This window comes from Liolophura sinensis, chromosome 13 (assembly GCF_032854445.1).
Source record: "Liolophura sinensis isolate JHLJ2023 chromosome 13, CUHK_Ljap_v2, whole genome shotgun sequence".
NCBI classification, from domain to species: domain Eukaryota; kingdom Metazoa; phylum Mollusca; class Polyplacophora; order Chitonida; family Chitonidae; genus Liolophura; species Liolophura sinensis.
Window position 1 is genome coordinate 130,681 of NC_088307.1, and position 72,089 is coordinate 202,769.

At 41.6% G+C, this 72,089-nt stretch overlaps 2 protein-coding genes across 2 annotated transcripts; both read right to left on the bottom strand.

Moving 5' to 3' along the window:
• Positions 1 to 8,515: 8,515 nt before the first annotated feature.
• Positions 8,516 to 30,153, bottom strand: LOC135480352 (nuclear pore complex protein Nup214-like). The gene is made up of 11 exons (XM_064760180.1): positions 30,130 to 30,153; positions 27,973 to 28,099; positions 26,585 to 26,811; positions 21,718 to 21,910; positions 20,426 to 20,557; positions 19,977 to 20,080; positions 14,124 to 14,221; positions 13,917 to 13,986; positions 12,946 to 13,072; positions 11,999 to 12,151; positions 8,516 to 8,931 (listed from the first exon to the last, which is right to left on the bottom strand). The coding sequence occupies exons 1-11, from the start codon at positions 30,151 to 30,153 to the stop codon at positions 8,516 to 8,518; spliced, it is 1,671 nt and encodes a 556-aa protein (XP_064616250.1).
• A 10,460-nt stretch (positions 30,154 to 40,613) lies between these two features.
• LOC135480776 (Golgi-associated plant pathogenesis-related protein 1-like) lies at positions 40,614 to 65,219 on the bottom strand. Its single transcript, XM_064760700.1, has 4 exons — positions 65,119 to 65,219; positions 49,909 to 50,070; positions 45,804 to 45,926; positions 40,614 to 41,774 (listed from the first exon to the last, which is right to left on the bottom strand). Exons 1-4 carry the CDS (start codon positions 65,141 to 65,143, stop codon positions 41,581 to 41,583), a joined length of 504 nt encoding a protein of 167 aa, XP_064616770.1. The 5' UTR covers positions 65,144 to 65,219; the 3' UTR covers positions 40,614 to 41,580.
• Positions 65,220 to 72,089: the final 6,870 nt, after the last annotated feature.

The following is a 72,089-nucleotide window of genomic DNA, read 5'->3' on the forward strand; positions in this document are numbered from 1 at the left end:
TAAGGATGTCTGGTATTGGGTGTGCACATACATGTACAATGTATGAGTAAAAGGATCTCTGGTGTTGGGTGTGCACATACACTACATGTACAATGTATGAGTGCTAAGGATCTCTGGTATTGGGTGTGCACATATACGTACAATGTACGAGTGCTAAGGATGTCTGGTATTGGGTGTGCACATACGTGTACAATGTATGAGCGAAAGGATCTCTGGTATTGGGTGCGCACATACATGTACAATGTATGAGTGAAAGGATCTCTGGAGTTGGGTGGGCACATACATGTACAATGTATAATTGCTAAGGATGTCTGGTATTGGGTGTGCACATACACTATATGTACAATGTATGAGTGCTAAGGATGTCTGGTATTGGGTGTGCACATATACGTACAATGTACAAGTGCTAAGGATGTCTGGTATTGGGTGTGCACATACATGTACAATGTATGAACGAAAGGATCTCTGGTGTTGGGTGAGCACATACATGTACAATGTATGAGTGAAAGGATCTCTGATGTTGGGTGGGCACATACATGTACAATGTACGAGTGCTAAGGGTCTCTGGTGTTGGGTGTGCACATATACGTACAATGTACAAGTGCTAAGGATGTCTGGTATTGGGTGTGCACATACACTATATGTACAATGTATGAGTGCTAAGGATCTCTGGTATTGGGTGTGCACATATATGTACAATGTACAAGTGCTAAGGATGTCTGGTATTGGGTGTGCACATACATGTACAATGTATGAGTGAAAGGATCTCTGGAGTTGGGTGGGCACATACACTACATGTACAATGTATGATTGCTAAGGATGTCTGGTGTTGGGTGTGCACATACATGTACAATGTATGAGTGAAAGGATCTCTGGAGTTGGGTGTGCACATACATGTACAATGTATGAGTGAAAGGATCTCTGATGTTGGGTGGGCACATACATGTACAATGTACGAGTGCTAAGGGTCTCTGGTGTTGGGTGTGCACATATACGTACAATGTACAAGTGCTAAGGATGTCTGGTATTGGGTGTGCACATACACTATATGTACAATGTATCAGTGCTAAGGATCTCTGGTATTGGGTGTGCACATATATGTACAATGTACAAGTGCTAAGGATGTCTGGTATTTGGTGTGCACATAAATGTACAATGTATGAGTGAAAGGATCTCTGGAGTTGGGTGGGCACATACACTACATGTACAATGTATGATTGCTAAGGATGTCTGGTGTTGGGTGTGCACATATACGTACAATGTACGAGTGCTAAGGATGTCTGGTATTTGGTGTGCACATAAATGTACAATGTATGAGTGAAAGGATCTCTGGAGTTGGGTGGGCACATACATGTACAATGTACGAGTGCTAAGGATGTCTGGTATTGGGTGTGCACATACACTATATGTACAATGTATGAGTGCTAAGGATGTCTGGTATTGGGTGTGCACATAAATGTACAATGTATGAGTGAAAGGATCTCTGATGTTGGGTGAGCACATACATGTACAATGTATGAGTGAAAGGATCTCTGGAGTTGGGTGGGCACATACACTACATGTACAACGTATGATTGCTAAGGATGTCTGGTATTGGGTGTGCACATACATGTACAATGTATGAGTGAAAGGATCTCTGGTGTTGGGTGTGCACATACACTACATGTACAATGTACAAGTGCTAAGGATATCTGGTGTTGGGTGTGCTCATACATGTACAATGTACAAGTGCTAAGGATGTCTGGTGTTGGGTGTGTTCATACATATTCAATGTATGAGTGCTAGGGATGTCTGGTGTTGAGTGTGCTCATAAATGCACAATGTACAAGTGCTAAGGATGTTTGGTGTTGGGTGTGCTCATACATGTACAATGTACAAGTGCTAAGGATGTCTGGTGTTGGGTGTGCTCATGTACAATATACAAGTGCTAAGGATGTCTGGTGTTGGGTGTGCTCATACGTGTACAATGTACAAGTGCTAAGGATGTTTGGTGTTGGGTGTGCTCATACGTGTACAATGTACAAGTGGTAAGGATGTCTGGTGTTGGGTGTGCTCATACATGTACAATATACGATCGCTAAGGATGTCTGGTGTTGGGTGTGCTCATACGTGTACAATGTACAACTGTTAAGGATGTCTGATGTTGGGTGTGTTCATACATGTACAACGTACAAGTGCGAGTGCTAAGGATGTCTGGTGTTGGGTGTGCTCATACGTGTACAATGTACAAGTGCTAAGGATGTTTGGTGTTGGGTGTGCTCATACGTGTACAATGTACAAGTGGTAAGGATGTCTGGTGTTGGGTGTGCTCATACATGTACAATATACGATCGCTAAGGATGTCTGGTGTTGGGTGTGCTCATACGTGTACAATGTACAACTGTTAAGGATGTCTGATGTTGGGTGTGTTCATACATGTACAATGTACAAGTGCGAGTGCTAAGGATGTCTGGTATTGGGTGTGCACATGCACTATATGTACAATGTATGAGTGCTAAGGATGTCTGGTATTGGGTGTGCACACAAATGTACAATGTATGAGTGAAAGGATCTCTGATGTTGGGTGGGCACATACATGTACAATGTATGAGTGAAAGGATCTCTGGAGTTGGGTGGGCACATACACTACATGTACAATGTATGATTGCTAAGAATGTCTGGTATTGGGTGTGCACATACATGTACAATGCACGAGTGAAAGGATCTCTGGTGTTGGGTGTGCACATACACTACAAGTACAATGTACAAGTGCTAAGGATATCTGGTGTTGGGTGTGCTCATACATGTACAATGTACAAGTGCTAAGGATATCTGGTGTTGGGTGTGCTCATACATGTACAATGTACAAGTGCTAAGGATGTCTGGTGTTGGGTGTGTTCATACATATTCAATGTATGAGTGCTAGGGATGTCTGGTGTTGAGTGTGCTCATAAATGCACAATGTACAAGTGCTAAGGATGTTTGGTGTTGGGTGTGCTCATACATGTACAATGTACAAGTGCTAAGGATGTCTGGTGTTGGGTGTATTCATGTACAATGTACAAGTGCTAAGGATGTCTGGTGTTGGGTGTACTCATACATGTATAATGTACAAGTGCTAAGGATGTTTGGTGTTGGGTGTGCTCATACGTGTACAATGTACAAGTGCTAAGGATGTCTGGTGTTGGGTGTGCTCATACATGTACAATATACGATCGCTAAGGATGTCTGGTGTTGGGTGTGCTCATACGTGTACAATGTACAACTGCTAAGGATGTCTGATGTTGGGTGTGCTCATGCATGTACAATGTACAAGTGCTAAGGATGTCTGGTGTTGGGTGCGCTCATACATGTACAATATACGATCGCTAAAGATGTCTGGTGTTGGGTGTGCTCATACATGTACAATATACGATCGCTAAGGATGTCTGGTGTTGGGTGTGCTCATACATGTACAATGTACAAGTGCTAAGGATGTCTGGTGTTGGGTGTGCTCATACATATTCAATATACGATCGCTAAGGATGTCTGGTGTTGGGTGTGCTCATACATGTACAATGTACGATAGCTAAGTATGTCTGGTGATGAGTGTGCTCATACATGTACAATGTACAAGTGCTAAGGATGTCTGGTGTTGGGTGTGCTCATAAATGTACAATATACGATCGCTAAGGATGTCTGGTGTTGGGTGTGCTGATACATGTACAATGTACAAGTGCTAAGGATGTCTGGTGTTGGGTGTGCTCATACATGTACAATGTACAAATGCTAAGGATGTCTGGTGTTGGGTGTGCTCATACATATTCAATATACGATCGCTAAGGATGTCTGGTGTTGGGTGTGCTCATACATGTACAATGTACGATAGCTAAGTATGTCTGGTGATGAGTGTGCTCATACATGTACAATGTACAAGTGCTAAGGATGTCTGGTGTTGGGTGTGCTCATAAATGTACAATATACGATCGCTAAGGATGTCTGGTGTTGGGTGTGCTGATACATGCACAATGTACAAGTGCTAAGGATGTTTGGTGTTGGGTGTGCTCATACATGTACAATGTACAAGTGCTAAGTATGTCTGGTGATGAGTGTGCTCATACATGTACAATGTACAAGTGCTAAGTATGTCTGGTGATGAGTGTGCTCATACATGTACAATGTACAAGTGCTAAGGATGTCTGGGTTTGGGTGTGCTCATACATGTACAATGTACAAGTGCTAAGGATGTCTGGTGTTGGGTGTGCTCATACATGTGCAATATACGATCGCTAAAGATGTCTGGTGTTGGGTGTGCTCATACATGTACAATATACGATCGCTAAGGATGTCTGGTGTTGGGTGTGCTCATACATGTACAATGTACAAGTGCTAAGGATGTCTGGTGTTGGGTGTGCTCATACATGTACAATATACGATCGCTAAGGATGTCTGGTGTTGGGTGTGCTCATACATATTCAATATACGATCGCTAAGGATGTCTGGTGTTGGGTGTGCTCATACATGTACAATATATGATCGCTAAGGATGTCTGGTGTTGGGTGTGCTCATACATGTACAATGTACAAGTGCTAAGGACCTCTAGTGTTGGGTGTGCACATACATGTACAATGTACAAGTGCTAAGGATCTCTGGTGTTGGGTGTGCACATACATGTACAATGTACAAGTGCTAAGGATGTCTGGTGCATACATGTACAATGTATGAGTGCTAAAAATGTCTGGTGTTGGGTGTACACACACATGAACAATGTATGAGTGGTGTTTAGATCTGTTCAGGGCTCACACCTTGCCTATCCAGGAAATGAACTAGGTATTTACAGAGATCCAGTACCCAGTATCTACAGAGATCCAGCACCCATTATCTATACAGATCCAGCACTTACAGAGATCCGGCACCCAGTGTTTATAGAGATCCAGCACTTAGAGACCCAGTACTCAGTATCTACAGAGATCCAGCACCCAGTATCTACAGAGATCCAGCACCCAGTATCTACAGAGATCCAGAACTTACTGCGATCCAGCACCCAGTGTCTACAGAGATCCACCACTTACAGAGATCCAGTATTCCATATCTACAGAGATCCAGCACCCAGTATCTACAGAGATCCAGCAAATACAGAGATCCGACACCCAGTGTGTATAGAGATCCAGCACTTACAGATCCAGTACTCAGTGTCTACAGAGATCCAGCACTTACAGAGATCCAGAACCCAGTGTCTACAGAGATCCAGTACTCAGTGTCTACAGAGATCCAGCACTTACAGAGATCCAGCATTTAGTGTCTATAGAGATCCAGCACTTACAGAGATCCAGCACCCAGTGTCTATAGAGATCCAGCACTTACAGATCCAGTACTCAGTGTCTACAGAGATCCAGCACTTACAGAGATCCAGCACCCAGTGTCTATAGAGATCCAGTACTTACCAATCCAGTACTAAGAGTATCTAAGGAGATCCAGCACCCAATATCTACAGAGATCCAGAATTTACTGAGATCCAGAACCCAGTGTCTACAGAGATCCAGTACTCCGTATCTACAGAGATCCAGCACTTACAGAGATCCAGCACCCAGTATCTACAGAGATACAGCACCCTATATCTTCAGAGATCCAGCACCAAGTATCTACAGAGCCAGAGTTACAGAAACCCTGTACCTACCACTCTCTACAGAGATCTATTTATTTATTTATGTGACTGGTGTTTCACGACGTACTCAAGAATATTTCATTCATACGAAGGCAGCCAGCATTATGCTGGGAGGAAATTATGCCATGCATGGGGTAAACCTACCAAATCCATAGATTCCTGGCAGACACTTTCACATGGAACCGGAGAGGGAGCCAACATAGGCTAGACTTTAACTCACAGCAACCACATTCGTGGGAGGGTTCTGGGTCATGGCTATGCACTGACATGCTAACCCCCCTCGGCCACATACAGAAAGCACCTAGATACCCAGTATCTACCACTCTCTACAGAGATTTAGCATCTGGAGACACCCAATAACTAAAGAGCTGGCACCTATAGAGATCTAGCACTTACAGCCCCAGTATCTAGAGAGACCTAGTATTCACAGAGACACAGTAGCTATAGAGACCCAGTATCTACAGAAACCCAGTATATACAGAGATTCATGCAGTGCCTGTGGAGACCCAGTATCTACAGAAACCTTGTACCGACAGAGACCCAGTGTCTATATTCAACATCTACAGAGACCAGTTTCTACAGAGATTCAGTGCATACACTCTGTATCCAAAGAGACCCAGTATCCACAAACTCCCAGTATCTAAGGAAACCCAGTATATACGGAGACTCAATATCTTTGGAGACCCAGTATATACAGAAACCTTGTACGTACAGAGACCCAGTGTCTACATTCAACATTTGCAGAGATCAGTATCTACAGAGATTCGGTGCCTACAACCAGTATCTAAGGAGACCCAATATATACAGAGACTAAGTATATGTGGAGACCTAGTATCTAGAGAAACCTTGTACCTACAGAGACCCAGTGTCTATATTCTACATCTGCCGAGACCCAGTAGCTACAGAGAATCAGTATCCACAGAGATTCAGTGCCAACACTCTGCATCTACAGACACCTGGTATATAAGGAGACCCAGTATCTACAGAGACTCAGTGCCAACACTCTGCATCTACAGACACCCGGTATATAAGGAGACCCAGTATATACAGAGACTCAGTATCTATAGAGACTCAGTGCCAACGCTCTGTATCTACAGACACCCGGACTATTAAGGAGACCCAGTATATACAGAGACTCAGTATCTACAGAGACTCAGTGCCAACACTCTGTATCTACAGACACCCGGTATATAAGGAGACCCAGTATGTACAGAGACTCAGTATCTACAGAGACTCAGTGCCAACACTATGTATCTACAGAGACCCAGTACATATATAGACTCAGTATCTATGGAGACACAGTATCTACAGAATTCTTGTACGTACAGAGATCCAGTGTCTATATTCAACATCTGCAGAGACCCAGTATATACAGAGACTGAGTATCTGTGGAGACCCAGTATCTACAGAAACCTTGTATCTAAAAGAGACGCAGTGTCTATATTCAACGTCTGCTGAGACCAGTATCCACAGAGATTCAGTGTTTACACTTAGTATCTACAGAGACCAAGTACCTCCAGAGACCTGTTATCTACAGACATCCAGTGTCTACACATTCACCTCCAGCACCTACAGCTTTTAAGACCTGGCAGGTATCATTAGGTGTTCATTGTCAACATCCACTTTTTACAAGGTCATTTATATCGCCCTCATGGCAGGAGTATACAACTTGAAATTTAAAAGAACTGATCAAAATTCAAATAGGGTTTAGCGCCTACAGTGATCTGTACACTCCCATTACAGAGTTATGTCCCTTACCAGGTTTTTCCACTGGCCTCTGCTCAACTTGTGCTGGCAGACTGCTGGACAAAGACTGGCTAAGCCTGGCTGCTGCAGCCTGCCCTGGTTGACTGACACTATTTGGTGGTGTCTGTCTGGACACTATCTGGCTTGATACAACTGGTTGGTTATAAGCAGGAACTTGGCTTGATGGCATCTCTCCTGGGACAGGCTTGTTCTGACTTACAGCCACAGGTGCAGCACTAAAGGCTGGGACTGGATTGTTTTGACTTACAGCCACAGGTGCAGCACTAAAGGCTGGGACTGGATTGTTTTGACTTACAGCTACAGGAACAGAGCTGAAGGCAGGGCTCCCAATTGTTGCAGGCTGCTGAGCATTAGAAGCCACACTCACGGGAAGCTTACCAGGAACTGAGGTCGAAGAAAAAACAACATCATTCTCACAATTCTTGCAAAAAAGGACCTTGTCTGGCAAATTTATCTATTTGGTATTTATGTTACAGCACCAAAATATTTGACAGGTACAGTTTGAAAGAGGAAAGACAAATGAATATTGATAACATCATTTTTCAAATTGTCCAAGTAATATTTTTATCAAAGGAATCATTTATTAAGGGCATGCTTTGTTAGAATCAACACCAACATACTGTCTAACTTTTACAATTTCTCATCATAAAAGGCTAAAACTCTCCACATGTTGGGTAATTTATTTATTTATTTATTGATTAGTGTTTTACGAATATTTCATTTATACGACGGCGGCCAGTATTATGGTGGGGAGGGAGGGGAGGGAGGGGAGGGGAGGAACTGGGCAGAGCCCAGAGAAAACCCACAACCATCCACAGCTTGCTGGCAGATCTTCCCACATACAGCCGGAGAGGAAGCCAGCATGAGCTGGACTTGAACTCACAGCGACCGCATTGGTGAGAGGCTCCTGGGTCATTACGTTGAGCTGGCGCTCTAACCAACTGAGCCACGGAGGCCCCTGTTGGGTAATGGGCTACAACATAGTGATCATAATACTAAATGGCTGGTGTGTTCAAACAATCATTACATGATTCCATTCCATGATGGTGCTGAATGTAAGCAAGGTGAAATGGAAAATTTTCAATATTTGTATAACTGAGGTCTTGTCAAAAATTCATTCGAGATTCATTCAGATTTGAGCTCAGTGCATGTACAATGTGTGAGAATGACTTCTATGGACCTCTGAATACAGTGACTTCTTCCAAATGACAAAATCTTGATACCTTGAGTGACTCCAGTAAAAGCCATGCTAGGTCCAGACTGACCAAAAGTAATGCTTCCCGTTGGCTGGTTTGTTCCAAATGAAAAGGAAGGCCCAAAAGAGAAAGATGGCACTGGATTGGCTAGAGCAGAACCTGCTGGCTGATTGGATGGGTTATAGGTGGCCGGGGTAGAACTGGCTGGTTTGAAAAGGCTTGACTTTTGAGTAGTGGCTGTAGAGATTGGGGGTTCTGACTGCTGAGGCATTCTGGCTGTAGATGAACTTTGTGAAGACCCTCCATCAAAACGAAGTTCTGCAGTTCCAATTCCTGCCACACTGCCTACAATATATAAAAATGCCATAAATCACACACTATCACCGTCCTTCACCTGACCTGTGAGTGTGCTTCACTTGTAACATGATCCAAATATATGCTGTACATTTTTGAGAAAAAAACCAAAGATTTACTTTCACAATGATTCTAAAATACAAGACCAAAAGTTGTGTTTATTTATTTGATGGGAGATTTATGCCACACTCTAGAATATTTTACCTACATGTATACAACGGGCACCTGCATTATGGTGGGAAGAAACTGGGCTGAGCCCGGGTGAAACCCACCACCATCTGCAGGTTGCTGACAGGCCAGAGATGAAGTCTGCAAGAGCTGGACTTAATGTACATCGATTGCATTGGTGAGAGGCTGGTGGGGTATCACTATATGGAAGTTGCGAACTAAGTAATATTTCGTAATCGACTGCACACAAAACATCAACAATGGAACATTACCTTTGTGTCAGTGTGATTGTTTGCATTCATAGCTCAATGTAAGCAGTAATTTTTGATGAGAGATAAGACCTCTACATGCCCAATGATCTATGTCAACATTGATTCTTATACATGCCATATTTGGAACAGTCAAACAGTCTCGGCACAGTGGGACACCACAGTTTTATTACCAGAGGTGTGTCAACAGTCAAACAGTCCAGGCATAGTGGGACACCACAGTTTTATTACACTACAGGTGTGTCAACAGTCAAACAGTCTTGACAAAGTGAGACACGACAGTTTTATTACACTACAGGTGTGTCAACAGTCAAACAGTCTGGGCACAGTGGGACAATGAAGTTTTATTACACTACAAATGTGTCTACAGTCAAACATTCTTGACAAAGTGAGACACCACAGTTTTATTACACTACAGGTGTGTCAAAAGGCAAACAGTCTGGGCACAGTGGGACAATGAAGTTTTATTACACTACAGATGTGTCATTCTTGGCACAGTGGGACACCAAAGCTTTATTACTACAGGTGTGTCAACAGTCAAACAGTCTCGGCACAGTGGGACACCACAGTTTTATTACCAGAGGTGTGTCAACAGTCAAACAGTCTTGGCACAGTGGGACACCACAGTTTTATTACACTACACATGTGTCAACAGTCAAACATTCTTGACAAAGTGAGACACCACAGATTTATTACACTACAGGTGTGTCAACAGGCACACAGTCTGGGCACAGTGGGACAATGAAGTTTTATTACACTACAGATGTGTCATTCTTGGCACAGTGGGACACCAAAGCTTTATTACTACAGGTGTGTCAACAGTCAAACAGTCTTGGCACAGTGGGACACCACAGTTTTATCATCAGAGTTGTGTCAACAGTCAAACATTCTTGGTATAGTGGCACACCAAAGTTTTATTACACAACAGATGCGTCAACAGTCAAACACTCTTGGCATAGTGGGACACCAAAGTTTTATTACAATACAGATGTGAGAAACACCACAAATAGTGTACACCTGTATATACACTGTATGTAGGTGAGACCAGGCACTACATTTATCACCATGGACCCAATGCCCAAGTATTCAGTTGCTACATGTATAGGTGTGGTATTTTTGCTACATTATGAAAGTATGGATGTGCTTCACCGTAAATAGTCTACACCTGTATACACACTGTATGTAGGTGAGACCAGGCACTACATTTATAACCATGGACCCAGAGCCCAAGAATTCATGTGCTACATGTATAGGTGTGGTCAATTTTGCCACATAATGCATGTATGGATGAGCTACACCATAAATAGTGTACAACTGTATATACCCTGTATGTAGGTGAGACCAGGCACTACATTTATCACCATGGACCCAACGCCCAAGTATTTATGTGCTACATGTATAGGTGTGGTCAATTTTGCCACATAATGCATGTATGGATGAGCTACATCATAAACAGTGTACACCTGTATATACACTGTATGTACGTGAGACTAGGCACTACATGTATAGGTGTAATTTTGCCACATAATGCATGTATGGATGAGCTACATCATAAACAGTGTACACCTGTATATACACTGTATGTAGGTGAGACTTGGCACTACATGTATAGGTGTGGTCAATTTTGCTACATAATGCATGTATGGATGAGCTACACCATAAATAGTGTACAACTGTATATACCCTGTATGTAGGTGAGACCAGGCACCACATTTATCACCATGGACCCAACGCCCAAGTATTTATGTGCTACATGTATAGGTGTGGTCAATTTTGCCACATAATGCATGTATGGATGAGCTACACCATAAATAGTGTACAACTGTATATACCCTGTATGTAGGTGAGACCAGGCACTACATTTATCACCATGGACCCAACGCCCAAGTATTTATGTGCTACATGTATAGGTGTGGTCAATTTTGCCACATAATGCATGTATGGATGAGCTACATCATAAACAGTGTACACCTGTATATACACTGTATGTACGTGAGACTAGGCACTACATGTATAGGTGTAATTTTGCCACATAATGCATGTATGGATGAGCTACATCATAAACAGTGTACACCTGTATATACACTGTATGTAGGTGAGACTTGGCACTACATGTATAGGTGTAATTTTGCTACATAATGCATGTATGGATGAGCTACATCATAAACAGTGTACACCTGTATATACAATGTATGTAGGTGAGACTTGGCACTACATGTATAGGTGTGGTCAATTTTGCCACATAATGTATGTATGGATGAGCTACACCATAAACAGTGTACACCTGTATATACAATGTATGTAGGTGAGACTTGGCACTACATGTATAGGTGTGGTCAATTTTGCTACATAATGGGTGCATGGATGAGGTGCATGGTCAATTTGGCTCCCAAACTGCTTACGAGAATAGAATGTTGACAACATATAGACAAGGACTACTAAACAAATACTGCCACTTGGCAGGACCTTCAACAGGTACAGTGACATCACCTTGTCTGACTAAAAACACATCTGTTTACTTTGATTTGGGAAGCCAATAAAATAACACCAATTTAGATCTAGATTTGTCTATTATTTAACAGATTAGAATCTTTCTCAAATCGAACTAATCTATGTTTTACCTTGAGCTGGAGTTGTTGGCCCTGGCAGAGGTTCAGGTGGTACAGTGAGACAGGCTGCGCTGGCGATTGTGTACATCATATAAAATGGGACGAGAACTCCGTCTGATGAAAGCAGGAGCAGCATGGGACAAGGCGGATAAGACGATTTATCATCTGAAATCATAAATATTAATTCTTCTCAGACGTCATCTCTACAGAGTTCTGTCAGCACTGGATAGACCTGCCAGCACTCGTGAGGACTGCCTGCACTGGTGTGGCCTGTCAGCACTGGTGACACCTGCCAGCACTGGAGAGACCTGCCAGCACTGGTAAGGCCTGTCAGTACTGGAGAGACCTGTAAGCATTGGTGAGGCCTGGCAGCACTGGTGACACCTGTCAGCACTGGTAACACCTGTCAGCACTGGAGAGACCTGTCAGCACTGGTGACACCTGCCAGCACTGGTGACACCTGCCAAGACAAGTGACACATCAGCACTGGAGAGACCTGTCAGCACTGGAGAGACCTGTCAGCACTGGTGACACCTGCTAGCACTGGAGAGGCCTGCCAGCACTGGTGACACCTGCAAGCACTGGTGAGGCCTGCCAGCACTGGTGAGACCTGTCAGCACTGGTGAAACCTGTCAGCACTGGTAACACCTGTTAGCACTGGAGAGACCTGCCAGCACTGGTGACACCTGCCAGCACTGGAGACACCTGTCAGCACTGGTGACACCTGCCAGCAGTGGTGAAACCTGACAGCACTGATGGCACCTGCCAGCACTAGTGAGCTAATTATTCAAACCCACTGTCGTGAGCCACATGATACGTGTGACAAAGTAAAACCTTTGTATCCAAACTCAGTTGCAATATATCACATACATTATTGAACAAAAACACTGTATAATACATATTTACATGTAAATCTAACCAAATTGGAAGAGTCAATACGATATACGAAGAATACCCACCCAATGTGAGTGTAGTCTGCGAGCTGTAGTCCACTGCCATGCCCACGGGGAACGTATCTGCGTACTCCTCATCCAGGGGTAGCTCTGCCCTCCCATTGTCATCCAGGTTCCATTTCTCCCACACTGTCTGCCAGCAAACAATAACCACAGCTACAACTGCTTTCCTCTCATGATTATCAGGCATGTTCACAATAACCACATCTACAGTTGGTTTTCTCTCATGATTCTCAGACATGTTCACAATAACCACAGCTACAGTTGGTTTTCTCTCAAGATTCTCAGACATGTACACAATAACCACAGCTACAAACTGCTTTCCTCTCATGATTATCAGACATGTTCACAATAACCACAGATACAGCTGGTTTTCTCTCAAGATTCTCAGACATGTACACAATAACCACAGCTACAAACTGGTTTCCTCTCATGATTCTCAGACATGTTCACAATAACCACAGCTACAGTTGGTTTTCTCTCATGATTCTCAGACATGTACACAATAACCACAGCTACAGCTGGTTTTCTCTCATGATTATCAGACATGTTCACAATTACCACCGCTACAAACTGGTTTCCTCTCATAATTCTCAGACATGTTCACAATAACCACAGCTACAAACGGGTTTCCTCTCATGATTATCAGACATGTTCACAATAACCACAGCTACAATTGGTTTCCTCTCATGATTTTCAGGCATGTTCAGTTGTATTATTGACAGCTGTTTCCAATCACCCGTTGTCCACTATTTCAATCTCACCAGGAGTTTGGACAAATTTTTGATTATTTTATAATGAATTTCTTTCTACAATCTGCGTTGACTGTTTCTCCGTTTTTTTTCAGAACATGTAACTGTCCTGCTAAGAAGTCAATGGCAGCCTTTTTCCTTAATCAATAAATACTATTAGATTGAGCAGGAGTGAGCTATGAAATCTGCACTCTGAATCTTTACTAAATAACTCTGCACACTTACCTTATTTTCCAGATTTCTTCCTATAACAGCTATGGAAGAAGAACTGGCTGATGCAAACAATATTATTTCCCTGTAAACAGAGAGAAAAAACAATATCATTTACACCCAAAAAATAAAAAAAAAATTAAAACACTATATATTTATTAGTAATCTGAAATGGTGTGTTATAACTCTTGCCATTATAGGTGAATGAAGAGAACTGTGTACCATTTGGCAATGATGGTTTTGAAGAATTTGCGGGGAATATCCTCTCCGGCCCCATAGCACAGATCCTCCAGGTTGACAAAAGATGCTGCTCCGTCTTTCTGTAACATGGAAAACACTGTCATCATTGACTTCACTGAATGAAATTATTATATTCCTAATTGTTTAGTACATGTAAATCAATGCAGGGCAGATATTATAACTAAAAACAGCAAGTAGAAAAATGCATATACTATACAGCTGGGGGTAATGTATTTATAGACAGTCTTACAAGTATGTATATGGTAGACGGAGAAAATGGCATTCTGGTTAACGTGACAAACAGAAAAACGGATAAATGTCATGAGCAACACATTCCCAACTCTTCATATGGAAAGGACTTGTGGCTGCAGACCCAGAACCCTGTCCTGTCTATCACAGTGCACAGAACCAGGTCTTGGCTATCACAGTGCACAGAACCAGGTAATGTCTATCACACTGCATAGAGCCATGTCCTCTCTACCACAGTGCACAGAGCCCTGCCCTGTTTACCACAGTGTACAGAACCCTGCCTTGTCTATCACAATGCACAGAAACATGTCCTGTCTATTACAGTGCACAGAACCCTGCCCTGTCTATCACAATGTATAGGACCTATCCTATATCCTGTGTGTGTCCTATGCATAGAACCAGATCTTATCTATCACAGAGCAAAGAACCCTGTCCTATCACAGAGCAAAGAAACCTGTCCTGTCTATCAGAGTGCACAGAATTATCCTGTCTATTACAGTGCACAGGGCCCTGTTCTGTCTATTACAGTGCACGGGATCCTGTCCTGTCTATTACAGGGCAGAGCCCTGTTCTGTCTATTACAGTGCAAAGGATCCTGTCCTGTCTATTACAAGGCACAGAACCCTGTTTGGACAATTGCAGTGCACTGGATCCTGTTCTCACTACTACAGTGCTCAGAACCCTGTCCTGTCTATCAGAGTGAACAGCACCCTGTCCAGTCTATCGCAGTGCACAGTACCCTGTCCTCTCTGTCACAGTGCGAAGGACCCTGCCCTGCCTATTACAGTGCACACTGCACAGAACCCTGTCCTGTCTACTTCAGCGCACAGAACCCTGCCCTGTCTATTACAGAGCACAGAACCCTGTCCTGTTTATCACTTTTACAGAGCACAGAACCCTGTCCTGTCCAGTGCAGAGCACAGGATCCTATCCTGTCTATTTCAAGGCATAGAATCTCTCCTGTCTGTTACAATGCACAGAGCCCTGTATATGTGAATGATATGACTTAGTGATATTTAGGATGTATTGAGTATCAAAACTTACAGTGATATTTAGGATGTATTGAGCATTGCAAATTACAGTGATATTTAGGATGTATTGAGTATCAAAATTTGGGGATATTAGGATGTATTGAGTATCAAAACTTACAGTGATAGTTAGGATGTATTGAGTATCAAAACTTACAGTGATATTAGGATGTATTGAGCATCACAACTTAGTGATATTAGGATGTATTGAGCACTGCAAATTACAGTGATATTTAGGATGTATTGAGCATCACAACTCACAGTGATAGTTAGGATGTATTGAGTATCAAAACTTACAGTGATAGTTAGGATGTATTGAGTATCAAAACTTACAGTGATATTAGGATGTATTGAGCATCACAACTTAGTGATATTAGGATGTATTGAGCACTGCAAATTACAGTGATATTTAGGATGTATTGAGCATCACAACTCACAGTGATAGTTAGGATGTATTGAGAATCAAAACTTACAGTGATAGTTAGGATGTATTGAGTATCACAATTTACAGTGATATTAGAATGTACTCAGTATCTCAACTTACAGTGATATTTAGAATGTATTCAGTACCACAACTTGGGGATATTAGGATGTATTGAGTATTACAACGTACAGTGATATTTATGATGTATTGAGTCTAACAACTTACAGTGATAGCAAGAAGTACTGAATATCACAACTTACAATGATTTTAGGATGTATTAGCATCATAACTTAGTGATATTAGGGTGTATTGAGTATCACAACTTACAGTGATATTAGGATGTATTGAGTACCACAACTTAGTGATACTAGGATGTATTAAGTATCACAACTTAGTGATACTAGGATGTATTAAGTATCACAACTTAGTGATACTAGGATGTATTAAGTATCACAACTTAGATGTATTAAGTATCACAACTTAGTGATACTAGGATGTATTAAGTATCACAACTTAGTGACATTAGGATGTATTAAGTATCACAACTTAGTGACATTAGGATGTATTAGGAACCATCCCCAATTATCATTCCTTTTTTACACATTTTAAACCTACTGTGACGACTGAATCAGTGCTGCAGATGTCCGATACAGAGTCGACGGCCTGTGACGCAGATCAAACACTGCTACCGTGCAGTTACAAAGCAATTCTGTGACGTACCTAATTTTCGCAGATTTCGCGCTCAATAAGTTACTGCGAAAAATAATTCCAGAGAAAAAAATATCCAATATTGAATAATATACATCATGTAGTAGTGATAATGAAGTGAAATCTTTACTAGGGTGCCGGAAATTGCGCTAAGAAAGCAAGACAGGCCAGCTAAATTTTTTTAAGAGCAGAGAAGGGAAATTATGGTTTAAATATATACAAACTCTGGTGTTAAGGTTTGGTGGGTATAAAACAAAGTGCGAGTTTATTCGTCTTTAGTTTGATCAAACTCCACTATTCCTGTAAAGTGAAAGAAAAGTAGATACCAGCATGTGCTGGCTTCTGATGAATGTCACTCTGACACACACTATCCCATTGGCTGTGTCTCTCCAGTGATCCAATGAGTGAGCTTCTAACAAACTGTGAAGTGTGTGCAACAACACAATGGCTGTTAGACAGCTATGGCAATGTTTGCGGTTTCTGACCTGCTACAGAGGACGATTAAAACTAAAAACAACGCAAACTTACCATAAAGAATGAGTGACTGGTGTTGATAATGGTGAATTCATATGTTTTGCATTGAACTGCTCAAAAGGTGACAGGTCACTTAGCCAGATGCTTAAAAGTACTCATTCCCCACTGTTTTAATCTCTGATCCAGATCACAAAGATTAGCTACACTGCAGGAATCAAAGGAGGATTAAAGCCACCCATGATGATACCTGTTTGACATGCTTGAATAATTTATATCTTGGAAAATTTTAGGATCTTAAGATTTGTTTCTCAGTATTCTCTTAAATTCGCTAAAATGAATTCCAGCAACATATTTTTGGAGACAATCTTCAAAAAAAATAATAAGTACTTTACATCACCATTTTGGTTTCTATATTGACTGTGGATCTGTTTATTGGTTATTCTCTACTCATAATAATGTTTGTCAGGAATTTTGAGATCTGGAATAAAACAGTAAAAAACTGATCACAGGTTTTCTTAGGATTAATTAATTTACTATACCACCAAATAATCTGAAATCAGGTATGACACACTGGAGGAATTGGTGCATGGAATACAAGTCTAAATTTCGGAAACAAATATTAAAACTTACCATTTTGTTGTGAGGGTGCCATATTTAAAGGTAAGTTGGAATTTTAAACGTTGTCAATAGCCGCACAATCAGTCAGTTTATCACTGTGGTTAATTTTCTGATAAAAAGTATGTTGACGGTATGAAGAAATGATTTTATCTGCTCACCGTTGACCAGCAACATATTTTTGGAGACAATCTTCAAAAAAAATAATAAGTACTTTACATCACCATTTTGGTTTCTATATTGACTGTGGATCTGTTTATTGGTTATTCTCTACTCATAATAATGTTTGTCAGGAATTTTGAGATCTGGAATAAAACAGTAAAAAACTGATCACAGGTTTTCTTAGGATTAATTAATTTACTATACCACCAAATAATCTGAAATCAGGTATGACACACTGGAGGAATTGGTGCATGGAATACAAGTCTAAATTTCGGAAACAAATATTAAAACTTACCATTTTGTTGTGAGGGTGCCATATTTAAAGGTAAGTTGGAATTTTAAACGTTGTCAATAGCCGCACAATCAGTCAGTTTATCACTGTGGTTAATTTTCTGATAAAAAGTATGTTGACGGTATGAAGAAATGATTTTATCTGCTCACCGTTGAGCAGAAACAACTTTATGTACCCTGTCCCCCGAAGGCCTCAAAGATTACGCCGTCCTGCAATGACTCAACACCAACTCAAAATTAGATTAATTTAATCAATATTAAAAAGGAAGCTAAACTTGAAATACAGCGAGTGGAGAAAATTGGATGTCTTGTTTATAACAAGGATTTCCACCTGGTCAGCAGAACCCTGCGTTCAATGGTGTGGGTATAATTATCAATGGTTTACTGTTTAGGACTTATGATAAATAAAAGAAGACCAACACCTCCCGTTAAAGTGGTAAATATGTCTTTTACATTGTTTCAGCACACAACCGATCAACTTTATATATTATTATTTCTTGAATATCAGTAAAACAGAACAAAAAAGTGAAAAAAAAAAAACAATCCCGAGAATCCGACGTGAATTGGCTGTTGTGACGATTCCGTGCATAAAAATACTAAAAATATACATAACAGTTATATAGCCTACTGAACTGTTATTTGGGTATATTTGTGTTGTGTCTATGCAGATCTACCTCAACATGTAACCCGTCGTATAACAGTGTCTAACTAGTTTGAGATTTAGTAATGATAAATCTAATATTATGAACAGCCGATTCTAACTTCTTCATATTGCATCATATTCTATTTTGGCTATTTATGTAAGTGAATGTCAATGTGTCAGTCAGGACCAATTTGCACAAATATGCCTTTTTAAAATGTACTTAGCAATTAAAGTTCGTTATCGATTGTAAGGTATGCAGAAGCCTGGGATAAAATTGTTGTATATACCAGTTATTTTCCTAATATTGTTTGCTCTGTTTCCGTCTTAAAACTTCACTTATGTAGTTAATTTCTATATGCATCAGCTCAATCCATGCATTCATCTGGCTAATTTATGTCTTTAAAAATCAGCATTTCAGTACACTAACATTTCTTTTTGCATTTACTGAAAAATAACGTTGAATTGCACTTTTCAATACTAATACAGAAATTAATAAAGTCAGATTTTATGTTATATTTACAGTTTAATAGTCTATATATACTATATAAGCTTAAAGTCTTTCGTGTCACCGACAAAATAGTAGGCCCTATCTGAGCAGCATTTGCCTGAACATGCATAACCTATTGTTTTCTAATTAAGCACTCCATGTGTCTGGTGGACTTCAACATAAACCCTGTACTTGAAATGAACTCAATTAGAAATCCATGTGTGGTAATCCTGGATTACTCACACATATTCACATGTGTGACTGAATGTCTAATATAGACCTCAAATTTCCCGATCACCAATGCCAAACTAAAAGTCGGCAAGTCCGGTACTAGTACCGGCTCTTCATAATTTGACAAGTATTGCAATTCATTTTTACTTGATAACCTTGCGTAATCCGTAGACTATACCGGTCACTGGCATTCTGTTGTTGTAGCAGGCACTATTTGCCAATTTCGGCAGTAGAAGACCAGTGTACTTATGTCTCTGTTACACATCACAATACACTCTTCCTATATTAATACGCAAACGATTTTATGTTCTGTTTGTAAAATAAACGAACTGGTTAAACCACATACGTTTTAACCAAATCGTGTTTAATAAGTAGATATAAAACAATAATAGGGGACGGTTCCTTACGTATGACAACTGAAGTATTTTTGACATCCACATATTAAGTATCACAATTTACTGTGATACTGAGGATGTGAGTGAGTGAGTGTTTTGGGTTTAATATATTAAGTATCACAACCCACCGGGGTATTGATGAGGACAGCACAGGGCTGCTCACTGCTCTCAGAGTCCAATGATAAAAACGTTCCTATGAACATGTAAGTCGACTCCCACAGGATGTCAATCACTGAAACATGCAGAAAGGCACAAGCATGGATTATATTGTTGAATAAGGAGAGATAGATACATGCATCGGTATCAGTGTCTTAATTCTGGTTTGTGTTTCAGGTCACTACACCCCATCCTATATTCCTATTCACGTACACTGGTGCTGATTGCCAGATACAGTAGAAATCTTTTTTTCTGCCAGGGTCTGCTCATACTCACTTCAGACCTCTAGACAGTTAGGGTACTCTCCTTGTTTTCTTTCTTTCAGGGTTTGATCACACTCACATTGAAATCTTCAGGGTTCCAGACAGTTGTTCTAAGGTCCTTACTTACTTTCTTTCTTTCAGGGATTGATCATACTCACTTTTAAACCTTTGGGGCTCCAGACAGTTGGGGTATGGTCCTCTCTTTTTTTCTGTCAGGGTTTGATCATACTGACTGAATGTTCCATCCAATTTGCCAACCACTAGTTGCTTCCCTTTTGGACTCCAACACACTAAGACAGATTTTAACAGATTTTAAATTGACCACATATATATAAAATGTAGTCAGTATAAATATTTTACTAGTACTGTACATGGTGTGGAAAATGTACCCACATACTAGTGAAGCCTACAATGCTATTAATGAAACACATATCACACCCACATCACTGGAAGTCTGGGTGGGTGTCAAAAGCCAGGCATACGCGACTTACTACAGGTACATGTAGTGGGTGGGTGAAGGGAAGCAGAACTTACATAAGGTAGCCCGGGTGGGATGGGGAAGCGTAGGGACCGCATTGGTGAGAGGCTCTTGGGTCATTACGCTGCGCTAGCGCGATAACCAACTGAGCCATAGAGGCCCCCCTTACAGCGAGTAGCCTGGGTGGATAACGCAAACCGGGCAGACATGGCTTACAGCAGGTAGCCTGGGTGGTTGGGGGAAGCCTGGTGGAAATGGCCTACAGAAGATAACCTGGGTGGGTTGGGGAAATCTAGTAGACACGGTTTACAGCAGGTAGCCTGGGTGGGTTGGGGAAATCTAGTAGACACGGTTTACAGCAGGTAGCCTGCGTGGTTGGGGGAAGCCTGGTAGACATGACTTACAGCACATACATGTAGTCTGGGTGGATGCATGAAGTTTGGCAGACATGGTTTACAGCAGGTAACCTGGGTGGGTGGGGAGTTTGGCAGACATGGCTTACAGAAGGTAGTCTGGGTGGTTGGGGGAAGCCTGGTGGACATGGCTTACAGCAAGTAGTCTGGGTGGGTGGAGGAAGTCTGGCAGACATAACTTACAGCAGGTAGCCTGGGTGGATGGAGGAAGTCTGGCAGACATAACTTACAGCATGTACCCTGGGTGGGTGGGGGAAGTCTGGCAGACATAACTTACAGCAGATAGCCTGGGTGGGTGGGGGAAGTCTGGCAGACATAACTTACAGCAGGTAGCCTGGGCGGGTGGGGGAAGTCTGGCAGACATAACTTACAGCAGATAACCTGGGTGGGTGGGGGAAGTCTGGCAGATATGACTTACAGCAGACAGCCTGGGTGGGTGGAGGAAGTCTGGCAGACATAACTTACAGCAGGTAGCCTGGGTGGGTGGGGGAAGTCTGGCAGACATAACTTATAGCAGGTAGCCTGGGTTGGTGGGGGAAGTCTGGCAGATATGACTTACAGCAGGTAGCCTGGGTGGATGGAGGAAGTCTGGCCATGACCACCACCTTGTCCGTAACACTGAGAAGGGCTAGACTGCCATCGGACAGACAGAGCGCCAGTAGGTGGGGCAGGGCTGGGTTCCAGGCAGAGTCCAGGAGGCGGAGCCCTTGATTGTCAATCTGATAACTGGTTCTCACCACAGGAGCTGAACCCTGAAACAACACAACAGACAAACACATCAGCTGACTCCTGAAAACATCTCAACAGACAAACACATCAGGTGACTAATGAAAACATCACAACAGACAAACACATCAGGTGACTCCTAAAAACATCACATCAGACGAACACATCAGCTGACTCCTGAAAACATCAGAACAGACAAACACATCAGCTGACTCCTGAAAACATCACAACAGACGAACACATCAGCTGACTCATGAAACACCACAACAGACAAACACATCAGCTGACTCCTGAGAACATCACAACAAACACATCAGCTGACTCCTGAAAACATCACAACAGACAAACACATCAACTGACTCCTGAAAACATCACAACAGATGCTCACATCAACTGACACATCACTGAATGAGTGCTTCAATGATCTAGGTTTGCCCATTAAGAACATAAACAAACTTTATCATCCTGCAATGTAACCTACATCTCATGCTGAGCTAACCATCATATAAAACACTACAGCATAGTAATATTGGAGCAAACTAGTTGGCAAATTGCCACAAGCAACAGGCAAAATACACACCCATCATAGATAACAAACATGCAGGGGTGATCATTTCCATTTCCTACACAGTAATCATGGTAATACTGGCATGACTTTGCTGCTCTGTAATTACGTACACCAACCCTTTGTTGGTCTGGAATTACGTACCCCACAACTTTGTTGGTCTGGAATTAAGTACCCCACACCTTTGCTGGTCTGGAATTACGTGCCCCACACCTTTGCTGGTCTGGAATTACATAACCCACACCTTTGCTGGTCTGGAATTACGTAACCCACACCTTTGCTGGTCTGGAATTACGTGCCCCACACATTTGCTGGTCTGGAATTACGTACATCACACCTCTGCTGGTCTGGAACTACTTACATCACACCTTTGCTGATCTGGAACTACGTAACCCACACCTTTACTGGTCTGGAATTACGTAACCCACACTTTTGCTGGTCTGGAATTACGTGCCCCACAGCGTTGTTGGTCTGGAATTACGTAACCCACACCTTTGCTAATCTGGAATTACGTGCCCCACACCTTTGCTGGTCTGGAATTACGTAACCCACACCTTTGCTGGTCTGGAATTACATGCCCCACACCTTTGGTGGTCTGGAATTACTTACATCACACCTTTGCTGGTCTGGAATTACGTACATCACAACTTTGCTGGTCTGGAATTACATAACCCACACCTTTGCTGGTCTGGAATTACGTAACCCACACCTTTGCTGGTCTGGAATTACGTAACCCACACCTTTGCTGATCTGGAATTACGTAGCCCACACCTTTGCTGATCTGGAATTACATAACCCACACCTTTGCTGGTCTGGAATTACGTACATCACACCTTTGCTGGTCTGGAATTACGTACCACACACCATTGCTGGTCTGGAATTACGTAACCCACACCTTTGCTGATCTGGAATTACGTAGCCCACACCTTTGCTGATCTGGAATTACATAACCCACACCTTTGCTGGTCTGGAATTACGTACATCACACCTTTGCTGGTCTGGAATTACGTACCACACACCATTGCTGGTCTGGAATTACGTAACCCACACCTTTGCTGGTCTGGAATTACTTACATCACAGCTTTGCTGATCTGGAATTACGTAACCCACACCTTTGCTGGTCTGGAATTACTTACATCACACCTTTGCTGATCTGGAATTACGTAACCCACACCTTTGATGGTCTGGAATTACTTACATCACACCATTGCTGATCTGGAATTACGTGCCCCACACCTTTGCTGGTCTGGAATTACGTACCCCACACCTCTGCTGGTCTGGAATTACGTAACCCACACCTTTGCTGGTCTGGAATTACTTACATCACACCTTTGCTGGTCTGGAATTACGTGCCCCACTCCTTTGGTGGTCTGGAATTACGTACCCCACATCTTTGCTGGTCTGGAATTATGTACATCACACCTTTGCTGATCTGGAACTACGTAACCCACACCTTTGCTGGTCTGGAATTACGTGCCCCACACCTCTGTTGGTCTGGAATTACGTGCCCCACACCTTTGGTGATCTGGAATTACGTACATCACACCTTTGCTGGTCTGGAATTACGAAACCCACACCTTTGCTGATCTGGGATTACGTAACCCACACCTTTGCTGGTCTGGAATTACGTAACCCACACCTTTGCTGATCTGGAATTACATAACCCACACCTTTGCTGGTCTGGAATTACGTACCCCACACCTTTGCTGGTCTGGAATTACTTACATCACACCTTTGCTGATCTGGAATTACGTACATCACACCTTTGCTGATCTGGAATTACGTACATCACACCTTTGCTGATCTGGAATTACGTACATCACACCTTTGCTGATCTGGAATTACGTACATCACACCTTTGCTGGTCTGGAATTACTTACACCAGATCTTTGCTGGTCTGGAATTACATAACCCACACCTTTGCTGGTCTGGAATTACGTAGCCCACACCTTTGCTGGTCTGGAATTACGTAACCACACCTTTGCTGATCTGGAATTACGTAACCCACACCTTTGTTGATCTGGAATTACGTACATCACACCTTTGCTGGTCTGGAATTACGTAACCCACACCTTTGCTGATCTGGAATTACGTAACCCACACCTTTGTTGATCTGGAATTACGTACATCACAACTTTGCTGGTCTGGAATTACGTAGCCCACACCTTTGCTGATCTGGAATTACATAACCCACACCTTTGTTGATCTGGAATTATGTACATCACATCTTTGCTGGTCTGGAATTACGTAGCCCACACCTTTGTTGATCTGGAATTATGTACATCACACCTTTGCTGGTCTGGAATTACTTACACCAGATCTTTGCTGGTCTGGAATAACGTAACCCACACCTTTGCTGGTCTGGAATTACGTAGCCCACACCTTTTGTTGATCTGGAATTACGTAACCCACACCTTTGCTGATCTGGAATTACTTACATCAAACCTTTGCTGGTCTGGAATTACGTAGTCCACACCTTTGCTGATCTGGAATTACATAACCCACACCTTTGCTGGTCTGGAATTACGTAGCCCACACTTTGCTGATCTGGAATTACATAACCACACCTTTGTTGATCTGGAATTATGTAACCCACACCTTTGCTGGTCTGGAATTACGTAACCCACACCTTTGCTGATCTGGAATTACGTAACCCACACCTTTGTTGATCTGAAATTACGTACATCACACCTTTGCTGGTCTGGAATTACGTACATCACACCTTTGCTGGTCTGGAATTACATAACCCACACCTTTGCTGGTCTGGAATTACGTAGCCCACACCTTTGCTGATCTGGAATTACATAACCCACACCTTTGCTGGTCTGGAATTACATAACCCACACCTTTGCTGATCTGGAATTACGTAACCCACACCTTTGCTGATCTGGAATTACATAACCCACACCTTTGCTGGTCTGGAATTACATAACCCACACCTTTGCTGATCTGGAATTACGTAACCCACACCTTTGCTGATCTGGAATTACGTAACCACACCTTTGCTGATCTGGAATTACATAACCCACACCTTTGCTGATCTGGAATTACGTACATCACACCTTTGCTGTCTGGAATTACATAAACCACACCTTTGCTGGTCTGGAATTACATAACCCCACACCTTTGCTGATCTGGAATTACGTAACCCACACCTTTGCTGATCTGGAATTACATAACCCACACCTTTGCTGGTCTGGAATTACGTACATCACACCTTTGCTGGTCTGGAATTACGTACCCCACACCTTTGCTGGTCTGGAATTACGTGCCCCACACCTTTGCTGGTCTGGAATTACTTACATCACACCTTTGCTGGTCTGGAATTACGTACATCACACCTTTGCTGGTCTGGAATTACGTACATCACACCTTTGCTGGTTTGGAATTACTTACATCAAAGCTTTGCTGGTTTGGAATTACGTAACCCCACACCTTTGCTGATCTGGAATTACGTAACCCACACCTTTTGTTGATCTGGAATTACGTACATCACACCTTTGCTGGTCTGGAATTACGTAGCCCACACCTTTGCTGGTCTGGAATTACATAACCCACACCTTTGCTGGTCTGGAATTACATAACCCACACCTTTGCTGGTCTGGAATTACGTAACCCACACCTTTGCTGATCTGGAATTACATAACCCACACCTTTGTTGATCTGGAATTACGTACATCACACCTTTGCTGGTCTGGAATTACATAACCCACACCTTTGCTGGTCTGGAATTACGCAACCCACACCTTTACTGATCTGGAATTACGTAACCCACACCTTTGCTGATTTGGAATTACATAACCCACACCTTTGCTGGCCTGGAATTACTTACATCACACCTTTGCTGGTCTGGAATTACATAGCCCACACCTTTGCTGGTCTGGAATTACGTGCCCCACACCTTTGCTGGTCTGGAATTACTTACATCACACCTTTGCTGGTCTGGAATTACTTACATCACACCTTCGCTGGTCTGGAATTACGTACATCACACCTTTGCTGGTCTGGAATTATGTACATCACACCTTTGCTGGTTTGGAATTACTTACATCAAAGCTTTGCTGGTTTGGAATTACGTACACCAAACCTTTGCCTGCCATCGAAGTTTGGGGGTTAAAAAGTTGGAATGGGTTACCTGTTGAGTGAAGCTGTCAATGGTGTAGAAGAATGCGACGAGGTTGTCATTGCTGATCATAACAAGTAGTAAGATCTGATCGTCGGAACTGAGGGCGAGAGAGATGGGTGGCTGCGCAGTGTTCACATTCATCCAGACAGGGCAGTCAGTTATCACCACTGTGCTCTTGTCTTTGGGGTGCTGACCATCTTTGTGGGAAATATCTGCCGTTTTCAGGACTGTGAACCCTAGGATGCCAACAAAACCGAGGTATTTACACAACAAGACTTTACTCGATCATTTAATCCAACTGACATATGGTTAAGGTTAATAAGAATATGACAAAAAGACAGTAAACATGTATATAATTTACATGTGAATGATGAATGATGATTGACACTTCCTGATGTGAATTATTTCACAGAAAAAAAAAATAGTTTGACACTGAAGGATTTTGGGGACTGATTAAGAAAGTATTGGTACAGCACAACATGTCCCAAAATGGATTCCTGTACCAATACTGGTGCTACGAATACTTCAGCTTCTGATATTGATGTGAAGGCTTTTTTCTTTTTTTGCACAAATAAGACGGTTAGACCCATCCTAATTATTACACTATAGGTGAATAAACAATCGTAATTTATCGGTTTACCATTTCCAGTCTGACATTAGCAGAATTTATAGATTACTGAATAAATCTGAAGGCTGGTACATCTCCAGCACTACAATTGCATAAAACAAATATACGCACAGAAACCAGTTGAATAAATAGGCACAGATCCTCAACAGCCATCTTCATGACAAAATTTTAATAGCAAACTTCAACGGTTTATTAATGAAGTACCAGTCTGGATAAACAGGTATTTGTACCCAAAATATTTCATATTTTAAATATATCCAAATGCATAGAGCCATGGAGTTTTGGAGCACAAAGATTCTGATGTGTTGTAAAACACTGTCAGTTAAGTACAAATCTCCTGCAAGACGAATTGTAATTTTCATAGAACAAAATATTTATTTATTTATTTATTTGATTGGTGTTTTACGCCGTACTCAAGAGTATTTCACTTATACGACAGCGGCCAGCATTATGTTTGGAGGAAAGCGGGCAGAGCCTGGGGTAAATCCATATGGGTAAATCCAACCCGTCTTCAGTTTGCTGCAGGACAAACTAAACTGAATTCAGCAGAACTTGTGTATTGATAAAAGTAGTTCATATGTAGATACATGTGATATATGTAAATATCTGCCTAGGTCTTATTTTTACATGCACATGGCCCACTAGCCACCCCTGCCACCTTTTCTGCAAAAAAAAAAACAAAAAAACAAGAACGCACCAACTTGCCAAGCCATGAGCCATTGGTAAATGCACATGAAGTTTGAAGTGTGCAAGAGTTGATTTTACTTACCACTTGGGCCCCCGACAAATGTGAGGCCATATTTACTGGAACACGTTAACAACTGTCCTCTGCCAGTCGTCTGTTCAGGCCATTTGTCAGAAATCTTCACCTTACACAGTTGTTGAAATCTGAACTCCTGTTTATAAGAAAATCAGATGAAGTAAGGAAAGAAAAGTTAAACATATCCTGAAGTCTGTGGCGTACCGTATGTGTAGTGGCGAGTCATTAGGTGTGTGTGTACCAGGGCAAGTACATGCGGCCGAAGTGCTGAGTGCCAAGCGAGGCAGCAACAAGTACCATTTTTAAAGTCTTTGGGATGACCCCACCTGGAGTTGTTACCAGGTCTTCAGACCTGAAGGTGAATGCTATAACCCTTAGGCCCTGAAGCAGTCACCCATAGCGTTAGAATAATGCACTTCGCATCACGCTCATCCGCACAAAAATTAGAGATGGCAAACATGGCTGCATGCTGAAAGTTTCACTGGGTCATGAGTGATTTAAACTGAACAGAAGATAATTTTAATCCAAGAAAAGTGCCCTCCCCTTGCCTAGGGATTGATTAATGAGAAAATGTCAGGTAGGAAGCATCAGGAAAGTTCTAACTGCAGACAAGATAATGGGGAACTCTGTGGGAGTTGTTAGTCCATCTAGATCGACGCACTGTGCTGTTATCCAGCACCGCCTCTCAAAAATATGGTGCAGATTCCCATCACTGTCATGGCAACCCTACTCCGCTTCTCTTCTCAATTCTGTGTAATTTTCAGAAAGAATCTTGAATACTCTCTTTGCTGCCTTGTGGTCACATTGACTGCTAGAACTTGACAGTACCAAGCACCTAGCCGTCAACAGACATTTTGTAGCATCAAGTGAGCTACTTCTGAGTTTGAAATGTAACAGAGCTTTAGCATTGAAACACTGCAAAAAACTACTATATTTCCATTACTATCTGTAAGCATAACTTCAATCTTTTTAATTCAACCCAGATTTTTTTTTCTGAGAGGTGGGGATGGACTCAGTGCTACAATGATTTATTTATTTATAGTACAGACGTTGTATCATTATCATATGGGGTAGTGGGGTAACTCTTATTGCGCAACGCAATGACGAAGGTTACAGGGAGAAAGAGCCTGAAATGTGTCGGGCTGACGGTAAGGTATATTTTCCGCTGTTCACCGCATTAAATCTTCCCTAGCTTAAATTCACGTCAGTCATGGGTCCATGGCAATCATGTCGGTTCAGGCAAAACAATCCCATTTTCTGAGCCTATACCATAGGATTTCATGAGTTATCAATGTGGCACTCACAGTAGGGTAGACCCTAAAAATGTACTTTTCTTTCAATTTATGTTATTGCCCTGGGCTATTTTTGGTTAGGCCAACATAAGATTAGCTTAGTTAATGTGTAGGAACATGCAGGCAGTAGACATCGATTTATGCGTGGGAAGATTTAATCTCCCTGTGAACAGTGATGATTGTTCCTTATCGTCGATCCGACGCATTTTGTTTTTCCGAGGTTTTTTTCTGAGGTTTTGAGGTTGTTTTCTGTCAGTGTGTTAATTGTGCGTTACACTCAGGTACATCCATCCCACTTGCCGCCTATAAGCATATACGTCAGCTATAACTCGGATACACCTCCACTGAGATGTACTTTAAGTACTTGAGGTATTAATTTGGATAATTGGCAGAACCTCAGATACAGCTTTAGTATACCTCACATAGACCTCAGATCAGATATGTTAGACCTCAGTGATACACCTCTGATATACCTCAAGTATGTATACCTTCACTTCAGTATACTTATCAGGGTAAGGGTATATCCATGTATACAGTGGGTCTTATCAGGCAAAAAAGAGGTATCAATGAACATGTCAAGCTCTGAAAACGCTACATATACACAGTTAATCAGAGTAATCTGTAAAAATATGAATACACTGTATTGTTAGTGCAACGTCTATAATTCACCAGGCAAAGCAATGCACTGCATGTGCACCCAGGCTTTGCCTATTTCATATTAAAGCCTCATCGATTCAGTTCACTCACTAATTAACAAAATGAAATTAGATCCAATAGTACAACAACAACAACCATGACAACTCGAAATGCCTCTAAACTTAGAATACCGCTTTCCTATCAGCATTTCTTTGTTTGAAAGTTGTCTGATGTTTACCTTTACATCCCTCTCCACAGCCATAACGTCGCCCTTACTCTCTTTTACTAAGAGAAAGAGAAAACGAAGAAATCAGGCCGGATTTACGCCGCTCTCTAGGCGGTTACCTCTAAACTTTAGTACCTTCGCCATAAGAAATGTTCGATATAAGGGGCGGTAACTCCTAAAAACAAACGGTAACAGGTTATCAGGCTCAGCCCCACATTGATTTCTATTTCAAAACCTTAATGGCATTGAAAGTTACCCATTCTGTCTCAGATTACCCGAACATGCTGTTGAAAAGTTTATCTTTCCATTACCCATATCGTTTGGTAATATTGACGTCATAATTATTAGCATTCAATTCGTAAAATTTATGTTTTTCTTTTATTGAAATTAAACACTTCGTGAGGTACTTTATGTTACAATGGGTAAGTATCTTTCATATGAGTTATCCATAAATCCTGCAAAGCTATGCTGTATATGCTTTGTTAACGTTTTATTTACTTAACACTTCAATCCAGTCTAGGTTTACAATTTTTCTCTTAAGTTTTGCTTTTGTTGTTGGAATATGTCTCCTTCGTTTGGAAACAGAATCTCGTTTCCTTGGGTTTTAGCTGCTATCAATTTACTAAAATGAAAAGCATGAAAGTCATTATCCATGTCTGTCAACAATATTCCAGATATCATTTTTTTTTCGCGGCAATTGATAAGATAAAGATAAAAAAGATTCGATTTTGTTAGGCCTATCTCTGGGAAGAAAATGAAAGGATTGAAAAATTCCGAGAAAGATTTCAGATGGTAAATGGTGTTCAGATTAAAACACATCAATATTAAAATCCCCGAAAAAACTACAGATTAGTTTTCAGGTTTTAAGACGTTCAGTATGAAAATAATTTGCCATTAAAGTCATTGTCATTAAAGGCCTACAAATTAGGCCTTTAAGGGTATAAGGGATAAGGGTATAAGCACACATTACTTACACCCACCATTTTTACGCCTGGATTGGAGTGTAAGCGCACATGACTTAAAACCACAGCCTGTACGCCCGGACCAGGGTATAAGCACACATGACTTACACCCACCGCCTTTATGGGCGGATCAGGGTATAAGCACCCACAAATTTCACTCACCGCCTTTACTCCAGGGTATAAGCACGCATTACTTACAACCACCATCTGTATGCTCGTGTTAGGGTAATAGCGCACATGACTTATACCCACAGCCTGTACGCCAGGATCAGGGTATAAATACACCTTACTTACACCCACCGCCTTTACGTCAGGATCAGGGTATAATTAGGAATATCATACACAAAGGCAGTGCCAAGGTTCAACCAGCTTTCCGAGATTTCAGTTAGAGAGAAAGGCTATAGGAAAGTATGTATACTGGTATATCTCTATACCTTTACGCCCGGATCAGGATTGTAAAAGTGGCAGTGGTATATCTGCCCAAGTTTATAACTACCTCATAAATAACACTGGAAACTTTTACATGCGGTGTGAAGATTTATGTTTGAAGCAAGGAAAACCTCTAAGATACACACAGCCCTTTCCGTGCAGTGCCGGTACACAGTGTATACGCACAGTTCTCTTCGTACACTACCGGTACACAGTGGATACGCACAGCTCTCTTCGTACAGTGCCGATACAGAGTGGATACGCCTTGGCCTCTCCGTACAGTACCGATACACAATGGATACACACCGGTCTGTCCGTACAGTACCGATACACAGTGGATGCGCACAGCTCTCTCCGTACAGTACCGATACAGGGTGGATACCCACAGCTCTCTCCGTACGGTGCCGATACAGAGTGGATACGCCTTGCCCTCTCCGTACAGTACCGATACACAAGGGATACACACCGGTCTGTCCGTACAGTACTAATACACAGTGGATGCGCACAGCTCTCTCCGTACAGTACCGATACAGGGTGGATACCCACAGCTCTCTCCGTACAGTACCGATACACAGTGGATGCGCACAGCTCTCTCCGTACAGTACCGATATAGGGTGGATAGCCACAGCTCTCTCCGTGCAGTACCGATACACAGTGGATGCGCACAGCTCTCTCCGTACAGTACCGGTACACGATGGATAAATACGGCCCTCACCGTACAGCACCAATACACAGTGGATACGCACGACCGTCTCCGTACAGCAACGATACACGGTGGATACCCACAGCTCTCTCCATACAGTACCGATACACCTAAGCACAATACCGGTACACGCTGTTTCAGTTTTACGTACCTTTGTGCACATCCTCATCAATTTATCCACATACACATACATGCAGCAATGAATGATTATTACAGGGTTTAACTTCTCAATGGCTGTATTTGAGCCATTTCCTCGTATGTAATATCTGTATGGACATTCACAATATACTGGGTGTCTAGATGAGGTGTCATTGAGGAGAGTGTAGCGGTAATCACGAAATACTATAGTCAGCCTCCTCTTGTTATCAGCAGTCTATCATTAGGCCATATATTATGTGGTAACATATATGCAGACTATGTATATGCGAGTTATAGTATAATAATATAATTTATTTATTTGATTGTTGTTTTACGCCGTACTTTTTGTGTTTTGTGTCTATGCACTTATGCCGTGTTTTGTTAGTTACTCTCAAATATACATGTAGTGACAGATGAGCAGGCTGTATATCACGTGTTGGACAGGACATATCCATCAGTTGGTCATCTTTATATTTATTGTGGCGATGTTATGATATGTGTCATGTGGTTAACTTTATGCGACTGTCAGTTCCATTGACCAATCTGATAGGCAGGTAGAGCCTCGCCATTGCTGTTTCGCCTGTGATCAATCTGGTAAGCAGTTAGAATCCAGCTATCGTCGTTTTACTTGTGAAGAATGCAGTAAGCAGCTAGAACCTTTATGTAGTTATCGCTGTTTTGCCTGTGACCAGTCTGGTAGACAGTGAGGACCTAGCTATTGCTGTTTTGCCTGTGACCAATCGGATAGGCAGGTAGAGCCTCGCCAATGCTGTTTCGCCTGTGACTAATCTGGTAGGCATTTAGAACCTAGCTTTCGCTGTTTCAGCAGCTAAAACCTCGTCATCGCTGTTTTGCCTGAGGTTTAACGGCAGTGAGATTTATATACCCTGCTACTCCCCCCCCCCCACACACATACGTCATGTATCTTTCTACTCCCCTACCCCCACCCCCACATACATACATCCATGTATAAATTCTTCTACTCCCCTCTACCCCCATACGCATACATGCATATATATATATATATATATATATATATCCTTCTATTACCCTCCTCCACACATACATCAATGTGTATACCCTTTTATTCCCCTCCCCCACACATAAATGCATGCATATACCCTTCTACTCCCCTCACAACACATACATGCATGTATCTACCCTTCTACTCCGATCCCCAACATACATGCATGTATATACCCTTCCAGTCCCCTCCCTCCCCCATACACATACATGCATGTATATACCCTCCTACTCTCCTCCCCAACACATACATGCATGTATATACCCTCCTACTCCCCTCCCCAACACATACATGCATGTATATACCCTTCTACTCCCCTCCACAAAACATGCATGCATGTATATACCCTTTTACCCCCCCCCCCCCCCCCCCCCAACACATACATGCATGTATGTCCCCGCCCTCCCCTACACATCCTTCCAGCCCCCTCCCTCCCCTACACACACGCATGCATGTATATACCCTTCTACACCCCTCCCCAACACATACAAATTTTCGGCGATTACAAAGTGACATGTACAGTACAAATGTCCGGCGATTACACCACGTGGCATGTACAGTACAAATATCCGGGGATTACACCACGTGGCATGTACAATACAAATGTCCGGCGATTACACAAATTGGCATGTACAATACAAGTGTCCGGCGATTACAAAAATTGGTATGTACAGTACAAATTTCCGGCGAATACACCACATGGGTTCAACAGTAAGAATGTCTGGCGATTACACAAATTGGCATGTACAATACAAATGTCCGACGAATACACCACGTGAGTTGAACAGTAAGAATGTTTGGCGAGTACAACAAGTGGCATGTGTAGTACAAATGCCCGGCGATTACACCAAGTGGCATGTACAGTACACATATCCGGCGATTACACAAACTGGCATGTATAGTACAAATGTCTGGCGATTACAACACGTGGCATGTATAGTACAAATATCCGGGGATTACACCACGTGGCATGTACAGTACAAATGTCCGGCGATTACACAAATTGGCATGTACAATACAAGTGTCCGGCGATTACACAAATTGGCATGTACAATTCAAATGTCCGACGAATACACCACGTGGGTTGAACAGTAAGAATGCCTGGCGATTACACAAATTGGCATGTAGAATTCAAATGTCCGACGAATACACCACGTGGGTTGAACAGTAAGAATGTCTGGCGATTACACAAATTGGCATGTACAGTACAAATGTCCGGCGATTACACCACGTGGCATGTATAGTACAAATGCCCGGCGATTACACCACGTGGGTTGAACAGTAAGAATGTCTGGCGATTACACCACGTGGGTTGAACAGTAAGAATGTCTGGCGAGTACAACAAGTGGCATGTACAGTACAAATGTCCGGCGATTACACCACGTGGCATGTATAGTACAAATGCCCGGCGATTACACCACGTGGCATGTACAATACAAATGTCCGGCGATTACACAAATTGGCATGTACAGTACAAATGTCCGACGAATACACCACGTGGGTTGAACAGTAAGAATGTCTGGCGATTACAACAAATGGCATGTGTAGTACAAATGTCCGACGAATACACCACGTGGGTTGAACAGTAAGAATGTCTGGCGAGTACACAAATTGGCATGTACAATTCAAATGTCCGCCGATTACACAAATTGGCATGTACAATACAAATGTCCGCCGATTACACAAATTGGCATGTACAATACAAATGCCCGGCGATTACACCACGTGGGTTGAACAGTAAGAATGTCTGGCGATTACACAAATTGGCATGTACAATACAAATGCCCGACGAATACACCACGTGGGTTGAACAGTAAGAATGTCTGGCGATTACAACACGTGGGTTGAACAGTAAGAATGTCTGGCGATTACAACAAGTGGAATGAAGAATAGGATTGTTCGGAATGTTCCCCTTTAAGAACTGGTTTTTTATCACAGGGTTTGCAACATAGCTCATAATTTTATAAAATATTTATTTATTTATTTATTTGATTGGAGTTTTATGATGTTCTGTTTCATTGATTCAACGATGGCCAGCATTATGTTGAGAGGAAACCTCAGCATGTCTTGCATGCCAGAATGTCCACAGCCATTCACAGTACCCTCTTGCATGCAAGGAAGTCCACAATCATTCACAATATTCCCTTACAACCCAGAATGTCCACCACCACGCACGATATTCCCTTACACGCCAGAATGTTCACAACCACTCACAGTGTTCCCTTACATGCCAGAAAGTCCACAACCATTCACAATATTCCCTTACAACCCAGAATGTCCACTACCACGCACGATATTCCCTTACACGCCAGAATGTTCACAACCACTCACAATATTCCCTTACAACCCAGAATGTCCACAACCATTCACAATATTCCCTTACAACCCAGAATGTCCACCACCACCCACGATATTCCCTTACACGCCAGAATGTCCACAACCACTCACAGTGTTCCCTTACATGCCAGAAAGTCCACAACCATTCACAATATTCCCTTACAACCCAGAATGTCCACCACCACCCACGATATTCCCTTACACGCCAGAATGTTCACAACCACTCACAGTGTTCCCTTACATACCAGAAAGTCCACAACCATTCACAATATTCCCTTACAACCCAGAATGTCCACCACCACGCACGATATTCCCTTACACGCCAGAATGTTCACAACCACTCACAGTGTTCCCTTACATACCAGAAAGTCCACAACCATTCACAATATTCCCTTACATACCAGAATGTCCACAACCCCTCACAGTATTCCCTTGCAACCCAGAATGTCCACAACCACCCACGATATTCCCTTACAAACCAGAATGTCCACAACCACTCACAGTGTTCCCTTACATGCCAGAAAGTCCACAGCCATCCCAATATTCTCTTACATACCAGAATGTCCAATCGATTCACAGTGTATATGTTACAAGGTCAGCAACCATTCACAGTTTTCCCTTACATGCCAGAATGTCCACAACCACACACGATATTCCCATACATAAAAGAATGTCCACAACAGCTCACATTACTTTCTAAAATGCCAAGAAGTCATCACTCAAAATGCTCTTTATATATCAGAAAGTCTGCAACCACTCACAGCACCCCTTGCATGCCAGAATGTTCACAACCACTCAGAATATTTCCCCACATGCCAGAATGTCCACAACCACTCAGGATATTTCCTCGCATGCCAGAATGTCCACAGCCACTCAGAATATTTCCTCACATGCCAGAATGTTCACAACCAGTCAGAATATTTCCTCGCATGCCGGAATCATCACAACCATCCGCACGTATCCTCATGAACGCCCTTTATCTCTGGATTCTTTCTGCACACCTTTGACAAGGTTAACTGGAGTAATAACGCGAATTGAGATCACTGCAACTGACGTGGCCTCAGTCATCTATCAAATTGTCCGAGAAATTCCAGGTTAAATCTTGTACTGGGCTCAAACGTCTTGCCAGGATTCTGCTATAGATGAGAAAAACACATTTATTTAATTCCCTTTAAAACAGCTACGCTGAAATGTGGTGACGAATTTTTGCTAGACTGACAAATGTTGACTGAGAAACCCTTACGTTATTATATCACGTGTCTACAAAATCACCTCGTCGTCATATGACTGAAAAATTGTTGAGAACGACGTTAAACCCCAAGCACTCACTTACAAAATCACCACTGGAGTGTTTTCACTCGGTCAACCTCATGACTACTTGCCGACAAAATCGCCACTGGAGTGTATTCACTCGGCCAACCGCCGAACTACATGCTCACAAAATCATCACTGGGGTGTATTCACTCGGTCAACTGCCTGACTACATGCCGACAAAGTCGCCACTGGAGCGTATTCACTTGGCCAACCCCCTGAACTTTACATGCCAGAAAGTCCACAACCATTCACAATATTCCCTTACACGCCAGAAAGTCCACAACCACTCACAGTATTCCCTTGCAACCCAGAATGTCCACAACCACTCACAGTATTCCCTTACAACCCAGAATGTCCACAACCACCCACGATATTCCCTTACACGCCAGAAAGTCCACAACCACTCACAGTATTCCCTTGCAACCCAGAATGTCCACCACCACCCACGATATTCCCTTACACGCCAGAATGTCCACAACCACCCACGATATTCCCTTACACGCCAGAAAGTCCACAACCACTCACAGTATTCCCTTGCAACCCAGAATGTCCACCACCACCCACGATATTCCCTTACACGCCAGAATGTCCACAACCACCCACGATATTCCCTTACACGCCAGAAAGTCCACAACCACTCACAGTATTCCCTTGCAACCCAGAATGTCCACAACCACCCACGATATTTCCTTACACGCCAGAATGTTCACAACCACTCACAGTGTTCCCTTACATACCAGAAAGTCCACAACCCCTCACAGTATTCCCTTGCAACCCAGAATGTCCACACCCACCCACGATATTTCCTTACACGCCAGAATGTTCACAACCACTCACAGTGTTCCCTTACATACCAGAATGTCCACAACCACTCACAATATTCCCTTACATGCCAGAAAGTCCACAGCCATCCCACCACTGGAGTGTTTTCACTCGGTCAACCCCCTGACTACATGCCGACAAAATCGCCACTGGAGCGTATTCATTTGGCCAACCGCAGGACTACACGCCGACAAAATCACCACTGGGGTGTATTCACTCAGTCAACTGCCTGACTGCATGCCGACAAAATCACCTCTGGGGCTTTTTCACTCCGCCAACAGCCTGACTACATGTCGACGAAATCACCACTAGGGTGTATTCACTCGGCCAACCGCCTGACAACATGCCGACAAAATCACCACTGGAGCTTATTCACTCGACCAACCACCTGACTACATGCCGACGAAATCACCACTAGGGTCTATTCACTGAGCCAACCGCCTTAATACAAGCCGACAAAACCACCACTAGAGCGTATTCTGTCGCCAGTCAGTGGTCACAATATGCCGACAAAATCACCACTGGGGTGTATTCAGTCGGCCTAGCGCCAGTTAGCCGTCGCCATATATACTATCCAAAAAAAGAAACGCATAACCCGGTTTTTTGCGGAGGTGATGCAGTCTTTTCAATTATGCATAACTAAATAAGAATTGCTATTCTGCAAATATTTTTTTACACAGATTAAGGAAGGGTCCATATCTAGACAACAAGGCCATCAACTTGAGGTAAGACACTCACAATGAGTCTCCCTCTTGAGTGGAATGTCAGTATCTGTTGTGACCACCACGGGCACGAATAACAGTTCTGACACGCCTTGTCATGAACTGGATGAAACGCTGGATAGAGGCCTGGGGAATGTCCTGCCACTCCTCCTGCAAACATCCAACTTGCTCTTGAAGCGTTTGGGGTTGAGGTTGACGTTGGCGTAGACGTCGATCAAGTTCATCCCACAGATGCTCAACTGGGTTAAGATCTGGGGAACGGGACGGCCAGGGTAGCACATTTACATTGTTTTCGGCGAGGAAGTCCCTTGTGACACGTGCCGTGTGCGGTCTGGCGTTGTCCTGCTGGAACAACTCCCGCTGAACGTCAATGACAGGTAAGAGCTGTGGCTGCAGGATGGTGTCTCGGTAGCGTACGGCCGTAAGATTTCCCTGAACGTGGACAAGATTTGTACGACCAGTATACCATATTGCTGCTCACATCATCACACTCCCTCCACCAAATCTGTCCACTTGGCGTTCGCAGTTAGGGGCATAACGTTCGTGAGCACGTCTGTAAACCCGGTTTCTACCATCACGTCTCTGCAATAGGAATCTGGACTCATCACTGAAGCAAATGCGTCGCCAGTTGCGTAGATTCCATGCAGTCACGTTGTTACATCATCGGAGGCGATTGGCGCGATGGTGAGGACGCAGCACGATCCCAACATAGGGCCTCCTGGCTCTCAGTCCATGTTCCCTCAGCCTGTTCCGCACTGTCTGACCTGATATCCTCCTCAGTCCCGGTATGCTGGCTGCTGTGCTTTCAGCTGTAGCACAACGGTCACGCAAATGGAGGACCTTTATGTAGCGATCTTGGGCTGCTGTAGTGACCCGTGGTCGACCTGAACACCGACGGTCATTTGTTGTCCCAGTATTGTTGTAGCGGGCAGCAAGCCGTGAAATCGTGCTCTGGCTGACGTGTAGATGCCTAGAAATGGACGATTGGGACTCTCCAGCTTGAAGTCTTCCAATGGCAATATTTCTTGTGACAGTGTCAAGACGTGGCATGTTGAATCAGCTTGAAAACACCACTTGAAAGACGCCGATTTCCGGCCCGAAGTTGCGGTTTTATGGTCACACACTGCATGCTTTCCATGCGTAAGTTCGGCGTGTAAGACTGCACGTGATGCAGTGTGGTGCTGTATTTTTTACTTCTTCCAAAAACGGCCTCCAAACTCAACATTTTCAACCAAGAAATGTTTTGAGGAATAAAATGTGTGCTAACTGTGACTATTAACAATATTAAAACACATTTTGCTCATGAAATGAAGACAAAATGTATTTATTTCATTTTAAAATAAAACAAAACACCTATGCGTTTCTTTTTTTGGATAGTATACATGCTTGTCAATGACTGACGTCTGAAGAGCCATTTATCACATTGCAATATTTTTTCTCAGGATTGCGGAATTTAACAATGCACCGTTCTGATCTTGATCTCGTTCATTAAATACAGAAGAGTGTCAGAAGAGACAGGTACTTTTGGATGTATCTAGTGAGTGCGAGTGCTTGGAGTTTAACGTCGTACTCAACAATTTTTCAGTCATATGACGACGAAGGAATCTTTAGGATGTATGTAATGTGCCTCCTTGTTGCAGGACGGATTTCCACCGCTCTTTTATCTAGTGCAGCTTCACTGAGACGACTTACCGAAGGCAAATAAGCCGCCCCGCCAGAGCCATTACAATGATACGGGTCAACCAGTCATTGCACTATCCCCTTCATGCTGAACGCCAAGTGAGGAAGCTACAATCTCCTCCTTTAAAGCCATAGGTGTGACTCGACCCAGGATTGACCCTGGATCTACCGGTCCCGAAGTGGACGCTGTACCAGCTGTGCCATCCATAGTCGGTCTGGATGTATCTGGGATGTATCTAGACAGGAAAGTATTAAGATCGAAAAGACGTCTTGTGACAAAAGTTGTAAGATTAAGTGAAGTTTATTCAAATATCTTTTATTAAAATCTTTAATGTTTCATACACAATTGATTTTATCAGCATCGTTTACCGTTTACAAATTCAGGATTGAATATTGCTTAATCTTCGTAACTGTTGCATTCATGTCGTGGAGAGATTACCACGAAGTATTGCTGTCATGCCAAAACTCCAGAACGACACGAGTGTGAGTGAGCAACCTGTTACCGAACTCTGATATGAAAAGAGAGACAATTGAACGTGCTCGTAATCTGGTTTACAAAATCCTAAACATTCATGGCCAATGTTATAAAACTAACTCGCTGTGCAGCTCTTTTCATTGAGTACCAAATCACAGCATACTGTCTGACGATGTTTTCGTGCTGTTTTGGCGCTGTTTATCAGCATATTGTTTCGACGTTGTATTTCAACATTTTAGAGAAACTTTATTCGAAAAACCATTGCACATAGATCACGGCGAGAGATCAGAAACAAAAAACTATTTGCAAACCAGTTTCAGACATTGTGTTTTTCTTTGACTGACGACTGGACCCAAGATTAGAACATCTCATTAACAGCATGGGACGTGTCTATGTACATTACATGTAACAACCAGCTATGTGCTCAGAGCTGACGTGGAATAAACTAACCGCCACACAAGCATACAAGTTGAAATATCTGACACGAAGTTAAAGCTTAATCTGAGTAAGGCGGTGTTAACATCGATCACGGCCCGTTAGCAATGGTGTCTTTATCACAGTCGACACCTGCCGCCAGGCCTTCATGCAAGACGACGTACAGGTACAGTTACGATGTATTGATCACAGCGTCGCTCGGAAAATTAAACCTTTTGCTGTCAGTTGTTTTTATCGGCACTCATCACCTGGGCCCATGATTTGCAGGCGACGAGTTATCTCCCGCTAAGCCAGATAGGTGGCACCACTAGTAGCAAAGCCATTGACTGATGAAAGTTGGGCTTACAGGAACAAATGTAGTAGGACCTCGTCTGATGGCGCCGTCCATAATACTCAAAAGACAAGACATCGGTCACATCCCATCAGTTACACACGTGCTGCTGGCTGGTCTCGTGAGGGGGTAAGACATTTTTCTTAAATTCCCCGGGCATGTTGTTATTTCCCGGGGGCCGGTACTGAGTTACTACCACATATTTGTCTGAATCGCGTAACTTAGAAACCCCAACGCCAATTTCTGATGTAGACTTCCAGATAAGCTGAGTAAAGTTGTTGACACCTGAGAGAAGAAAAGGGAAGTAAATAAAAGGTCAAATGTATGTGACTAATGGAATAGAATGAAGTTTACCCGCTTCTGGTTTCAATCAGCGGTCGAAAAAATTCTTTGTAACCTCAGTAGAAAAATTAGCCAAAAATTACATTACGTGTTGAGGTCAAAGGTCTTAAAAGGTAGTCGTGCGTCAAGAACGACAACTGAAAATCCAAGCTTAAGTATGGTAACTTATGAGTGCCATGTTGATTAGTTTCTCTGTGCTTAGCATATCAACCGTTTTGCGGAGACAAATATTTTCCAAATTATTTAAACGGAAATTTTAAAAACAATATATATTCGCATGATGTTGGAACCCCTGTTTTCGTTAAATATGTTAATTTTTCTGTGGAAAAACGCTGTATGTAAGTATATAGATACATTATACTTTTCTCATCCCATTGGCATATTACGCCAAACCATACGGTTGTCACAACGTCCATCTGCCCGACCCTCTGTCCGTATGGACGCTGTGATCGCAGCAAAAGTCGACAGATTCTATATTTGTAATGTAGGTTCATACCTTTTTATACTGGGCATTTTCGATCGAATTTCTGCTTTCGCGGCAAAGAATGGGAGACTTGGTTCCAGCAGGGAGTAAGGAAAGGTCTTGTTTGCAGAGTGTCACTACTTTCACCAGTAAAAACCGTACATTTACATTGAACAAAAACATTTCTGAAACCTCAGGGTAATGAATTTCAAAGACTTATGATTTGCGATTTTCACATAATTGTTACAATTTAACACGCGGGTTTTATGAAATAGTGCATGCAACATATGCAAATTTTGTTACCGCTAAAAGTGTTAAAAAATAACATCCCATTTGGCTAAAAGATAGCTATGTTCCATGGCATACCAAGGCGTGTAATTACAGGGAAAATTTGGCCACACGGCTTGGCGGCCATTTTGAATTTCGTGAAATTTAGAAATTTTTTTAAACCCCTTTTTCGCAAGATGTAATTAACTCTGCTTTGAATTTTCATATTCTTGTAGGCTGACCGTGGGTACATTAAGTCTGAGCAAGGCGTCGAAGTTCATTGTGAACTTTTAAAGCTTGCCATATGGTAAAAATGTGACGTTACAAAAAAGGAGGGTAATCTGATGTATTTCAGGCCGCTGATTTCCATTCTGATGTTATTTTTTCCTGCGTTGTGTAGTTTTTATAAAATTAACAGCAAAAGTTTTTTAAACTGTTCTAAAGTATCTCATCTACTTAGCCTGGGGGCTTCGTGCAAGGTACACGAAACTAATTACTGCGGTTTACGGTGGAAAAGGGCTCAACTTTGTCACAGTAAATTCTTTGTCATATAATTTATCAGACAATCTCTTTGCTCGCCCATAGTACTAGTCCCATTGTGTGTGATACTTGGCAGTCTTGGGTTTAGATCTAGGACATCTTTTTTCACTTTGGTTACGTTTTCCTCGAGAGTTATATTTATTATTATTGTGCTTTCTTCATTTTTGTCATGCATTTACTTATCTTTGTTAAACAACGAATAAACTGTGCATGACTGACTCATTGGGTTTGTGATGGGGCCAAAAAATGGTACTTTTCATGTCTCTACGCCCACGTGCGACAACATAAGTAATCGGAAACAAAGCTGTTGTTGGCAAAGGCATTTTTTTCATTTGTTTTTACATGATAAGGTCATGGATTTGATTCCATGAAGGTTGACACGGTTCAGGAAATGGAATATTACCTTTAAGCCAGATAAGTTTATGGATAGCAAGTGGCTAGGAGGAGGGCCCGTGGACGAAGGAGGCCTGAAGAAAAGGTTTTCTTTGGTTGAGCTTAATCATACAGGTATGCTTTTTCTCCCAAGCTATGCCTGTTAGTTGATGACGCTTGTGAAGGGTAATGTCATGTAGAAGTGTACAAATGCCGACGATTATCGCAATGGAAAAATGCCTCTTTACTTAAAGGTATAATTTAGAGTAACCTCAGATATAGAAAATGAAGGCATAGCCTCAAATATAGAGAATCAAGGCGTAACCTCAAATATACAGTATCAAGGCGTAACCTCAAATACAGAGAATTAAGGCGTAGCCTCAGATAGAGAGAATGAGTGAGTGAGTGCTTGGGGTTTAACATAGAGAATTAAGGCGTAGTCTCACATACAGAGAATGATGGCGTAACCTCAGATACAGAGAATCAAGGCGTAAACTTACATATAGAGAATCAAGGTGTAACGTCAAATGTAGAGAATTAAGGCATAACCTTAAAATAGAGAATAAAGCGTGATAGCGAATTTAGACAGGCGTAATCTCAGATATAAAGAGTTAAGGCGTAATCTTGAATACAGAGAATCACGGTGTAACCTTAGATATAGAAAATCAAGGCATAAACTCAGATATAGAGAACCAAGGCGTATACTCAGATATAGACAATCAGAGCGTAACCTCAGATATAGAGAATTAAGACGTAATCTTAGATATGGAGAATCAAATCGTAACCTCAGATATAGAGAATCGAGGCGTAACTTTAGATATGCAGAGCCAGTGTGCATCCTCAGATGTAGAGAATCAAGGCGTAACCTCAGATATAGAAAATCAAGGTGTAACCTCAGATATAGAGAATCAAGGCGTAACCTTAGATATGCAGAGCCAAGGTGCATCCTCAGATATAGAGAATTAAGGCGTGACCTCAGATGTAGAGAATCAAGGTGTAACCTCAAATGTAGAGAATTAAGGCATAACCTTAAAATAGAGAATAAAGCGTGATTAGACAGCCGAAATTTGGAAAAAAAAGGGGCAAGCTCAACTTTTACCTCTTGATAAAGAAGGTGTTTTTGTCTAAAACATCAAATTTTATCAACTAACAGGCATATGTCATATGTGAAAAAAACTCTTAGATATAGAGAATCAAGGTGTAACCTTAGACATAGAGAATCAATGCGTAACCTCAGATACAGAGAATCAAAGTGTAACCTTAGATATAGAGAATCAAGGTGTAACCTCAAATGTAGAGAATTAAGGCGTAATCTTAAAATAGAGAATAAAGCATGATCGCGAATTTATACAGCCGAAATTTGGAGAATAAAGGGGCAAGCTCAAATTTTACCTCTTGATAAAGAGGTATTTTTGTCTAAAATAGGCCTAATAGGTATATGTAATATGTGAAAAAAAAACCCATCTTAGATGTACTTTCCTCACTGAGGACAACTTGTTCTTTGGACCTCCTTCATCCAGATTTGCAGCATCTATAAACACCGTTTCCTGCCCTGTCTCAACGTTCAACAATTTTGCTTAAACTTGATCGCAGCAGTCCCATTTTAAATAAGAGCCAAGTTCGTTCACACGGACAAAATCACGAACGGACCGACATCATGATTATACGACATCGGCATAACATGCCTATAAGATAAACAGAATATAATGTGTCTTTGTACATGCACTTACATATAGCGTTTGTCGACATAAAAAATATCGGCACTGAATAAAAATCAGTCTTCCAGCACCTTGTGAAAATAATTTTCTTCGCCGTCTAAATATTTCCACCGCAGTGCAAATGTTTCTTTTGCGGTTGACATTTCTCAACCGCGGTGGAAATGGATATTATCTAAACCGGGGAGAAATTTTTCTACACATCGGTGGAAATATATTTGCCTTGGAAAAATAATTTCTCCTGTAAAAGTGATTTCTCATGTTACTAATGCACTAATACAATACCTGTCTCAAATGAACGTATTGACATCTTATGTGATAAATCTGATACTCTTATCTTTTAGCATATGTTACACAATGCTTATCACATATTGACAGAAAATTTTGAAATTTATTTCTCATTATAGCACGTTCATTTTCTTTCTTAAATTGTATAAAATAAACTAAATTTGATCTTTTTTTATCAACGTACATTCTACAGCCTCCTCGTCAACAACGTGGAGTATGCCTCCTGATGACATTAAGGTTTCAAAAGCCATCTGGAGGCTATAACAGTGTGGAGGGGTGTTTAGTTTTCATTGAAAACTAGAGAGACAACCAAAGGAAACTAACTACCTCTACGCCATCTTGGATTTTTATAGTCGTACTTGCTTCTTTCCTCATACCATTGCTTTGTGACGTCAGAGCCAGTTACGTCACGGCCATTTCGGTCCACAATCACCACATTCTCCCCAATGCCTGAAACAGCCAGGAGAAGTTCTGCCATAAGCCGTTATACAGCTTGTGAAGAAGTGCTGTTTTACGTTCTTGTTTTGATTGTGTAACATAATATATGTCCTTGTCATTAGCGGCGATAAACGTTTAGGGCTATGTATTATCAGATTGTTAAAGTTGCCCAGCATAAATACTATTAGGAATGTACAGAATACTTCAGTTCGTGTTGATATCTGCCGAAATGTCACAACCAAAACTCAACTAAATAACAATGTAGTGGCAGAAGGGTATGGTTGTACATGTTGTGAACTAAATGACAATGTACTGGTGGATGGATATGGTTGTAAGTGTTTTGAACTAAAAGACAATGTACTGGCAGAACAGTATGGTTGTAAGTGTTCTGACCAGAATAACAATGTACTGGCAGATGGGTATGGCTGTTAGTGTTCTGAACTAAGTGACAGTGTACTGGCAGTTGGGTATGGTTGTTAGTGTTCTGAACTGAACCACTAGGCACTGGCAGATGGGTATGGTTGTAAGTGTTCTGAACTAAATGACAATGTACTGGCAGAAGGGTATGGTTGTAAGTGTTCTGACCAGAATAACAATGTACTGGCAGAAGGGTATGGTTGTACATGTTGTGAACTAAATGACAATGTACTGGTAGATGGGTATGGTTGTAAGTGTTCTGACCTGAATTACAAGGCACTTGCGGATGGGTATGGTTGTAAGTGTTTTGAACCATATGAGAATATACTGGCAGATGGGTATGGTTGTATGTTTTCTGAACCAAATTACAATCTAGTGGCAGAAGGGTATGGTTGTACATGTGGTGAACTAAATGACAATGTACTGGTAGATGGGTATGGTTGTAAGTGTTCTGAACCAAATGACAATATACTGTCAGATGAGAAAAGTTGCAAGTGTTCTGACCTAAATCAGAAAGTACTGGTAGATATGTTTGGTTGTAAGTGTTTTGAACCAAATCACTATATTTTGACACATGAGTATGGTTGTAAGTGTTCTGAACTAAATGACAATGTACTGGCAGATGGATGTGGTTGTAAGTGTTCTCAGTAAAATGACAATGTACTGGCACATGGACATGATTGTGCTAAACCATATACTGTACTAAATCAGAAAGTACTGGCATGTGGGGATTTGGTTGTAACTGTTTTGAATCAAATCACTATGTTTTGACATATAGGTACGGTTGTAAGTGTTCTGAACTACAGTACTGGCAGGTGGATACAGTTGTAAGGGCTTTGAACTAAATCACAATGCACCGGCAGATGGATAAAGTTGTAAGTGTTCTGAACTAAATGACAATGTACTGGCAGATGGATGTGGTTGTAAGTGTTCTCAATAAAATGACAATGTACTGGCACATGGATATGGTTGTAAGTGTTCTGAAAAAATGACATTGTACCGGCAGATGGATAAAGTTGGAAGTGTTCTGAACTAAATGACAATGTACTGGCAGATGGATGTGGTTGTAAGTGTTCTCTATAAAATGACAATGTACTGGCACATGGATATGGTTGTAAGTGTTCTGAACAAAATGACATTGTACCAGCAGATGGATAAAGTTGTAAGCGTTGTGAACTAAATGACAATGTGCTGGCAGATGGATATGGTTGTAAGTGTTCTCAACAAAATGACAATTTACTGACAGATGGGTATGGTTGTACGTGTTGTGAACTAAATAACAATTTACTGGTAGATTGGTATGGTTTCAAGTGTTCTAAACCAAATGACAATATCCTGGCGGATGAATATAGTTGTAATTGGTCTGAGCTAAATCACATTGTACTGGCAGATCGGTATGGTTGTAAATGTTCTGAACTAAATGACATTGTGCAGACAGATGGATATGGTTGTTAGTGTTCTGTACAAAAGCACAAACTACTGGTAGATAGATATGGTTCTTAGTGTTCTGAACTAAATTACAAGGCACTGGCACATGGGTATGGCTGTAAATGTTCTGAAAGAAATCACAGGGCACTGGCAGATGGGTATGGTTGTACGTGTTCTGAACTAAATGGCATTGTACTGAGAGATGGATATGGTTGTAAGTGTTCTGTACAAAAGCACAAAGTACTGGCAAATGGATATGGTTGTAAGCGTTCTGAACTAAATGAGAGTGTACTGACAGATGGATGTGGTTGTAAGTGCTCTGATCTAAATGACAATGTACTGGCAGATGGATGTGGTTGTAAGTGTTCTGAACTAAACCATAATGTACTGATAGATGGGTATGGTTGTACGTGTTCTGAACGAAATAACAATGTACTAGCAGAAGGGTATGGTTGTAGGTGCAGTAAACTAAATGACACTTTACTAGTATATGGGTATGGTTGTAAGTGTTTTTAACTAAATGGCAATATACTGGCAGATTGATATGGTTGTAAGTGTTCTGAACGAAATCACAGTGTACTGACAGATGAATATGGTTGTAAATGTTCTGAACTAAATCACAATGTACTGGGAGATGTGTATGTTTCTAAGTGTTCTGAACTAAATGACAGTGTACTAGCAGATGGATGTGGTTGTTAGTGTTCTTATGAAAGTGACAATGGACTGACAGATGAATATGGTTGCAAGTGTTCTGAACTAAATCACAATGTACTTGCAGACGGGTATGGCTGTACGTGTTCTGAAATGAATGACAATGTGTAGTGGCGGAAGGGTATGGTTGTAAGTGTTCTGAACTAAATCACAAGGCACTGGCGGATGGATATGATTGTAAATGTTCTGAACTAAATGACAAAGTATTGGCAGATTGATATGGTTTAAGTGTTTTGAACCTATTCACAATTTACAGACAGAAGGGTATGGTTGTAAATGTTCTGAACTAAATCACAATGTACTGGGAGATGTGTATGTTTCTAAGCGTTGTGAACTAAATGACAGTGTACTGGCAAATGGATGTGGTTGTTAGTGTTCTCATGAAAGTGACAATGGACTGACAGATGAATATGGTTGCAAGTGTTGTGGTTTTAGGTGTTCTGAATTAAATTACAAAGTACTGACAGATAAGTATGGTGGTATGTGTTTGAACTAAATTACAATGTACTGGCAGAAAGATATGGTTGTAAGTGTTTTAAACTAAATGACAATGTACTGGCAAAAGAGTATGGTTGTGAGTGTTCTGAAATGAATGACATTGTACTGACAGATGAGTATGGTTCTAAGTGCTCTGAAATGAATGACAATGTACTGACAGATGAGTATGGTTCTAAGTGCTCTGAAATGAATGACAATGTACTGACAGATGAGTATGGTTGTACGTGTTCTGAACTGAATGACAGTGTACTGGCAGACGGGTATGGTTGTACGTGTTCTGAATTGAATGACAATGTACTGACAGATGGGTATAGTTGTGCGTGTTCTGTACTAAATAACAGTGTAGTGGCGGAACGGTATGATTGTAAGTGTTCTGAACTAAATCACAATGTACTGGCAGATGGGTATTGTTGTAAGTGTTCTGAACTAAATGACAAGGTACTGGTAGCTGCATTTAGTTTTTGTTATGTACTATTAGCGAATGGTTTGACGCTTGGCTTCTGTCATTCTCGATACGGAGGACCGTATTGGAAACAAATATACATTATGCCTGACTTGGAAAACATTCCCCCACATCGGGGGACTTCATGACCGAGGGGATTAGTGTGTATATCGCGGTGCAATGGCACAGGGGCATCTCACTAATGCGCTCGCCCTGAGTTAAAGTCCAGCTCATGATGGCTTCCTCTTTTGCCGTACGCGGCCAGCAACCCGCGGATGGTAGAGGGTTTTCCCCGGTCTCTTCCCGTTTTCCTCCCACCATATTGCTGGCTGCCGTCGTATGAGTGAAATATTCTTGAATTCGTCGTGAAGTCAGATAAATAAATAAATAAATTCTCCCACATCGTCTTTAAACGAAGGAACACAATGGCACGACGACGTTACCTTTACAGTATAGTTTGATGTTGAAGCCATCATTGTTTGTCAGTAGTTTGCTCACCTGGCGTCTCGCTGTATTGCAGATAACCCCTGTCTGCCAGAGTGTTCGCCCAGTCCTGTGCGTTGTTGTTCAAATCGTCGGCCAGGTTCAGCCTCGGACAGCCGTGCGACACGCGGAACTGATTGTGCGACTGAACAACCTGGATCTTAAAGTTGTCCAAGCCTGAAACCATAAAACATAACAAGTACATCACAAATGTGTGCGGATTTCCTATGTGGGTGTCACTGAAGACCCGGCAGCCTCTCACCAATGCGGTCCCTGTGAGTTTAACTTGTGAGTTCAAGTCCAGCTCCTCTCCGTCCATACGAAGGTTTATCAGCAACCCACGGGTGGTCGTGTGTTTCTCCCAGGCTCTGCCTGGTGTCCTCCCACCATAATGCTGATCGGCGTCATATAAGTGAAATATTCTTGAGTACGGCGTAAAACACCATGCAAATAAAAAAATAAATCACTGAGGACACACGGGACTAATTGTCGGACTGAACAACGGGGCGTTTAATATTTTTGTAGCCTGAAACCATAAAACATAACATGCGCATCGTTATTGCGTGAGGAATTCCCCTGTTGATTCCACTGAGGACATATGCAACTGAATGTGGGATAGAACAACCCGGATCTTGAGTTATCTAAGCCTGGAAACCCACAACATACACCTGTCATGTGCGAGGTGTTATGTCCGGAAAGATAGGGGAAAGATGACAAGAAACAATTTCAACGTCGATCTTCTATTCTCACCATGGCAAAAATACGCGCTTGTACAGTCATGGGATCAGAAAAAAAATAACTGACAATTATACGGAACATACGAGAGTATGTACATTTCCCCTTCAGAGTAGGATTTTCAGATAAACAGGAAATGACGTTATGGTTTAGAGTTCATATTTCTGTAAGTATCTTGGTGGTCTTCTGTTTCACCTCGAGATTTGGAAAACAGTTTCTCGTGGATTCTAAAGTTACATGTAGGTCTTCCACTTGTAAATGTGATTGTCTGGGTTGTGCTTCTTGACCTGACAGAATACAATGTCTGGCATTCCATGTTGATACATCATCTAACTGGGAAGATGCTAGGCCTGTTTTCGTTGTGATCTGGTTTAGACAAATCTGTTTTTAACTTGTGACCTCGTTGTGGACGTTTTACACGAATCCAGTTACCAGATTCAAATTGCCACTGTTTTACATTTCGCCATGCATCGGTGTAACATTTAACCTTGTCTTGCTTCTTGTTTTTGCCCGTTGATCATCAGTTCCGCAAGTGATTTCTGGGTAAGTGTTGTGGCGTTGCAAGGTAGTTTTGCAAAAGAAAGCGGATACTTTGTGCGAAGGTTTCCCTCTCTCGGATTTTGGATTTCAGTGCTTCCTTCACGACTCTGTTGACTCTCTCAACGGCTCCGTTGCTTTGAGGACAGACAAGAGATGTTGGATCCGGTGTCTGGACAGAAACGTTTCAAATTCGCCGGAAGTGAATTGGGAACGGTTATCCGAAATAACATAAGTTAATCCCGAACGATCTGAGAGATCTTCTTAGATACGAATAACTGCATCTGAAGTTATTCTGTTGGTCGTAGCAATTTCTTGTCCCTTGGAATGGAAATCATGTACAACTAATATAAATCTCCGAACCTGTGGAACAATTTGCACTTTGCCATGGATGTCTATGACAATCTCCTTCCAAGCTTGAGTTGGCCAAGGAACTGGCTGTAGTGGAGCCTGAATGAGTTTTACCGATTTACCACTGGTCCACTGGTGCACAGTTTCTCACGAAATCTTCAATGTTTGTGTTCATGGAAGGCCACCAGATAGTTTCGCGACATCCCATGTTTCATGCGAGCTATGCCTGGGTGGGCACTACGCGCCATGTCCGTGAAACGCTCTTGAAGACTGTCAGGTATTACTGCTCTAGAACCACCGGTAATATTCGAATCATTCCAAACAGATAACTCATGCTGAAGGCGGTGATATGCTTTCAGTTCTTTTGAAACATGATGAGGCCATCCATATAAACATAGCTGTAGGAGAACTGGATCGCTGGCTGAAGCTTGCTTGAGATCTTCCTGAATAAGACCGTTGAGATCAGTTCCAAGAACGCCAGCATCCCTCATCGCCGAAGTCGGCAATGTTTCTTCGGGAGAGAGTCTACTGAGCATGTCTGCTACTTCATTCTTGTTCCACTGATACGTTTCACATTGAAGTTGACTGAAGTAATCTATCAGCCCACCTGTAGATTCTCAAAGATCCAAATGTTGACAGTAATGCTTTCAGATGTCTGCTATCCTCGGTCTGGGGTATCTGCAGACAGCTACGTCTCAGATCAAGTTTAGTAGATTCATGAAATTTAGAAGTAGGTTCCCCTTTGGTCAATAGTGAGTATTTGTCTGCTACAAGAGCTTTGTTGACAACCCTTAGATCAACGCATAATCGAATCTTTTTCTTTTCCTACGTGCCACAAGCAGACTTGAAATCCATGGCGAGGAATCAGTTTTCTTTATTATGGCGGCTTCCTCTAAACGCTTGAGTTTTGCTGAAACTCCTGGACGCACAGACAGGGGAACTCATCTCCGTTTCTGTGACACAGGTCGAACGGATGGGCCATCAGCTGGACGGTGTGCTTATTTGGTTGCCTTTCCAAAACCGGTGAACACTTGGGAAAACTGAGACGGAATGTCCACGGTCTGAATAACGTTGCCGTTATACGTGAGTGTAAAGAGATCAGTTCACATTAGACTGGAACCTTCTTTAGTGACGTAAAACAGAAAGTTCGTCAACATTTGATCGTCGTATTTAACGTTCAAATTAACAAACATCAAGAACAGGTATATGACCACTGTTGTACGTTAACAGATTCTGAGGGACAGGGGACAATGAGTGCTGAGAAAAGTACTCCTTATACAGTATCTCACTGAAAATTAACACCTTGGTGCCTAAATCAATGTGCTTTGACGTGAAGACACACTGTATGCTACACAGTCAGACACACACCAGTTAGTCATAGACGGACGTATTTCCCCGCCTATGAAATAAAAATGCACATGGGTACTCAAGTATAGCGAACACAAAATAGAGCAGGGAGTATAGTTAAAGGCAATAGTTCAAAAGTACTAGCCAATTTGTTTGGGCGTGATTTAAACAAGAACTCTTTATGCCATAGTTATTTCCCTTGATTCGGTATTGGTAAACAATGCATTCCAAAGTGAATTCTACCAGTTTAGTTGTTCAAACAGTTATTATTTGAGGGATTCTGTTGTCATCAACTAGAAACTTGTGAATTGAACAGTGTCATAAGTGAATTCACATGGATAAGCACATAAATTTGTGAACATGATTGTAATTCCTGGAATTTGATTTTTTCAGAACTCATTTCAGCTCAATTCAAGTATTGATTGTCATCATCGGAGACCTCACATACAGGGACTGTATTGTTAGAATACAGGAGTGTATTCTTACTTCAGTCCAACATTAAACTGGGTTACTGGAAAACCTGTGTGAGCGTGAGCCAGTCAAGTCTCCTCCCATTTCTACCACATACTGTAGACTGAGATATATGTGTTATCCTTAGTGTTAACATTTTTACCTGTTCTGTAGATTTGCACGTATATCCAAGATCCCACGCCGTCCACAGCAATCACAGTCATGCAATATTTCAAGCACCTCTGTAATGGGCTGGGCAGTATATCAGTGAATCTGACTACAACGTCCGGGACTTAAAAACATGGCTCAACTACAAAAATATGCTCACTGAACTGTCGATTGTACTGCAGAACCACCATCTTTAATGAAACCTTTAACATACAAAAGCATTTTCTATGCACAGGCATGTGTTCTGTCATCACAGGCATTTTGTTCTGGCATGACCCAAACTTCGGGGCCGAATACCTCGGGGTTCACCGGGGGGTCCTTTGATCACAGATAATTGACAGCATGTCACTGATCCCAGTCTGCTAGAATACACATGCATAACATACATGACACAAATAAACGGAATCTCCTGCCACGTGGATGTAGACGAGGCAACACGAGTACCCGTGCTCTCCATCAGTGCACTTCTTCATTAAGGTTCTCGGTCTATCCGAGGATTGCTGAAATTTTTTGCGTGTGAATGATCTGACATAAAAGCTAAGAGAGACAGTGTGGTAGAGCCAGATCGTAGTTCAGTCTATGAAAGGAAAATAGTCATCAGGATTTTTTGTCAAATATGCTACTATACACCTGTGACATTTTGTGATGGAAATAGGCTGTCACGTTGTCGTGTTTTCTAATACATTAACAAATTAAACAAGAACACAAATTATACTTCATAGGGCACTGCTTCAAATCTCAAACTACAGTTAAAAAGATTACAGTAAACTATTACATCGTTGAACTTTGGTAACAAGTTGAAACAATCTTCTGGAAATCTTATCGTAAAAAGTCATAAACACAATCTGGTGGTAAAAGGCAACTGGCGGACTAACCTACACCAAGCCTCATGAACTTAACGTAAATCATTTGATGTCATGTTACTATCACACCACACGACTGTGAAAGTACAGCACAGGCTCGTAGAACATTAGCGACCCGTGAATCTATGAAACTCGTTAGCTCTCTGTGTTGTTCCAAAAGTTGTAAATTTTCCTAACGTAGATTTGCGAAGGTACCTTGACACTATCAGCTGAATAAGTTTAACACTGAACCTATAACATGTAAATACTGAGTGTGCATGTGTACGGTTTCTATGGTTCCATAGCATGTTGGAGATAGCTCAAACCTTAATTATTAAGTCAGCTTACTTGCTAGTAAGTAGGCAAGCTTCATTGTGACCCTTTGACTATCCTGTAGAATACAAAAGCGCCTAAGACGCCACTCGACTCTGGTGTTTCAAAATTTGATGATGGCCATACGACTTATTCGACATTATACGTCAGTTGTGCAGTTCACAGATCCTGTCCAGGCAAAAATACTTGCGCTTTAGCTGACGTCTGTAGCGGAAATCAAAAGCATGAATATGGAAAGGTGTAAAAATTATAGTAATTAGTAAACACATCTTCAAATATGTACGTTTACTAGGTGCAATAAAGAAAACAAGGTGGATTTATGCCTCCTCTATTGTTGATACACTGTTTGCCTTCAGGGATCTGCCTGTTCGTGCAGTGAAACAGGGTTAACACAGAGATATAAATGCTCCTGAACGGAAAGGCAAAGAATCCAATCGACCCACATCCGGGCATTTCGTCCGGGATCACGAAGATGTGAATTTAAGGCATCTCTCAGTGAATAGATACTGGATAGCCAGGATTGGCCTCGCCTGGTAGAAAAAAGTCAAATGGTTCGGGATTCAAAGGTAACCGTGACAAAGAAAGCAATTGAATGGCGGTAGTTCTAATGCAATCATATTGCGGCGGGTTTCGGCGAGACTTTCTTTTTGTCTGTTAGGATTGCCAGGGCTTGTGTCCACTCAGTCGTCCAACACGCGACGATGTTTGTTCTGCGGGAATCTCTCATGGATTTCTACACTTTTTGCGACAGCAAGGATAAGCGTCCTACTGACACACCGTAAAGCTGCCTTAAAGGTAAATGGAACTAGCTTAGTGATGATAACCACGTCACTAACCCAGATGCATTCAAGATGTGCTACTACTACTGTCACATTTTCACAATGGGAACAGTACAGTCAGCCGAAAACAGTATAGTGAGCCGAAAACAGTACAGTCAGCCGAAAACTGTACAGTCAGCCGAAAACACAGGCTACAGTTTTAAACATGTACATGTAGCATAGTTTGGTCTTTTCATTATGAGAAGACATATGAACACGTGAAAATGACAGCATGGGACCATTGTAATACATTAAAATTCTATGACAGAATATACGCTTTGCGCGAGTTCTAAAGGTGTATTGTAAACTGGCAACATCCTGTCTGCCTAGGGATTCAACCAAGCATATGGCATTCTAACCAATAAATATTATAACTTTTAAATCTATACTCCACATATAGAATACACAAAATTTCACTGCTTATGGTACTTAGTTATAGCAAAAAGTAAATACATTGTAAGACCGTTATCCCAGGCAAAACCATGAGATAACCTGAGGTAACTCCGAACCGTACCTCTCTGTACTCAGACATCAGACAGCTGTGCGAATTACTCCATGTTTTCGGTGCCACGCTGGCATATCACTAGAGTTGCCTTGTTATGGTAACAATCTTGGGGAGATTGTCCACACGTTTTGCATGGTAAGGAGTTTTATGCCCTCCGTACCCTTTTTAAAATGTAGGACACACCGTAAACGACAGGAAACAATATATTTTACGTTACAACAGACGTACACACAGTCTTATATGTTTGTGTACTGTCGTCTTTGCATTAAAATACATGTACACATTGTCATATGTTTGTATTTTCGAATGTGAATTACATGTGCACACTGTCCTATGTTTGTGTTTTGTTGCCTGTGACTTAGAAGTACACTGTCTTATGTGCATTGTAGCCTGTGCATCACAATACATGTACACATTCTCCTCTGTCCGATGTCTGTGTATTGTCGACTTTGCATTGCATGTACACACTGTCCTATGTCTGTGTATTGTCGAATGTGAATTACATGTGCACACTGTCCTATGTTTGTGTTTTGTTGCCTGTGAATTAGAAGTACACTGTCTTATGTGTATTGTAGTCCGTGCATCACACTACATGTACCCACTCTCCTATGTCCTATGTTTGTGTATTGTCGACTGTGCATTGCATATACACACTGTCCTATGTGTATTGTCGACTTTGCTTCGCATGTGCGCACTATCCTATGTTTGTGTCTTGTCGACTTTGCATTGCATGTACACAGTGTCCTATGTCTGTGTATTGTCGACTTTGCATTGCATGTACACACTGTCCTATGTCTGCATATTGTCGACTTTGCATTGCATGTACACAGTGTCCTATGTCTGTGTATTGTCGACTTTGCATTGCATGTACACAGTGTCCTATGTCTGTGTATTGTCGACTGTGTATTGCATGTACACAGTGTCCTATGTCTGTGTATTGTCGACTGTGTATTGCATGTACACACTGTCCTATGTCTGTGTATTGTCCACTTTGTATTGCATATACACACTGTCCTATGTCTGTGTATTGTCCACTTTGCATTGCATGTACACAGTGTCCTATGTCTGTGTATTGTCGACTTTGCATTGCATGTACACACTGTCCTATGCCTGTGTATTGTCGACTTTGCATTGCATGTACACACTGTCCTATGATTGTGTATTGTTGACTTTGCATTGCATGTACACACTGTCCTATGTCTGCATATTGTCGACTTTGCATTGCATGTACACAGTGTCCTATGTCTGTGTATTGTCGACTTTGCATTGCATGTACACACTGTCCTATGTCTGCATATTGTCGACTTTGCATTGCATGTACACAGTGTCCTATGTCTGTGTATTGTCGACTTTGCATTGCATGTACACAGTGTCCTATGTCTGTGTATTGTCGACTGTGTATTGCATGTACACAGTGTCCTATGTCTGTGTATTGTCGACTGTGTATTGCATGTACACACTGTCCTATGTCTGTGTATTGTCCACTTTGTATTGCATATACACACTGTCCTATGTCTGTGTATTGTCGACTTTGCATTGCATGTACACAGTGTCCTATGTCTGTGTATTGTCGACTTTGCATTGCATGTACACACTGTCCTATGCCTGTGTATTGTCGACTTTGCATTGCATGTACACACTGTTGTATGTTTGTGTATTGTTGACTTTGCATTGCATGTACACACTGTCCTATGTCTGCATATTGTCGACTTTGCATTGCATGTACACAGTGTCCTATGTCTGTGTATTGTCGACTTTGCATTGCATGTACACAGTGTCCTATGTCTGTGTATTGTCGACTGCATTGCATGAACACAGTGTCCTATGTCTGTGTATTGTCGACTGTGTATTGCATGTACACACTGTCCTATTTCTGTGCATTGTCCACTTTGTATTGCATGTACACACTGTCCTCTATCTGTGTATTGTCGACTGTGCATGACATATGTGCACTGTCCCATTGTTTGTGTATTGTAGTGTTCACTGTTGTACAGCTAGACTAGTTTATCCATCTTCCTGTCAGCAAGGCTGACTCTTGCTATAGGCTCTGTTTTCGCCCTTGCTTTACTGTAGGTATGGAAGTCTGCAGAAACCTACTCAGTCGGCAGCCAATGGCACTGCGGCCTGAGTACTTCCGCCCGGGCATATTTAGTCAACCACTGATCCTCCCTCATAAGTGTGAATTTCCTTGTGCCGAAGAAAAAATACATATACGTTTAGATCCGATTTATTCTTTGACACAACATTATACAACACCAATAAGCTGTGCTATGGGCGGTGATCGATGAGCTTCTATTAAAACGAACAGAGAGATTGAAATACACCGTGCTGTCAGGAAATACTGGTTATAGCGAAAGAGTGCTGTTGTTGTTGTTTCGCCACTAATTTGTATCGAGCCTATTTTGCCTCAGAATGACAGTCACATCGATAATCCATTACACGTCGATGTGCAAGGAGTTATTTTTTCTAGCACTTTTACGCCTAGTGTGAAATGAATTTATTCATGGCATACTTCTTACTACAGCCACATCCCATGTTCTTCTGAACTCCTGTCAGTCTCAATAACTGAGTTACACAACTAAGAATACCCTCACGTCTACTGAGTAGTTGACGGTGTATAGATACAGCGCATGCGCACTTTCCTAGAGGTTCCCCACGGCGCAGCCAAATATCCATTTGCTTGGTTATAACATCATTACGTGAATACAGTTCCCTTACACATTGAGTCCCGAAATAAATGAATACCGTCGAAAAATGATATCGACATCGGGGTCTCCCGTGAGCCGAGTTGAGAATATATTTACATTTAAATAGTCCGTTGACAGGTATTAATCGATTGTATGAGACTGGCAGACCAGCCACTCATTCGCGCTGAATATTGCAGAAGCTAACGTAATTGTATTATAGCGCCTGATCTCTAATAACTTCTTGCAGGCAATACATTATAAAAACACTGCGACTCGGGACAGAGTTGAGCTGCGAATAGGAAGGCTCTTGACAGAATATCCTTGATAGAGGCAAGGATTTCAACATAGTTTAAAGCAAACAATATTCGAAATTGTTCAGGCATTGAAAAAACAACTATTTTGGAGGGAAAATAATTTTTGCTTTAATAACCTATTGTTAATATACAGCATTGGCCTGCCTTAAACGACCGCCATACCACCATCAGAGATAAAGTACAAATACTCCCGTTAACATAAAAACAACTTCATACTTCAGTTCCCTTCACTCTCCCTATCCGGTCGACGAAAGTCGTGTGGCTGTTTGACAAGATATGTAGGCCTTAAACTGGACAGGCTTGGCATGGTCATTTACACCCTATACACCATGGGATTTAAATGAACATTTACACCGCATACTGTATAGGATGTGGATGATCATTTACACCTTATACAGTAGGACGCTTGAATGGTCATTTACACCTTATACTGTAAGACATTTGAATAAACATTTACACCTTACAATGTAGAGGGCTAGGGTTGTCATTTTCACCCTGCACTGTAGAAGATTTAAATGGAAATTCCGGCCTGATAATGTATGGGTTTTCTATGATAAAACTCACCTCACAGCATTCTTCTTTTTGTATTTCAAACTTGATTATCATGCCAAAATTCCCATTATATACTCTGGCAGCTTGTGCTTCCAGGAGGGAATAAACCGGATATTGTGGGAGAACACGATCTTTGTCTTCCATATTCCATTATGAGAGACTTCCTGTTGTAGGTACAAATATCCGGTACTCGCTGTGTAAAGGCACTGGACATTGGCTACCATGTTGAGGCAAAATCTGCACCCATGATACATCAACAGTATCCATCAGTGCACCTCCACGCTGGGACTGCTCCACGTTGAGACTGCCCTCACTCGTACACAGGCTGTCAAGTTCCCAAATTCCCGCACATGGTACGAGACAATAAATAAGGCGTTCAACTGATCTATCCAATTCATTTTCTGGCATATAAATTTGTACACAGGTCTGTTGTGGAAAATGTACTTGTACACATCTCTGTGCTGAAATATGTACATTTACACAGGCCTGTGCCGGAATATGTATTTGTACACAGGTCTGTGCTAAAATATGTACTTGTACACGGGTCTGTTGTAGAATATGTACTTGTTCACAAGTCTGTTGTGGAGTATATACGGGTACACACGTCTGTGCTGGAATATGTACTTGCACACTGGTCTATGTTGTAATAAGTACTTGTACACGTGTCTGTTGTGGAATATGTACTTGGACACATGTCTGTGCTGGAAAATGTATTTGTATACAGGTCTGTGTTGGAATATATACTTGTACACATGTCTGTGCTGGAATATATACTTGTACACAGGCGTGTGCTTGAATATGTACTTGTACACATCTCTGTGGTGGGATACGTATTTGTTCACATCTCTGTGCTGCAATATGTACTTATACACTGGTCTGTGCTGGAATATGTGTTGGTACACACGTCTGTGCTGGAATGTGTACTTGTACACATGTCTGTTGTGGAATATGTAGTTGTACACATCTCTGTGCTGGAATATATGCACGTACACAGGTCAGTGCTGAAATATGTAGTTGTACACAAGTGTTTTGTGCAATATGTACGTGTGCACTGGTCTGTGCTGGAATATGTACTGGTACACAGGCCTGTGCTGGAATATGTACCTGTTCACATCTGTGTGCTGGAATACGTACTTGTTCACGTCTCTGTGCTGGAATATGCACTTGTTCACAGGTTTGTGCTGGAATATGTACTTATACAAAGGCCTGTGCTAGAATATGGACATGTACACGGGCCTGTGCTGGAATGTGTACTTGTATGTACACCGGTCTCTGCTGGAATATGTGCTTGTACACAGGTTTGTTGTGGGATATGTACTTGTATACAGGTTTGTGCTGGAATATGTACTTGTACACAGGCCTGTGCTGGAATGTGTACTTGTACACATGTCTGTGCTGGAGTATGTATTTGTACACAGGCCAGTGCTGGAATATGTTCTTGTACACCGGTCTGTGCTGGAATATGAACTTGTATACATGTCTGTTTGAAAATGTGTACCTGTACATAGATTTGTGCTGGAATATGTACTTGTGCACTTATTACTGCTGGAATATGTACTTGTACACATGTCTGTGCTGGATTATATTGTTGTTCACATCTTTGTGCTGGAATATGTTTTTTGTGCACAGGTCTGTGCTGGGATATGTACTTGTTCACATCTCTGTGCTGGAAAATGTACTTGTGCACTGGTCTCTGCTGGAATATGTACTTGTTTATAGGTCTGTGTTGGAATATGTAGTTGTCCACATCGCTTTTGTGGAATATGTCTTTCTACACAGGTCTGTGTTGAAATATGTATCAGTTCACATCTCTGTGCTGCAATGTGTATATGTACACAGGTCTGTGCTGGAACATGTTCTTGTACACAGGTCTGTGCTGAAATATGTACTTGTACACAGGTTTGTGCTGAAATATGTACTTGTACTCAGGTCTGTGCTGGAATATGTACTGGTACACCCCTCTGTGCTGGAATGTGTACTTGTTCACAAGGCCTGTGCTGGAGTATGTACTTGTTTACATTTCTGTGCTGGAGTATGTACTTGTTTACATTTCTGTGCTGGAGTATGTACTTGTTTACATTTCTGTGCTGGAATATGTACTTGTTTACATTTCTGTGCTGGAATATGTACTTGTACACAGGTCTGTGCTGGAATATGTACTTGTACACAGGTCTGTGCTGGATTATATACATGTAGTTGTTTACATCTTTGTGCTGGAATATGTTTTTGTACACAGGTCAGTGCTGGAATATGTACTTGTTGACATCTCTGTGCTGGAATATGTACTTGTATACAGGTCTGTGCTGCAATATGTATACAGGTCTGCTTTAAATTGTTTACCTGTACATAGGTTTGTGCTTGAATATGAACTTATATATAGGTCTGTTTTGAAATGTGTACCTGTACATACATCTGTGCTGGAATATATGCTTGTACACAGGCCTGTGATGTAATATGTATTTTTACACAGGTCTGTGCTGGAATTTGTACTTGTACACTGGTCTGTTCGAGAATGTGTTAGGTGTGGTGATGTTGTACAGGGTGGATGTGATGTTGTATGTGTTACAGAATGACAATAGTGATAAACAATATGTATTACCAACTGACAATAGTAATTAATTGTACGTGTTACGGACTGGCCATAGTGACGATCTGCACGTATTACAGATTGACCCTTGTAATTGAATGGTATGTATTATTGACTGACCTTATTGATGAACGGTGAGTGATATGTACTGACCATGGTGATGAATGGTACATGTATGGGCTGACCATGGTGATGAGTGGTACGTGATACGGACTGATCATAGTGATGAATGGTACATGTATGGGCTGACCATGGTGATGAGTGGTACGTGATACGGACTGATCATAGTGATGAATGGTACATGTTATGGACTGATCACGGTGACGATTTGTTTGTGTTACTGATTGAGTTTACACCTGAGTGTCTGTACGCTTGCTGACCCTCCTTGGAGCTGTGAATCAGATTTTTTTGCTTTCAATGGAGTGATAGTAGAGCACTACTGCCCTGCACCTCACACACTTTTTTGTATCTCCTGTGAATGTACGGGAATGAGGCATTGTACGATTTGCCATAGTTATAACTGGTACGTGTGATCAACTAAACAAAGTGATGAATGGTACATGGTACGAAATGACTATAGTTATGAGTGGCACTTGTGACAAACTCACCATAGTGGGGAATGGTGTATTGTACGGACTGAATATGTTGATGAATGGTAGATGTTATGGACTGACCATGGTGATGAATGGTACAAGATACGAACTGACCGTAATGGTGTTTTGTGTTATGATGAATGGTACACGGTACGGACTGATGGTGATGATGAATGGTCCAAAGTACGAGCTGATCGTAATGATGGTTTGTGTTATGAGGAATGGTTCACGGTATAGAATGTACATAGGGATACTTTTCATGTGTTAATGAAGCGATGAATGATGACATGATGTTGAGAAGTCACTATTTTACCCCTCGAATCAGGCATGCCATTGACAAAAATATCAGGATCACAACTGTGTTATGGTTTACATATCTCTCAGACGTAGGAAATATTGTCAGCTATTTTTCAAATGTCGAAGGTCTGTCCCCAGGAAATGGCCACACGTATCCCTTGAAATCCGACATCTTCTCATTTTACCTCACGCAGTGTTTCATTCTAGCTGTTAGTGTAAATACCTGAATGATAGCAATTTATACGCCACTAGCAATATGACTGATGCAAAAGATGAAATGATATAAAGATGTTAGCTTCAATATTGTAGGCGTCACTGGCCCAGAATTTCTTAAATGCTGTGTTGCCATGACATTTAATAAACAGTAACATGAAAGCACTAAGCTGTGATATATGCTCTATAATTGCCTTGTCCACGTTACATAATCGAGAGGACATTGACAGCATACACCAACCACACGTTCACGAATCAGTACAGCTGTGAGCCCAAAACTGTCATCCGGGCAGAAATGGCTTATATTACAGGAGAGGCAGAAATACATGGGCATAGATTCTATGAGTAAAGGTAAAAAAAAAAACAAGTCATCTGACAGTCATTACATGACAGGTATCACCACTGTCATCAGTGTCATCAGGGTCGCCGTCAGGTGTGTTATCTCTTTCATCAGTGCCATCGTTGTCATCGCTGTCAGCAGTGTCAGCGCTCGCAGCAGTGTCATCGTTGTCGTCACTGTCATCGCTAACGTCAGGAGATTGAGCTATTTGACACGCTATTCCTGTCATAAAATATGCACTTGATTCACACTGGCCACAGGTAATTTTTACACTTGATTCACACTGGCCACATGTAAGTTTTACACCTGATTCACACTGGCCACATGTAATTTTACACGTGATGCACTGGCCAAGAGTAATTTTTACACATGATTTACACTGGCCACATGTAATTTTCATGCCCACAATGATTGGAAAAATACAAAGTAAATATGCTTCTCCGTAATGGAAGATAAAATACCAGGTGCCTAGACAGTGCCTGTAATGAGTGATGAAATACCAAGTACTGAAAAGAACTATCCCGTGATGGGGAAATAAAATTTCAGGTGTCGGGACTTCGCATGTTGTGGAAGATAAAATACAGGACATCGCCCGTAATGGAAAATACGTAATATAAAATACCAGGTATCGAGACTTCGTCCGTATCGAGTAATCAAACAGAAAGTATTAAACAGGCCTTCCCCGCGTAATGTGAAAAGAAATACGTAGTGCTGAGACTTTGCCCGTAATGAATGCAAAAATACCAAGTGCCATGACACTACCCGTGAAGGATGATAAAATACAATGAGGTGGTAGTTTATCCGTACCGGGTGATAATATCCGTACTGGGTGATAATATCCGCACTGGGTGATAATATCCTTAATGGGAGGTAAAATTGGAATTTTCAAACATTTATCACTGATTTCGCTGAACGGACTCTACCGCACGTTTTTCTTTTATTACAATACGAAATAATCACAAGGTATGAACCTGACTTAGACCTAACGAACAAAGCGCCTGGAGGTATTAAGTTTCCAAATAAGAGAGTTTCACCAAAACTAATTGTGTAAGGAATAAAGAGAGGTGATATCATTTTAGAACAAACAGACTGAGTCGTTTTATGGGATATCAGCAGGAGAAAATCAATGTTTCTTGTCAAAACTTCCAAACTCAATTCCAGCGCACAGGCCTTCATCGATTTACAGGTCATACACTCTATGAGAAACTCTATAGATGGCTGGAAATGGAAGTTTTTATAAAAAAAACACAGTGATGTACTGCAGTATATACCATACATTCGAATCTGCCTTCTTGTAAAGTAATGGGAGAGAAAAACTAGGCAAATGTATTAAGCACCAACCTGACTGCACATGAGCATGTAGCTCAGCGGTTGGACAACGCTATGTCATCCGGAGAAGCAGCCATCTTAAGGGCGGCAAAACCAGGAGCGTTTGTCTGTGATGACAGGTAACCAACAATGACATAACGCATCATACAGATTTAAACCATTGGCCGCCTCAGCAGAGATTCGACTACACGTGAGATGAGGTGTTTAAAAGATCATCTATGACTTACCGGCGTAGTGGTCCTGGTTCCACATCACATTGGGCGGGAGAATGGACGTAGACGTACCGCAGCTCTAGACGCTTCACACCGATCTCATCCAGCTTTCCAATCTGCCAGGTTGTACGGGGAAACTACCAGGCCTGACCAATCGATAAATTCCATCGATTCCATGTACGCGTACTGTAACAGGCACGCGAGTCTCTAGAATTTAATTTTGAAGACCCAATTTTGTCAGGTAAACCATAATTCCCCGAACAGAAATACCTTCGAGACACTATGTCTGAATGACAAGAGATTTCTTTTTGGATAGACAACGGGTATGTTTCTCAAAAAGATGCTAGCGGACGTGTTTATCCACCTCCAAATACAAAACGAGAATGGTCGTGTGGGTAAGAGAGAACGATGATGGAAGTAGCGTCGGATGACACGACCAACATAGTAACGTTATAAGACAAGACAATCATGGTAGCGTCGGAAGACACGACGATCTTAGTTGCGTTAGATGGTACAATGATAATTGTTAATTTAGAGGATAATACAATTATAGTAACATTATAGGACAATGCAATCACACTGGCGTCAGAAGACACGACGATCTGAGTTGTGTTGGATGGTACAATGATGATTGTAAAGTTAGAGGATAACACAGTCATAGTAACCTTATAGGACAATGCAATCACACTGGCGTCAGAAGACACGACGATCTTAGTTGCGTTGGATGGTACAATGATGATTGTAAAGTTAGAGGATAACACAGTCATAGTAACCTTATAGGACAATGCAATCACACTGGCGTCAGAAGACACGACGATCTTAGTTGCGTTGGATGGTACAATGATGATTGTAAAGTTAAAGAACAAAACAATTATTGTAACGTTATACGGCAAGACAATTACAGTAGCGTCAGAGGGGAGCTTAGTACCGTTGGATGACTGGATGTTCATTCTTAAGTTAGAGAACAAAACAATCATAATAACGTTATAGGGCAAAACAAACACAGTAGCGTTAGAAGGCACGACGATCTTAGTAGAGTTGGATGACTGGATGCTCAATGTAAAGTTAGAAGACAAAACGTTCATATTAACGTTATAGGGCAAGACAATCACAGTAGCGATAGAAGGCACGACGATCCTAGTAGTGTTGGATGACTGGATGAGCATTGTAAAATTAGAAGACAAAACGTTTATATTAACGTTATAGGGCAAGACAATCACAGTAGCGTTAGAAGGCACGACGATCTTAGTAGAGTTGGATGACTGGATGCTCCATGTAAAGTTAGAAGACAAAACGTTTATATGAACGTTATAGGGCAAGACAATCACAGCAGTGTTAGAAGGCACGACGATCTTAGTAGAGTTGGATAACTGGATGATCATTGTAAAGTTATAAGACAAAACGTTTATATTAACGTTATAGGGCAAGACAATCACAGTAGCGTTAGAAGGCACGACGATCTTAGTAGAGTTGGATGACTAGATGATCATTGTAAAGTTAGAAGACAAAACGTTTATATTAACGTTATAGGGCAAGACAATCACAGTAGCGTTAGAAGGCACGACGATCTTAGTAGAGTTGGATGACTGGATGATCATTGTAAAGTTAGAAGACAAAACGTTTATATGAACGTTATAGGGCAAGACAATCACAGCAGTGTTAGAAGGCACGACGATCTTAGTAGAGTTGGATGGCTGTATGATCATTGTAAAGTTAGAAGACAAAACGTTTATATGAACGTTATAGGGCAAGACAACCACAGCAGTGTTAGAAGGCACGACGATCTTAGTAGAGTTGGATGACTGGATGATCATTGTAAAGTTAGAAGACAAAACGTTTATATGAACGTTATAGGGCAAGACAACCACAGCAGTGTTAGAAGGCACGACGATCTTAGTAGAGTTGGATGACTGGATGATCATTGTAAAGTTAGAAACCAAAAGTTTATATTAACGTTATAGGGCAAGACAATCACAGCAGTGTTAGATGGCACGACGATCTTAGTTGCGTTGGATGACTAGATGATCATTGTAAAGTTATAAGTCAAAACGTTTATATGAACTTTATAGGGCAAGACAACCACAGTAGTGTTAGAAGGCACGACGATCAAAAGGTATAATTGTCTTCAGACAGAATTCACAAGTCATATCCCATGGCGAGTATCACAATATGTATGGTAATAAGACTATCTAGTTTTCACTAGACACAAGGTTTTGAGACAGACACCAACTTTGTGTCTCCCGTGCAACGCAACAGCATCAGTATGTCATTTCAATAATGCATTTTAACATCACAGCAAACTAAAACAATGATAATTATTTTCGATAACAAAATTTTGTGAAGAAAACTCAGATATACGCATTTACTTTATCACTTATTAGATCAAACCATAACTGCGCAGACAAGTTTCAAAGTCCATGTATTTGCAGCTGTCCATCGCACACCTCCACACACTGTTGTGATAAATTCATATGTGCAATACCATTTTCGACGCTGTACATGGACACAAATCTGTATAAATGTGCTGGAAATCTGATGACAAAATATAGAGAACTAAGTTTCTGTACAAGTAAACATATACATGAAAACATGTCAATGCACTCTCAATGCATAAAACCGAAGACTTAGTAATAATAACCATAATGACCAGAAAGATTGGAGTTTTGTCTCGCACCTGACCAGACAACTACCAGGGGCCAGATCACCTGTAGGAAGTGCATATGAAAGTACAGGTGTACAATAAATGAAATTGGATAGCATTTCATGGAATAACTGTCTTTCACACTAACTTGCCAGGAACACGGCAAAGTCAATCAAGATTCCATTCAAACTGTTGGAAAGAATTCAGCCGGCTTACAACCTTGTTACTTACAACCCCCGTCTTCTTTGACTTTGTGCCCTTTGCAGGGTTTAGCTGAACAAAGCACCTTTAGCTTAGCAAACAAACCAAACAAACAAGACTTGGATGAACTCGGTATATAGATACAATTAGGCTAATATTGAAAATAGTTACATATAGCCATCGTTTAAGGAACAAAATTTAGCCTTGAGCAAGAGAAAAAAAGTTTGTACCATAATATAGTCAACTTGAGATTAAAAGTTTTATTTGTGAAAATTGTGACCTCGACTAGCCTGTCACATTCTGTGTCAGAGTCCATACCTGAGTTTCAACACCCAGAACAGCTGCTTTTAGCCAGGAGAGATAATTGCAATTTGAAATGGTGATTACTTCGCCTGGCAAACATGCATTCTTGAGGGGTTTAACGTTGTAATCAACAATTTTTCAGTCATATGACGAAGGAATCCTTAGGGTGCATGTACGTGTAATGTGCCTCCTTTGTTGCAGGACGGATTTCCGCCGCTCTTTTTTTTTAGTGCTGCTTCACTGAGACGACTTACCGAAGGCAAGTAAGCCGCCCCGCCCGAGCCATTATACTGATACGGGTCAACCAGTCGTTGCACTATCCCCTTCATGCTGAACGCCAAGCGAGGAAGTTACAACTTCCTCTTTTAAAGTCTTAGGTGTGACTCGATCAAGGATTGATCCTGGATCTACCGGTCCCGAAGCGGACGCTCTACCAACTGTGCTATGCGGGCCGGTACAGTTAGAAGACAAAACGTTTATATTAACGTTATAGGGCAAGACAACCACAGTAGTGTAAGAAGGCACGATGATCTTAGTAGAGTGGGATGACTGGATGATCATAGTACAGTTAGAAGACAAAACGTTTATATTAACGTTACAGGAGAAGACATTTACAGTAGCGTCAGAGAGCAGAGTCGGATGACCAGATTATAAAGGACAAAACTACAGGGGAGTTAAAATAGTCCTACTGTATCATGTGGCCTGTTACAAATCTTATAACCCTCTTGCGGGATCTTGTTTATCATTGGTCTGATCCCATGGCCTATTCTGCGTACCTTGAACCTACCGTTAGGTACATTACAGAGCCATATGCCCGACGATTGGTCACTTGTATATAGTAACACGGTCCCAACAGGAGAAAACTATCAACAAAGTATGATGTATGGAAAAGTTGTTGTGATGCATTAACACGGACTTGACAATGTACAACAGAACTGTGATGTCACAAAGATACGCACAAATAAACAGTAAGGGTTACATATGGTGTGTGTGTATCTAGACGGTAAAACTTTCGGGTACATATGATTGTGACACTACAGAGTCAACCATGACAACAATAACCCTAATGCCCTCCTAAACATGTGATCTAATAATGACCAACACGGTAAGTATAACTCCATCCTAACAACAATAACCCTAATGCCCTCCTAAACATGTGATCTAATAATGACCAACACGGTAAGTATAACTCCATCCTAACAACAATAACCCTAATGCCCTCCTAAACATGTCATCTAATAATGACCAACACGATAAGTATAACTCCATCCTAACAACAATAACCCTAATGTCCTCCTAAACATGTGATCTAATAATGACCAACACGGTAAGTATAACTCCATCCTAACAACAATAACCCTAATGCCCTCCTAAACATGTGATCTAATAATGGCCAACACGATAAGTATAACTCCATCCTAACAACAATAACCCTACTGTCCTCCTAAACATGTCATCTAATAATGACCAACACGGTAAGTATAACTCCATCCTAACAACAATAACCCTAATGCCCTCCTAAACATGTGATCTAATAATGACCAACACGGTAAGTATAACTCCATCGTATCAACAATAACCCTAATGTCCTCCTAAACATGTGATCTAATAATGACCAACACGATAAGTATAACTCCATCCTAACAACAATAACCCTAATGTCCTCCTAAACATGTGATCTAATAATGACCAACACGGTAAGTATAACTCCATCCTAACAACAATAACCCTAATGCCCTGCTAAACATGTCATCTAATAATGACCAACACGGTAAGTATAACTCCATCCTAACAACAATAATCCTAAAGTCCTCCTAAACATGTGATCTAATAATGACCAACACGGTAAGTATAACTCCATCTTAACAATAACCTTAATGCCCTCCTAAACATGTGATCTAATAATGACCAACACGATAAGTATAACTCCATCCTATCAACAATAACCCTAATGTTCTCCTAAACATGTGATCTAATAATGACCAACACGGTAAGTATAACTCCATCCTAACAACAATAACCCTAATGTCCTCCTAAACATGTGATCTAATAATGACCAACACGGTAAGTATAACTCCATCCTAACAACAATAACCCTACTGTCCTCCTAAACATGTGATCTAATAATGACCAACGCGGTAAGTATAACTCCATCCTAACAACCGTAAACCTAATGTCCTCCTAAACATGTGATCTAATAATGACCAACACGGTAAGTATAACTCCATCCTAACAACAATAACCCTAATGTCCTCCTAAACATGTCATCTAATAATGACCAACACGATAAGTATAGCTCCATCCTAACAACAATAACCCTAATGTCCTCCTAAACATGTGATCTAATAATGACCAACACGATAAGTATAACTCCATCCTAACAACAATAACCCTAATGTCCTCCTAAACATGTGATCTAATAATGGCCAACACGGTAAGTATAACTCCATCCTAACAACAATAACCCTACTGTCCTCCTAAACATGTGATCTAATAATGACCAACACGATAAGTATAACTCCATCCTAACAACAATAACCCTAATGTCCTCCTAAACATGTGATCTAATAATGACCAACACGATAAGTATAACTCCATCCTAACAACAATAACCCTAATGCTCTCCTAAACATGTGATCTATGAATATCGTGCGCAAGAAATTACAGAAGAAAGGTACCTATGCCTCTGCCCTAACAGTGGAGTATCGGGTAAGACCACTGCAAAGATGCGTGTGCCTCTGTCCTAAGAGTGGAGTATTGACCAAGACCACAGTAAAGGTACGTGTGACTCTGTCCTAACTGTGCGTTGTTGGCTAGGACCACAGCAAAGGCACCTGTGCCTCTGTCCTAGCTGTGCGTTGTTGGCTAGGGCCACAGCAAAGGTACACATGCCTCTGTCGTAACTGTGCGTTGTTGGCTAGGACCACATTGTGGCTCTGTCCTACCTGTGTGTCGTTGGCTACAACCACATTGTGGCTCTGTCCTAACTGTGCGTTGTTGTCTAGGGCCAAATTGTGGCTCTGTGATAACTGTGCATTGTTGGCTAGAGCACAGCAAAGGTAACAGTGCTTCTGTCCTAACTGTGGAGTATTGGCTAAGAGCAGAGCTAAGAGCAGAACTAAGAGCAGAGGTACCTGTGCCTCTGTCCTAACTGTGGAGTACTGACTCAGATCACGGCACTTGGTATAAAGAATAAAGACACTTGGTATTTATTGTAAAGAATTTCATATCCTGGACAATATGAGTGAACAAGACCCATGAAGTTCTATTAATATATCCGTTTAAATTTGTACATTGAATCGTTGATGATGGTAATGTTTGGTTTGACAGCTTACGTGTACACCCATGCCGTCGTGTCTGTATTGTGCATCTGTATAACGACCACGGCGAAAAGCATGGTATTAGCGGTAATTAAAAGTTCTATATTTTATTAAAATATTCATGTTGGCTTCACACAGCTTGGTCGCTGTTAAGCCTTACATAATCTGCTTCTTATTTTCTCATCCTATACCGACAGCCAGGTCAAATCAGTCAGAAGTCAAGCGCGTAAGACAGGACTAATCAATGGCTGATATAGATTGTCTGCAGCTCGCCAAAATAACCACAATAAAGAAATCGCCCCATCGCCCAGGAAAGGTCTGGCCTGCCCAAATGAAATTCGATACTCGATTTTCCACTCGTTTTCTGGCGACTTGACAATCCAGGGAAAGATAATGCCAGGGCCTAACCCTACTTATTCAAGAGTGGCTGTCTCATATTTATTCTGATTACGTGCAAATCAATGATCTATGTGTTCTCTGGATGTAAACATGGAAAGATCAATGTGCAGAAATGTACTGAA

What these genes read in the sequence shown, in the direction of transcription:
- LOC135480776 (XM_064760700.1), bottom strand. Translation starts at nt 65,143, where the DNA reads ATGTGGAACCAGGACCACTACGCCG. An exon ending in GCAATACAGCGAGACGCCAG is followed by an intron (nt 45,927 to 49,908) that starts GTGAGCAAACTA and finishes TGGCTGTTTCAG; the next exon opens with GCATTGGGGAGAATGTGGTG. An exon ending in AAATCCAAGATGGCGTAGAG is followed by an intron (nt 41,775 to 45,803) that starts GTAGTTAGTTTC and finishes TTCTTCTCTCAG; the next exon opens with GTGTCAACAACTTTACTCAG.
- LOC135480352 (XM_064760180.1), bottom strand. Translation starts at nt 30,153, where the DNA reads ATGGCTGTGGAGAGGGATGTAAAG. An exon ending in TTGACAGCTTCACTCAACAG is followed by an intron (nt 21,911 to 26,584) that starts GTAACCCATTCC and finishes GTGTTGTTTCAG; the next exon opens with GGTTCAGCTCCTGTGGTGAG. An exon ending in GGAGCCCCAAAGGTTTAAAA is followed by an intron (nt 20,081 to 20,425) that starts GTGAGTATGATC and finishes TGCATGTTTCAG; the next exon opens with TGATTGACATCCTGTGGGAG.